General features: G+C 51.0%; 1 long non-coding RNA gene and 1 pseudogene across 1 annotated transcript; both read left to right on the forward strand.

Annotated features, from left to right (window-relative positions):
• Positions 1-20,665: 20,665 nt before the first annotated feature.
• Positions 20,666-39,991, forward strand: LOC135969937 (SH3 domain and tetratricopeptide repeat-containing protein 1-like; annotated as a pseudogene).
• A 5,863-nt stretch (positions 39,992-45,854) lies between these two features.
• On the forward strand, positions 45,855-49,334 carry LOC141409994 (uncharacterized). The gene is made up of 2 exons (XR_012433174.1): positions 45,855-46,051; positions 48,934-49,334. It is a non-coding gene; the product is annotated as an uncharacterized lncRNA (long non-coding RNA).
• Positions 49,335-71,587: the final 22,253 nt, after the last annotated feature.

Below are 71,587 nucleotides of genomic sequence, written 5' to 3' on the forward strand. Positions count from 1 at the left end.
TCTGGGTTTTCCTTTGAAATCCCAAATGTTTAATGTACAGAGAAGTTTTAATGTGTCTGTTGGGGAGCTTCATTAGGATTGTTTTCTATCTTTAACTGGCCAGTATTGTTTTATATTTTAGCATTTTTGGGGAACATCAAAATTTGTGTTTCAGTTATCATTAATATTTTACAAAGTTATTGAATGTGCATGATTTAGTCTTTACCAATCTCTTCAATTATTTACATTCCCATGTAAAAAAATGCAGTAATGGACGTCCATGTAAATAACATTCCCATGCTTTAATGAAGCATAATTTCTTGACATTGCAGTTTCTAAGTGCCCTGTGTTGAGGTCGGGAAAGCTAAAGGGCAGTCAGAGGTCAAGGTCAGCAAAGCACCACCTTTGACATTTGAAATTCAGCAGCAGGTATCACAGTGAACCCCATTCCAGCATCCAGGAAGTTTCTCTGCCCTGCCTCTCCTCCAGCCACCTCGGAATCTGTGTCTGCAGTGTTGGTCCTGCTTTCCTGTCTCTCCTCTGCCTTTTCCTTCTCTTCACCAACTTCTACTGAGTGCCTCTGGTGTCCCAGACAGTGGCAGTGGGAGGACAAAGGCTAATAAACCCGGCCCTGGTCCTCAAAGAATTGATGTTTTCTGTGCAGACATTAAGTTACACTGTCATATATAGTGTTGACAGACATTGATACAGATTTCCTGTGAAGTGCAGAAGCACCATCCTAGAAGCAGAGATGCAGAGGCAGCACTGGTGACTCACACATGGAGAGCTGGAGTTCTTGGTCTAGTGAGATAAACTGACCTGGACATCATTTCAGTGCAGCGGAGTGAGTGCTGGGATGGGCTCCCTCGGGGCATCTGGGGCTGGGTTTGTCTGGTGTTTAGTCTCCTGCTTGGTACTTAGAGTTTATCAGTAAGATGAGCATTGGGAGGTTTCTAAGTGAAAGGAAAGGCAATCACTTACCTGAAACCTGAAATTTGTAGGTGTTCTGGGCCATTTATAATTCACTGAATCTGTTTTGTCAGAACAAGTCTATCATCTATTGTTTTGGATGGAGTGTGGCCAGCCCTGTCTTGCAATGTAAGGAAGTCCGGAAACGCCTGTCAGGTGTCAACACGGTGCCAGACACTCTTCTAGGGGTTTCCATGTAAATCACTGTATTCATTTCTGTTGCTGCTTTACCACATTTCCACAAATTTCGGGGCTTAAAACAATTGAAATTGTATCATCTCAGAGTTCTGTGGGACAGAAGTCTGACGTGGGTGTCACTGGGCAAAAATCACCATGTGGGCTGGGCTGCATTCCTCACTGGAGAATTGTTTCCAAGCACTTTTGGCCAAACATAGTTCCTTGTGGTTGCAGGACTGAGGTGTCTGTTCCCTTGCTGGCCATCTGTTGGGGGCTGCCCTCAGCTCCTGAGGCCTCTATCTGGTCTTTGCACGTGGTCCCATCAGCTCAGGACTAGCTAGGCCAGGGACCTGGTCAGCCTCTCCAGTTCCCCTGTGTGCATTTCTCTTCTTCCACTCGGAGAAAGTTCTATGCCCCATTATAAAATTTTTTTTGAGATGGAGTCTCACACTGTTGCCCAGGCTGGAGTGCAGTGGCATGATCTCAGCTCACTGCAACCTCTACTTCCTAGGTTCAAGTGATTCTCCTGCTTCAGCCTCCTGAGTAGCTGGAACTACAGGTGCCCGCCACAACGCCCGACTAATTTTTGTATTTTTAGTAGAGATGGGGTTTCACCATTTTAGCCAGGATGGTTTCCATCTCTTGATCTCGTGATCTGCCTGCCTTAGCCTCCCAATGTGTGGAGATTACAGGCAAGAGCCACCGTGCCTGGCCAGTTCTATGCTCTTAGAGGCTCATGGGATTAGATTGGACCTCCCTGGATAGCCCAGGATACTCCTCCTAAGGCCTGTGGCAAAGCCCTTTTGCTGTGTGACATAGTCACAGGTCTCGGGGGTTGGAATCTCCCATCAGAGTTACTGATCCAGTTACTACAGCAGCCAGGGAGGTGCTTTTCATTGCCTCTGGTTAACAGATACCAATTTTTTTTTTCATTTTTGCAAATTGGCAAGAACATGAAGATCCCTCTTTTTTTTTTTTTTTTTTTTCCAGACGGAGTCTCATTCTCTTGCCCAGGCTGGAGTGCAGTGGTGCAATTTTGGCTCACCACAATTTCCACCTCCCAGGTTCAAGCAGTTCTCTTGCCTCAGCCTCATGAGTAGCTGGGACTACAGACATGTGCCACCAGGCCCGGCTAATTTTTGTATTTTTGTAGAGACAGGGTTTCACTATGTTGGCCGGGCTGGTCACAAACTTGTTAACTTGTGATTTGCCCACTTTGGCCTCCCAAAGTGCTGGGATTACAGGCGTGAGCCACCACACCCAGCCATGAAGATCCTTCTTAAGTGAAAAAACCGTTCCTCTGACTTGATGTGAGGCTGTTGGTGAGATTGATAGCAATGGAGACAGGTCCATTAGAAATGGAGCTAAACTTTGTGTTTTGGAGTATTTTGATGGCCTGCCCTGATTATGTAAGTTTTGCTAAGAAGTCATTAGAATAATTCCTCTACTGGAAGAAACACCCATATGGGGAATTTGGGACCTTGCCTTTTCAATTTTTACACAAAGGACTCTCTATGAGTGAAAAGTACGTGATTCCAGGTCCATTTCTAGAATGGAAACAGCTGCATCAGCCCAACAGCGATTCACATTCCTGAGTTTGAGAGAATCTGACTATTTCAAGGCTGAAGCCAAAAGCCCAATAAACAATGTTTGTACCTTTATTCATAGTTAGGACTTAGGTGTATCCTGTGGTCAAGAAAACAACTGATGGTGGCCAAGTAGTTTAAAACCAAGCAGGACCTCATTTTATCATGTGGGTGTTTTTGATTTTTTAAATGAAGTTTTTATTTTCCTGTGCAATAAACGACAAGCTCTGACTTGAAATACATTTCCTTTAATAAACCAGAATCTAGGGCTGGGCGCGGTGGCTACGACTGTAATCCCAGACTTTGGGAGGCCGAGGAGGGCAGATCACGAGGTCAGGAGATTGAGACCAACCTGGCTATGGTGAAACCCTGCCTCTATTAAAAATACAAAAAATTAGCCGGGCATGGTGGTGGGCGCCTGTAGTCCCAGCTACTCAGGAGGCTGAGGCAGGAGAATGGCGTAAACCCATGAGGCGGAGCTTGCAGTGAGCCGAGATCACGCCACTGCACTCCAGCCTGGACGACAAAGCGAGACTCTGTCTCAAAAAAAAAAAAGAAAAAAAAAGAAACCAGAATCTATAATCCTAAGGTTTTCAACCTGGCTTTCAGAAATTTATGAAGTCCCCAAAATCCTGTGCAACAATTTTGTGTATGTGCATCCATGTGTGTTTATGGGGAGACGATTTATAGCTCTCCATACATTTTCAAAGTGGTTGGATTCCAAAAAATTTTAGAATACGCCACTTGGGCCTCGTGTGGTGACTCACATCTGTAATCCCAGCACTTAGGGAGGCTGAGGCAGTAGGATCCACTGAGATCAGGAGTTTAAGACCAGCAACATAACGAGACCTCCACCTCTACCAAAAAAAAAAAAAAAAAGAAATGCTGGGCGTGGGGGTGCATACCTGTGGTTCTAGCTGCTCGGGAGGTTGATCACCTGATCCCAATAATCTGAGGCTGTGGTGAGTTAGAATTACACCACGGCACTCCTCCCTGGGCAACAGAGCAAGACCCTCTCAAACAAAAACAAAAAACTGTATCACTTAATATACTATTGTTGTTGGTCAAGTATCAGATTTTGTTTAAAAATTAAATACTCTTTCTTTTTTTTTGAGATGGAGTCTCGCTGTGTCGCCCAGGCTGGATTGCAGTGGCATGGTCTGAGCTCACTGCAAGCTCTGCCTCCTGGGTTCGCACCATTCTCCTGCCTGAGCCTCCTGAGTAGCTGGGATTACAGGTGCCCACCACCATGCCTGGCTAATATTTTGTATTTTTAGTAGAGATGGGGTTTCACCGTGTTAGCCAGGATGGTCTCGATCTCCTGACCTCGTGATCCGCCCACCTTGGCTTCCCAAAGTGCTGGGATTACAGGTAAATACTCATTTTTGCAAAGTTGTACAGGCATACAGCTCTAAGAGTCAGAAATTAACAAGGCTTACAATAAAACCCAGCAATCCCCCACCTTACCCTTCTCCACCCTGATCCCTGCTCCTTGGAGGTTACTATGTTTATGTTTTAGCTGGTTCTTCTAGATTGTGTGGAAGACAAGGATTCAGGTTGCTTACCCTCTCCCCTCCTCCTGTTTCCCATGTTTTTCTCCCCAATCCTCTCAGTATAATTATTGTGATAGTGAGGCTAGGCATGGTGGCTTGTGACTTATCCCAGATTTTTGGGAGGCCAAGGCAGGCAAATCACTTGAGGCCAGGAGTTGAAGGCCAGCCTGGCCAACACAGTGAAACCCTGTCCTACTAAAAAATACAAAAATTCGTCAGTTGTAGTGTCGCACACCTGTAGTCCCAGCTACTCAGGAGCGTGAGGCACAAGAATTGCTTGAACCTGGGAGGTGGAGGTTGCAGTGAGCTGAGATCGCATCATAAGCTGTACACACCACTGTACTCCAACCTGGGCAACAGAGGTCGACGCTGTCTCAAAAAAAAAAAAGTATCGTGATAGTGGGATACATAGTACAATAGTGTATATATTTAGTATTCTTCCTGGTTTTTGGCCCAGAGCTTCTAAAACCCTTGTAATTTCCTGAGTGATAGGAACATCATTGGTTATAATATTTGGTCTTAGGTTTCAATACCTGACACAAGAGCTTCTAAGACTTTTGTAATCTCTGGGGTGATAGGAGTGTCTTTTGTATGATAATGAGATGACAGGTGGCTTCAGGCCCCTGGACAGGTTCAGGATTGGGGCTGGTTGCCAGAAAGATGAGTCATGAGTAAAGAGTTGGACATATCAGCCCCACCCCTACCTCTGGGAGGGGAGACGAGACAGGCTGGAGATTGAGCTAGTCACGGGTGGCCAATGACTTCATCATGTCTATGTTATGAAAACTCCATAAAACCCTCTAAATACTGGGTTTGGAGAGCTTCTGGTTTGGTGAACTCATTTGGTGCTGGGGAGGTGGCACTTCCAGGGACGGCATGGGAGCCCCGACCTCTCTGCCCCGTGGTGTGCCCTGTGCATCTCTTGCATTTGGCTGTTCCTGTGTTCTCTTCTTTGTAATAAACCAGTAAGAGTAAGTAAGTGCCAAGCACTTTGCGTCTGTCACCTCTCTTACTTTTTCAGCAACACTGTGTGGCGGATAATGTCCTCATGTTGCTGGTGACAAAATGAGATTGATGCCTTGAGTAACTTGCTCAAGGTCACATAATAAGTGGAATTCAAGCTCTGACTCCAAAGCCTGTGCTTTTAACCAGCATGCTGCATAGCCGCCTCTTTATTTGTTAGGATTTTTGGTGTCTTTAGGGCCTGACACCAAGTTGGTCGTTGTGGCCTAGAGCTGTTATAAGGGAGCTTTTAGCAGCCCTGCTGAGAACAGAGCCAGCACCTCCGGATTGGCAGGGCAGGGGCTGTTCCTGCTGGGAGCCGCAGGCCATTCATTCCCTGTGGCCCTTGGCTATCTTGCTCATCCACTCCCTCCCTCATTCAGTAGGTCCTGAGTGCCGCCTCCGTGTGGAGGAGAAGGAGGCAGCCTTCCAGCCCAGGTGGGGCCTGCAGGTACACACAGGGAGAGGCAGCTGTGCACTGAGCTGGCTGTCGGCTGGGACAGTGTGGCTCCAGAGGTGGCGATAGAATGCTCTGGGACTGCAGAGGGAGCACGTGCTTGTGAAAGGGAGGAAGGGGCAGGCACCGCAGAGGAGGTGTACGTGAGTTGGACTTTGAGGGAGGAGTTGGATTTCCACAGTGGAACCGAGCAGCTGAGGCTTTCTCAGCAGCTGAAGATCACAGCCAGCCAGCCTCAAATGTTCAGCTTTTCCTGAATTCTCTTCTTTACAACACTGCAGTAAGTTTTCGATCTCGGCTCACCACAACCTCTACTTCCCTGGTTCAAGTGATTCTCCTGCCTCAGCCTCCTGAGTAGCTGGGATGACAGGCATGCACCACCACGCTAGGCTGATTTTGTATTTTTAGTAGGGACGGGGTTTTTTCATGTTGGTTAGGCTGGCCTTGAACTCCCAACCATGAGTGGTCTGCCCAACTCGGACTCCCCAACTGTTGGGATTACAGGTGTGAGCCACCACGCCTGGCCGAGGCCATGTAATTTCTTAAGTGGAAAGATGAAGTACTTGATGAACTCAGAAGTTTGACTTCAAGGCCCTTCATCTTTCCATAACACGTGGTTCCTTCCCTGGTTGGTGGGAGTGACTGAAGAACTCAAGGAAGCTGTGTTTTGTGGAAAGAGGACCTGAGGGGTGTATGGTCTTTCCAGGCTTGGAATCTGCCATGCTGGGCTTCTGAATTGTATAGCTTGGCCATATAGAGAGAAGCCCTTCATTTAAGACTTATTCTTTGGGGGAAATAAAGGAAGGCCGCCCGCATGAGACAGGCAGAGGTGATTTTCTCAGAACTGCTATGGCAAGAGAATCAGCACCATTACTTGCGTGTGGCAGAGACTGACATGCAAGTGAGTGGCTGATGAAGAGTGGGGAAATTTCAGGATGGAAAAGAATGGCTCCCAGTGGAGGCTGTTGTGGGGACTGGAGGCGGCTGTGCAGAAGTGGGTTGTCCTATGTGATTGGTTAGGGGCGTATTTGGCTTTCTCTGAATGATCCTAACTGGAAACAGGGGCCAAAATTAGGGTGGCTGTCAGTTTTGAGTCAAGTCCTGGCCACATGGACAGAGTTGTGGTTTAGTTTCTGGGTTGTGGAGAGAGAGCAGTCTGGCTTCCTGTCTGATGTGCTAGCCTGGCTGGCTTCCTGGCTGTTGACTGTAGATAGGGGATTGGTTTCCTGGGTGGGCAGCTACAGGTTGTGGTCTGAGTTCTGTCTTTATACATATGATCAGGCATGGTCTGTTTGTATATTCAGTCCCTCATTTTTCTTGTCAGTAAAAATATCAAATGACAAATTGGATACATTGGGAACTTTTTAGATGTCTGTGTCCCCTGGAGGAAGTTTTCATGTTCACATTTAATCAGAATGAATATAAACAATTGGGCATTTATCTTAAGATTTAAAATAGGAAATCTTCAACAATACTACCTCGGCGCCATTGCCTCTCTGTCCGTCGTTAGGGAATGTGTTTTTATCCACCGCCGGCTCATCATCCACCAGTTTGTGGTTGATCCAGTTCTCTATACGTCTTGTCTTGTGTGCATGTCATTGTTTGCTAGTGTTAGCTTTCCCCTTCGTCAGTGTAGTTTATTTGTGTAGCATCTGTTGGTAGGAAGTTATTTGTGGAATTTGTGAATGGAAGGGACCTTGGAGGTCTGCTAGGTCAGCCCAGTGATTTTCAAGATAAACGGAAATACAGGGAAATGTTCCAGCTTTTTTGGTGGCAAAACCAGGAATAGAAAGCAGTGTTCTTTGTGCCACAATGTCATTGAAAGACAGCTCAATGTGGGTCTAAAATGCAGAGTAACTAACTTTCATTTATCTCTGCTTCTGACTCTTGTTATCAGACATTTTAAATTGACCTTAATATGTTAGCAGAACTATGAAAAGTCCTGACTTGTTTACATATAAGGTACTTCTTTGCCTACTCATTTGGTTGTTTTTTTCAACAGGATTGAAAAGACATTGTTCTAAACTGAATGTTTATGTCTCCCCCAGATTCTTGTACTGGAGCCCTAACTGCCAGTGTGATGGTATTAGGGGGTAGGACCTTTGGGAGGTGATAAGGGTTAGAGGAGGTCATGAGTGTGGGCCCTTGTCTCACAGGATTAGTGCCCTTAGAAGAAGAGAAACCAGGCCGGGTGTGGTGGCTCACACCTGTAATCCCAGCACTTTGGGAGGCCGAGGTGGGCAGATCACGAGGTCAGGAGATTGAGACCATCCTGAAACCCTGTTTCTACTAAAAATACAAAAATTAGTTGGGTTTGGTGACACGTGCCTGTAATCCCAGCTACTCGGGGGGCTGAGGTGTTGCAGTGAGCTGAGATTGTGCCACTACACTACAGCCTGGTGACAGAGCGAGACTCTGTCTCAAAAAAAAAAAAGAAAGAGAAAGCAGGCAGCTCCCACTGCCCTGGTGTGAGGAAACAAGAAGAAAGGTTGCTGTCTGCAAGCCAGGAAGAGATCCCTGTCCCGGAACTGAGTTGGCCAACACTTTGATCTTGGACTTCCAGCCTCCAGAGCTGTGAGAAATAAACTAATGTTTAAACCACACAGCCTATGGCGTTTTTTATGGTATTTCCCTATGGTATTATGGCCATCTGATTTGACTGATACAGAGATGGTTCCAGAATACTGTAGCCTGTATCTAAGTTGGTGATACCATGAAAATAAATGTGGTAGTTCATTCCTTTATATGAAGATAGCGCTGTGAGCCCAGGGCCTTTGCTCATGTCTTAGTTGAGTCTTGTTTTCTTATAATAGCTTCCTAAATTCTCTTTTCCCCCTCTAATTTATATTATATATCTGAATTAATTCATATATGGTATGATTTTATACTTCATGTCTATACAAACTTTTAGTGATTTTATTTCATTTGATTTGATTTTTGAGACATGCCCTTGCTCTGTTGCTCAGGCTGGAATGCAGGCGTACCATCAGAGCTCACTGTAACCCTAAATTCCTGGGCTCAAGTGATCCTCCCGCCTCAGCCTCCTGAGTAGCTGGGACTATAGGTGTGCTATCCTTAGCAGTCCTCTCGCCTCAGCCACTCAAAGCACTGGATTACAGGCATGAGCCGCCACACCCAGCCCAGTGATTTTTCATTATTAAGATCAAGGACGGGTTCCCTGGCTTGGCATTCAAGGCTCATGATCAGGGCGTGATATGCAAGTTTGGGTTCAGTGTTTCCATTCCCACCATCAGCCTTGCGTTCCAGCTTCTTTCCTAAGCCCTGTTCTGAAGCCCAGCCTCAGAGCTGCACTTAGAATTTATACCTTCTCATCTCTTCATCGTCTTCGCCTATGTTCTAATCTCCATCTGGGACATCGTCTTCGCCTATGTTCTTATCTCCATCTGGGACATCATCTCCACACTTCCGCCTCTTTAAATCTTCTCTATCCTTCAAGACTTGAAATACTCATTTCCTTTACATGATCCCTACTCTGACATCCAAGCTAGAATTAATCTTTCTTCCTTTGAACTCTGATAGTGCTTAATATTTTTCATTCTTTAATTTTACAGCAGTCCTGTGTGTTAGATATTCTTATTCTCCCAGTTTTTCATAGTTTCTTTGAAAATATTTGCTGTAGTCATGTATTTTGAATATGTAATGTGAGCGACATACAAAAGGTCCTGGAGAGTGAAAGGCAGTCCTACTCCCATCACTGCCCTGTGACCACTGTTGCCAGTTTTTGTTTGTTTGTTTGTTTTTCCAAGGCAGAGTCTTGCTCTGTCACCAGGCTGGCGTGATCTCAGATCTCTGCAACCTCTGCCTCCCGGTTTCAAGGGATTTTCCTGCCTCAACCTCCTGAGTAGCTGGGACTACAGGCGTGCGCCACCACGCCCAGATAATTTTTGTATTTTTCGAAGAGACGGGGTTTCACCATGTTGGCCAGGATGGTCTGGATATCTTGGCCTCGTGAGCCACCTGCCTCAGCCTCTCAAAGTGCTGGGATTACACGCGTGAGCCACTGTGCCGAGCCTATGTGTCTTGCTTTTAAAAACACAGATGTTGGCATAAGATAAACACGGTTGTCCGCCGGTAAGTATTTAGGTTGTTCCCAACCGTTTGGATTAATCAATGCTGAGTTGTACATAATTCTTGCATATTTGCGTGAATATGTTCATAGGATGCATTGCTAGAAATGGAATTGAGGGATCCAGGGTTCTGCGCATTTTAAATTTTGATGGGTGTTGCTGGATTCCCTTCCGTTAGGGCCATACCGTTATCTCACTGTCAATGTGTAAGGGCGACTATTTCTATTTCCTTGCCACAGTTTCTTCTCAGCTGTTTTCTTTGACATCACACACACACAAATACCCCTTGTTCCAAAAACATGGACATTTTACATATCTACTTAAAGTGTGCATACACTGATTGAAGCTCTGCGCTGCAGTGATATGTGCTGCTAGGATTGTGGCTCTGTTTCGAATCTGCTAGCCAGGCTATGGCTTTCCAGTCAGGTATTTTTTGTTTTGTTCATGCTGTTGCTGTCATTGGGCTGTGTGAATTTCCCTCCATTGCCCATCCAGATTTCCTTTCCGGTGGGCGGGCTTAGTGTCTAATCTGGCAGCCCTGTTTCCTAGTGACCTGGGCCGAGTGTCTCATTCGGCAGCCCTGTTTCCTGTTGATCTGGGCTGAGTGTCTCTTTCGGCAGCCCTGTTTCCTGGTGATCTGGGCCCCATGTCTCATCCAACAGCCCTGTTTCCTGGTGATCTGGGCCGAGTGTCTCATCCGGCAGCCCTGTTTCCTGGTGATCTGGGCCAAGTGTCTCATCCAGCAGCCCTGTTTCCTGGTGATCTGGGCTGAGTGTCTCCATGAGAAGTTGCACCCATCTTCTCCAGTAGTGCATCTTTTCACAGCAAGCAAAACATTTTCACCACGTTTCCAGTGGGACAGGCACTAGCTCTTTTCTGGGCATCAGGAGACCTGGCTTTGTTCTGGTTCAAGCAACAGCTGGTGAGTTACCAAAGACAATTCGCATCTGGCCCCTGGTCCTTTTCTTTATAAGTAGAATCACAGTCCGAGTGGGCATCACTGCCCTGGTCTCTATGCGGTGCTGAGTGTTGTGGGGATGATGGCTAAGTGTCATGGTGCATTTCCACCACTAGGGGATTACAGGCCAGCCAAAGACACAGGAGGAAAGCTAACAGCCCCGGGCAGGTACACAGAACCAGAGGAGTTTGGAAGGGTGGTTCCAAGCTCCTTGGTGTGATTGATGTCATCACAATAAACATTTTATCTCTAAGTCTTGGACCGTTGGACCAAGAGAAGAGAGAGCTGGTGTTGAGTTGTAGTGAGAGATGCGTGGTTCCTGTACCTGCTGAACCTGGCTGGGACTCAATTCCATTGAGTCCCATTCCATTTAACCTTCTGTTACCACCTTTTTCATGCTCCTGCTTGTTTCTCCAGAAAAAAATGCAATAAATTCCTTTCAAAAGCTTTACAAAAGCCATAGAGGCTTATTGAAAATAGTTCAAATGATATGGAAGTCAGAAAGATAGTGAGTGTTTTTCTGTTGTGTGTTTGGATGAATGTATCTTTGGGGTAGTCACTATTAACACTGGGTGTATTTCCTTCCAGATCTTTTCCAGTGTGCCTACAAATGTGTATGTACACACTGTAAAAAACAAAATAGTACCTGATCAACATTGAGTTCCCCTATTCTCACTGCGTATTCGGCATGGACATCATTTCATGGTGATACGATGAGGCCGGATCGACTCCTTTTGTTCGCTGGAGTGGCAGGTAATAATAGCTACAGATAACTCACCTTCAGTGGGCATTTACCATGTGACAGGGTCTGTGCTCCAGGCAGGCTACATGAAGTGGGTCTTAAGGCTTTTTACAACAATGCTATGGGTGAACACAGTAATTGTTAACATTTTGCAAATGATAGAATTGCAGTAGAGAGAAGCAAAGCTGCTTGCTCAAACTCATGGCACGATTCCTGAGAGAGAGAGAGAGAGAGAGAACACTTTTAAAACAGTTGTTGTTATAGTCAGTTGATTTATGATCATTTCAAGAAATAGTGCATTCAGTGAATACATTTCAGGGTCTGGTACAGTCTGGGAGCTGTTTCTGAAAATGCTCTGCGCTAGAGGTAAGGGAGCGATCCATTGGCCCTGGGCTCCTAGTGCAAGGAGGGAGGTCCCGGGGAGAGGGGGCATGGAGAGGAGGTCTCTGAACAAACCTTGCAACATCCATTTCTGCTGAGTCTGGTCCGAGGTCTGGTTCTTGACATGTACACTTTTCAGAGATACTTGGTTTTGATTTTTATCATGGCTCAGCTGAGCAGCCATGGTTTCAAACTGCCTGGAGATGTGGTCTGGCAGGCCAGTGCTATGCCCATCCCTCCCGCTCCTGCAGGAGGGGAGTCATCCTGGGACTAGAGGGCTTCGCCTGTAATCAGCTCTCTCATAATAAGTGGATTTGATGCTGGGTTCGCTAGGTCAGGAAATTTCCCATTTAGAAGGAAAACTGATACTTGTTTTTGGGTTTTGCTGAGGAGACACAGGGTTTAGAGCAGGGACTGGAAGTTTGTTGAGACACACGTGAGTGCACTCAAACATCTTCCATGAAACGTGGAAATAAAGACAGTGTTCCAGAGAGGTCCCTGGCTTTGGGATATAAATATTTCTCTAACAGAATGGCACTGGCTGTCTGCTGTATTTTTTTCTCTGCTATTTTGGCAAGTTTTATTTGGGTGTGTGTCTCCTGTACAGAAGGTATGACATCAGTTTTTGCCACCAAGTATTTACAGCCATTGGTACCTCCTATGTGGGTCACTTTTGTGCCGTGGTTTCTTTGGGGAAATTGTAGGTCTCCTACCCAAAGCACATTGCCCATTTCAAGGTGCTCCTGGTTTCTGAACACCTGTGGCAGTGCCTTCCATGTGGGTGAAGCCAGCAGAGAAAGTACCCCTCCCCAGGAGGTGGGGACTGGTGATTGCCTGAGTGAGGAGGCCGGGGATGAGCCCTGGACTAGAACTTGTGTCCGGCTGCTTTTCCTTCCCCTCCTCTCCGTCCTATTTTGCCACCATCCCCACTTTTTAAAAATTTCTTATTAAAAATTAAGCAACTATTTTGGTTTCCTTTATTCGCTATTCCTTGCTAATCGTACGCAGAGTGAGCCTGGGACAGTGGAAAGGAAAGTTGTACTTAGCTTCAGATGATCCTACCAGTCCCGCATTGACGGGTTTCCGCCAGGCGGCATTGTCAAGTGGCGTTGTGGAGGTTCTCCTTTCAGTCCTCAGCATTAACCAACAGAGGCAGGTGGTACTTATTCCTGGTTAATGTTGGGGAAGTTGAGCTCAAAGTGGCCAAGGGAACTTCCCAAGTCACATAGGAAGTAGCAGAGTAGAACCCAACACAGATTGTCTCTGAATCAGGCAGGTCGTCAGATTCCAAAATGGGCTCTTAATTTTTGGAGGTTAAAAAGCTGAACAGACACAGATATTTCTTTTTTCTTCTTCTCTTTTTTTTTTTTTTTTTTTTTTTTTTTTGCGCTAGGGTTTCGCTATGCTGCCTAGGCTGGTCTAGGCTCAAGCTGTCCTCCTGCCTTAGCGTTCTGAGTGCTGGGCTTACAGGTTTGTGTCACCACACCCAATAAAACAGACATTTCTTTAAAGAAGACATACAAATGGCCAAAAAATATGTGAGAAAAATGCTCAGTATCACTTATAATCAGAGAAATGCAAATCAAAACCACAGTGAGGTATCATCTCACCTGTTAGGATGAGTATTATCAAAAAGACAAAAAATAGCAAGTGCTGGTGAGGCTATGGAGACAAGGGAGCTCTTACATACTGTAGGGGGGTGTGCACTAGAGCAGCTGGCTGGGCGCGGGGCGCACGCTGACATCTGAGCACTTTGGGAGGCCGAGGCAGGCAGATCACCTGATGTCAGGAGTTTGAACCAGCCTGGCCAACATGGTGAAACCCCATCTCTACTAAAAACACAAAAATTAGCTGGGAGCGGTGGATCACACCTGTAATCCCAGCACCGTTGGGCAGCTGAGGTGGGTGGGTCACTTGAGCCCAGGAGTTCAAGACCAGCCTGGCCAACGTGGTGAAACCCCATCTTTACTAAAAAATACAAAAATTTACCAGGTGCAGTGGTGGGCGCCCATAATCCCAGCTACTCAGGAGGCTGAGGCATGAGAACTACTGGAACCCTGGAGGCGGATGCTACAGTGAGCAAGCCGAGATTGCACCACTGTGTTCCAGCCTGGGCAACAGTGAGACTCTGTCTCGAAGAGAAAAAAAGAAAAAGAGTAAGAGTAAGCTACGGCACCCACTATGGCAAACAGTATGGAGGTTCCTCAGAAAACTGCAAATGACTTTACAGTGTGATCCAGCAGTCCCACTACAGTGTAGATACCCAAAGAAAAGGAAATCAGTGTCGGAGGGGCATCCGCACCTCTATTCCTACAGCACTGTTCACCATAGCCAAGATAAGGAATCAGCCTCGGTGTCCAACAGCAGATGATGGATAGAGAAAATGTGGTATTTATACACAGTGGAGTACTATTCAGCCATAACACAGGAAGAAGTCCTGTTATTCTCAGCAACATGGATGGAACTGGAAGATATTATGAAATAAGCCAGGGACAGAAAGTTACGCAGCACATGTTCACTTATGTGGAAGGCAAAAAGGAGTGGATCTCATGGAATTTGAAAGTAGACAGAGGATCCTAGAGGGTGAGAAGGGTCGGGGAAGAGGCAGATAGGGAGAAATTTGTTAAAGAATACAAAATTATAGCTGGATAGGAAAAAGTTCTAGTGTTCTATAACATAGGATGACTATAGTTAACAAGAATATATAGTTTCAGGCTGGGTGTGGTGGCTCATACCTGTAATCCTAGCACTTTGGGAGGCTGAGGTGGGTGGATCACCTGAGGTCAGGAGTTTGAGACAAGCCTGGCCAATGTGTAGAGAAACCCCGTCTCTACTAAAAATGCAAAAATTAGCCAGGCATAGTGGTGGGTGCCTTGTAACCCCAGTTACCAAGGAGGCCGAGGCAGGAGAATAGCTTCAACCTAGGAAGCAGATGTTGCAGTGAGCTGAGATCACACCACTGCACTCCAGCCTGGGCAACAGAGTCAGACTTTGTCTCAAAAAAAAAAAAAAAAAAAATATATATATATATATATATAGTTCCAGATAATTGGAGAAAGGGCATTGAACGTTCCAACAGAAAGAAATGATAAATGTTTGAGATGGTGGATATGCTAATTATGCTGATCACATACATTACATGTATTATAACATCACTATGTGTACTTCATACATATGTATAGTACACAATTATGTATCAATTAAAAAAGAAAAGCTGAACTTAGATTGGAATGGCTATGAAGTAGCTAGCTTTTTCGTATTTTTGATATAGACCCTAGGCATTTATTTTAAGTAAACTACAGTTGGCTTCAGGAAGTGTTTAGTATTTGAATTGTAGCCTTGCATTTTATAATACGGAGAAGTAAAACTGTAGGCTTGCTTTAGATACAGTCACAGGGGTTTGCCGTGATGACTTTTTTATGTATAAGGGGGAAATGTACCTTAATTAATAGGCATATATGATCATTTTTCTCCCTCGTACACATTTTTATTTGTTGTCCAGGCATTGTGATACTTATGTAAACAGTATGCGATACCTTAGGTAGGAATCAGAATTTTAAGGTAAGAATACTTAGAGTTATATATGTTTCAACCTTTCAAACTGGACATTTTACATGTCCATTATATAACTGTAATTAAATTTTCAAAAAGACAATGTGTGTCTTTAATATGGGTGATGCTCTAGCTTTTTTTTTTTTTTTTTTTTTTTTTTTTTTTTTTTGGAGACAGGGTCTCACTTTCTCCCAGGCTGGAGTGTAGTGGTGCGATCACGGCTCACTGCAGCCTCAGCCCCATAGGCTTGAGAGATCCTCCCACCTCAGCCTCCCAAGTAACTGGGACCACAGGTGTACAACACCATGCCCAGCTAATGTTTAAAATTTTTTGCAGAGATAGGGCCTCCGTCTGTTGCTCAGGCTGGTCTGGAATTCCTGGATTCAAGTGATTCTCCTGCTTCATCCTCCCAAAGTGCTGTGATTACAGGCATGTGCCACTGCCTGGCCCCATATAAGTGGGATGATGACTTGAGCCTAGGAGTTCCAGACCAGCCTGGGGAACATGGCACAAGACCCTGTCTCTACAAAAACTAACAAAATTAACTGGTCATGGTGGCACCTGCCTGTGGTCTCAGCTACTCCAGGAGGCTGAGGCAGGAGGATAACTTGAGCCCAGGAGTCGAGGCTGGAGGATAACTTGAGCCTAGGAGTCGAGGCTGCAGTGAGCTCTGATCCTGTCATTGCATTCCAGCCTGGGTGACAGAGTGAGACCTTGTCTCTTAAAAAAAAGTTACTGGCTACCTGATTATTCATAGGAAAAAAACCTGAACCCTGATCTAAACCTCATACCTCGTACAAAAATTAACTCAAAATGGATCATGGACTAAAATGTAAAATGCAAAATAAAGATGAAAAGAGGAGCTAGAGACTGGGAGAAACTATTTGCAAACCACATGTCTGATGAAGGACTCATATCTATAATATATAAACAACTATCCAAATTCAGCAGTGAAACCAAGTCATCTAGTTTGAAAATGAATAAAAAACCTGAAGAGACATTTCAGATAACATATAAGCTCATGAAAAGATGTTCAACATCATGAGCCATCAGAAAAATGCACACTAAAGCCACGTCACTACACACCTATCAGAATGCCTAAAATAAAAAGTAGTAACAAGAGCAATGCTGGTGAGGATGCGGGGAAACGGAATCACTCACACTTGGCTGGTGGGAATGGAAGATGGTACAGCCATTCTGGAAAACAGCTTGACAGTTTCTTAAAAAACTAAACCTGCAATTGCTGTAGGAGGCAGCACTCACATTCACGGGCAGTTATCCCAGAGAAATGAGGACTTATGTTCACACAAAAACCTATATGTATCTGTTCATAGCAGCATTATTTATAAAGTCTAGAAACTGGACACAGCCCGGAGACTGCTCAGCAGGTGAATGGTTAAACAAACTGGTACACCCAGGCCCCAGATACCACTCTGCAGTAGTTAATGACGTCCTTGTTCATCAGTCTTTCAACCTCGAAACCACCATCATGCTTAATCCCCTTTTTTCCATCCTGGGACTGAGTGGACTTCATTTTGCATTTCTTTCTAATGCATTTTCCCTCTGTCCTTTCTGCTTGAGCCTCATGCCTCATTGGAACCATTGTAAGAGCCACCGAATTGTTTCTCTGCCTCATCATGGAATACTTTCTACACTTCATGCCCCGCATTGCCATTGGAACAATCTTTCCAAAACATGAACAAACTAACTTAAAAGAAATATCCCAGGTAGCCTTCCAAATAAGTACAAGCTTTCTGTTAGAAGTTTGACGTCTTGTCTATAGGGAACCTCAGGACTGTAGAGAGACAGATTTGCTGTCTGCATTTTAAGATCAGGCAGAAATCCCTGGAGGGGCCCATGTGGAATAGTGGCACAAATACTCGTTCTAGAATCAGAAGCCCTCATATCCTGGTTCTAACACTAGCTGGATGTTCTTGGGAAAGTTTTGGTTTCAAACCTCAGTATGAGGAAGCATGCTCAAGGGATCACACAAGGCTGCTGGGAGGAGCAGATGAGGGCCATGGTGAACATGCTGTGTAATCCGTGAAGCACGTCGTATGTGTGAGAAGTGGAGCTGTGTGGATAGCGGTTCTGGAATCATTGTATGAAAACGATGGAAAGCACATTCGTAGTTCTGCCTGATGATACCACTGGGCACCTGGGTTGTACACGCCTGCAACATGGGTGAGGCCCGGGTCAGTACAGCTCACAGTTTGGTTTTCATGCAGTTAGAAAGGCCCGAGAGGACCCTTCCCCCCTCCAGCTGTAGGAAGGAGGTGGCTGTCTCCTGCTTATATTTGGTGGGATTGTCTGTGGCTCCTTGAGGACAGGAATGCAGGGAGTGGGGGAAGAAAGCCGGCCTGACTGCTCGCTAGTCAGCCTTCCCCCAGGGAAGAGTGGAGGGGTCATTTCGTGGTAACTTGCCAAGTCTTTCTTAACCCATCTGCTCTTAGAAATGACCAGCATGACAAGTAAAAGACCCATTAGAGACAGATGGGCTGTGTGTCCCGTGCGTTTATGGCTTTGTGGTCTCAGAGCTGCCAGAACTTGATAGCTTTCTGGGGAATGCTGGGTCAGCCAAGGGGCTGAAAATAGTGAGAGGAAGAAAATTCCCCCTCGCTGCTCTGGTCTGGGAGTGATTAGTGAGTAGAGCGGCATGGAGGGCCCAGCCGTGGGGTCCCTCTCAAGCACACCCTCACTGCAGTGGGAACGCGGGTCTCAACCTCCCTTGGCCTCCGTGATTTTTGTCTGTCACATACTCACCTCCAGCAGGGATGTCTATGGTGATGAGATGAGGGAGCATCGTAGCACATGTGGCACTTAGTAGGCTTGTGGTGAGTGGACGCTGGTGTCAGTGGAACTGGAGACTGGGCGCTGCGTGTGGACGCACTCACGTACTGGTGGCATAGGTGGACAGAGGAGAGAGAGACGCTCTGCAGTTCTCCTTTTGGTCTGTCACCCCCGCTGTTGTAAGCAGAATCCGGGAGTGTATTCTGTTGCCCCAGTCAACTTGGTAGGCTGATTGCTCAATTTTCTGCTTCCACTTTTGATTTCTTAAGAATGGGAAAACGAATACTTCAGATACTTTTCTGGTTGATGCTATACATTCCTTGATATCAGCTTAATGCTTTTTAATTTCTATGTATTTTGGATGTTGGAGCTTGCCTGACATCTGTGCTTTTATGTCTCAACCTCTCGCGTAACTGTTGGCCACACCAGAACCAGAGAGAAGTGAGTAGACCGATTGGTAGCAGGGCTAGGACTGGAATTCCCCAGCCTTTTGGCACCCAGCAGGCTCTGTTTTCTGTATTGCACTGCTCTTCTCTATTTCGACCCCTGTTAGGACAGTGGATGTGAAATGTAGCTGGGAGCTTTTGGGGGTGTGCTAGGAGTGTGGCAGATGCCTCAGACTGGCATTTTCCCCTGATTCTGAATTCTCATGGCTCAGAGTCAGTCTCTAGGCTACTGACTGGGAAGATGCAGGAAGTTGTTTTGTATGACAAACTATGCCAGGGCATTTTTTTCACCCGGCAATTTGTTTGGTTTGGACTGGAATAAATCTCTGATCTTGGTTTCTTTGTCTATATTATTAGGGAGTGGAGCCTGACTTGTTAACTTAGCCCAATTCATAGTGCTTAGAATCTCAGTGAGTGTGTGTTGAACTGAGAGGAAGTGTGAGAGCGTCTTGGACAGTGGTTTGCAAACCTAGCTGCATCTGGGGGGCTGTGAAAAAAGCATGTGTGCTTACTCCAGACCAGTTGAAATAGAATCTGCAGGAATGGAGCCTGGGCAGGTATAGTGCTGTTAAAAACCCCCAGGTGGTTCTGATATACTGTAAAGGTTGAGTAAAGGTTGAGATGCCCTGATCCACAGTGAATTGGAGTCCTGGATCATAGACATGCCTTATGCTTTCACCAGCTTAGAATGGTTCTTGTGCTTTAGAACTGTGAAAAAGTGTTATGCAAACAAATGTGGAAACAGCCTAAATGTCACATCCTGTTATTACCTGTCATGAAGTATATTTACCAGTTACTCACTCTACTCTGATCTCTACCCATTCCACCTTTTCTTCATGGAACAATAATTTGACAGTTGGTTATGTAGAACCAGAGTAAGTCTAGTTTGATTGGCGGGAAACGATTTTGGGTATGAAGTACTCTTTAGGCATTTATTGAACTCTTGTTTGTACCACCGCTGTGCTGGACAGTTTATAAATATTACTTCTTTAAACAAGGCCTATGGAGTCAGGCTGCCTGGGTTTTGCTAACTAGCTGTGTCATTTGGGGCAACTTTTTAAGCTTATATAAACCTGACTTTCATCTATGAAATGGGATGACAGGGGGTCATGATCATCTCACAGGATCATGCAAATGTGTGTGTAAAGTGCTTAGTTTGGTGCCTAACACATAGTAACTACTCAGTAAAGTTATTATTACACCATCATCATCATATTTAAATGTAAATATTAAGAGCTAATAAATTTGTAAAAGGTACTATACCCTTACCCCTTGAACCAAAGACTACTTTAGTTTTACGTGGTTGGGTTTATTTATCACTTAAATATTGGCCTCTTGAATACCTTGAATTTCAATTGAACGTAACCAGAGGATTTCATAATTGGACCGTTGCCTCTGGAAGTTGGAGCTTTGTTTGTTTGTTTGGTTTCACTTCCTACACTAAGCATATGGCTGTGCACATCTTTATGATGACTTTTGGTACTGGGGAATCAAAGCTTCATTCGCTTTTTGGAGGAGATGACCTTATGCTGTATGAAGCACTCAGACTTCGTTAACTATGTACCATCCAGACAAGACCAGGTGCTTCCCACGGCAGCCTGTCCTTTTCTTATCTCTCTCATCAATCTAGCATGTTCCTTCTATTCCTCTTTATATTAGAACTTCTCTTTGAACAAGGAATGTTGTTTTGTCACTGCTAGGTCCCCAGCAATTAGTAATGCCTAGCACATACTAGGTGCCTCCTGAATGTTAATAGGTGATAATATAGCAGTACACAAGATAAATCCGCAGGTTGAGATTTAAGCTGTGTGGTATGAAGGCTGCATTGACAAACTTATTAAATCAATTTTGTTAATACAAGTTTAACATATCTTAGTAACTGACTTAGTTCAGGAATCATTTGCTGAGTGTCTTCTAGGCCAGACACTGGGGACAGAAAGGTAATAATATATGATCCCTGCCTCATGTGCAGGAAGTCTAGTGCGATGGACAGATGCGTGCTAATGGCTGCCATGGAATACGGTGAGTATTAGATAAAGGGGCACGCTGTGTGCCCTTGGAGCATAGAGCAGGGCTTGTGTTCTGGGAACATGGGCTCCATGTGAAAACACAATTTAAATTCTCTTTTTTCTTTCTTTTTTTTTTTTTTTTGAGACAGAGTCTTGCTCTGTGGTCCAGGCTGGAGTACAGTGGTGTGATCTCGGCTCACTGCAACGTGCTCCCCCCAGGTTCAAGCGATTCTCGTACCTCAGCCTCCCAAGTAGCTGGGATAACAGGTGTGTGCCACCACGCCTGGCTAATTTTTGCATTTATAGTAGAGATGGAGTTTCACCATGCTGGCTGGGCTGGTCTTGGACTCCTGACATCAGGTGATCCTCCCGCCTCGGTCTTCCAAAGTTCTGGGATTATAGTCATGTATGTATTCATCCTTTTAAATATCTGCGGGTAGCATTTAACTTTAAATGGGTACTAATTAAACTATTGAATGACTTTAGTATGGATTGAATGACTTTGCTCGGGCCTCGTTTTTAATTTCCTTCATTAGAGAGAAAAAAAAAATGCAGGTTGAATATCCCTCATCTAAACTTCTTGGAATCAGAAGTGTCTCAGATTTTTTTCCTTTTTTGGATTTTTGAATATTTGCATTATACCTGCTGGTTGAGCATCCTGAATTCAAAAATCCAGAGTCTGAGCTGTTCCAATGAACATTTCATTGAGCATCACCTCGACACTCAAAAGTTGAGGATTTCAGAGTTTCTGGTTAGGGAGACTCATCCTGTATGGGTGCTGGGTTGTTGCAGGAGTTTTGGACCAGAGGTTGGGTGACTAGGCTTTGGTTTTCGCTTTGTTATTAAACGGGCTGTTTTATTCCATAATCTCAGCTTTAGATCCCCCGGTTGTCAAAGAAGGGAACGGGCCATCTGATGTTTAAGGCCTCTGTTAGTTCTGACTTGGAGACACCTGGCTTCCGTTCATCTTCCTTAGGAGTGGACAAAGAATATGGGAATTTTGAAACCGTTAATCAACATCTACAGGGTCATTGCAGCCTGGTTTTGGGTAAGGTCATCTTTAGTGAGCCCAGGGAAAAACAGTGGTTTAGCTGTCAGCTGAGAGGGGTAAGCGGTCCTATTAATTTTCCTCTGTGTTAGTGAAAGCATTGTTAAGGGTCACAGCGTTAGTGGAGCTGGCTGGAAAGAGGAGGGGAACTCACTGTTACAGGTTATATTGAATGTCTTTTCAGTCACTAAATGCTTTTTATGATATGTTTTTCAGGATTTCAGTGTTGTATGATTTCTCTGTGTTAAGCACAGGAAATTTAACATCAGCAAAAAAGAATGCTCTTTCTTTTTTTTTCCTTTGAGATGGAGTTTCGTTCTTGTCGCCCAGGCTGGAGTGCAGTGGCGTGATCTCAGCTCACTGCAACCTTGGCCTCCTGAGTTCAAGCGATTTTCCTGCCTCAGCCTCCCGAGTAGCTGGGATTACAGGTGCCCACCTGCATGCCTGGCTAATTTTTGTATTTTTAGTACAGATGAGGCTTTGCCATATTGGCCAGGCTATTCTTGAACTTCTGACCTCAGGTGATCCTCCTGCCTCGGCTTCCCAAATTGCTGGGATTACAGGCATGTGCCGCGATGCCTGGCCTTGAATGTTCTTTCTATGGGAATTTACAAAAGCCAGCTTTTGAGTCTAGTGGCAGAAAACCTCTTCATTGTTTAGCTGTGCTGTGAGCTTGGAGGGCTTCAAGCCCAGCTGAAAAAGCTGTAGTATTCTATGTCAGTTGGCTGTCTTGGAGAACTTAATGAGCACTGGACTGGAGTGATACTGTCAGAGTTCATGAGCGGTTTGAGGCTCTCAAAGCCTAGATACTGCGGTTGCCCAAATACATCAGCTGGACTCACTATTTCTCTCGGGAGTCGGGGGGTGGAAAATGCTGTGGTCTTAACTCTGCTCTTAATTTTACAGTGCTGTTATTAATGGTAAGAATGATTTCATACGTTTGCATTTTGCTTTGTAATTCACAGAGAATTTTAAAATCTGTTATCTGATTTTATTCCCTCAGCAGTTCTGTGAAAAAGGTAGAGCACTTTCATATCTTCTGTTTTTCCATGATTCTCTTGTGGCTCACAGAAGCTAAGAGCCTTCACCAAGGTGAATGAGTTGCAGAGCTGGGAGTAGAGGCTCAGGCTTCTAGTGACCCTGTTTCTTCCTTGATAGCTTGCTCTGGTGGCGCTATGCTCAGGTAACTGCGCATGCTCGGTTTGGTCTTTTGTAAATCCCTGCCCCATTTCGGGGGAAGTTCTTGGGAGGTTTCTATTCATTTTGGAGCATTTAAGTATTTTGTCCTCTCTCCCTCTTCCCAGATGCATGGGCATTTCTGCAGGCCCCCAGGCTGGCTCTTTTGCGTGGGGGCGTCTCCTGTCTCCACGTTGCTTGCACGCCCCGGGGCCCCCTCGTGCCTGCCTCCACACTGCAAGCTGTTTGGTAAATGTTACTAAGTCAGCATCGTTGTTTTCTAGAAATGGGACGGGGTATGGATGCCACGTTCTTTTCTGTGTGAAGTCTGCGATTGTATCATCTTGCCTTCCCCGTGTGTGCTCCTTGAGGGTGTCGCTGTGCTGCGGTCATCTGTGTTCCCTAGGGTGCCTCCCTTGGAGTTCGGGCGGTAGTAGACATGCAGTCAGTGTTCACAGCCTGAATGAGAGGAAGGCCAACAGAGCCATTAAATCTGGAAAATGACAAGTGAGGGAAAGGAATTTTTATTGAAGGCATGTGAAAAAGAAATCTTTTTAGAAAAGTTGACCTGTTTCTCAACTGGAGTTGAATTTCAGCTCAGAAAAGCAACTGTGTGCCCAGAGGGCTTTGGGATTTCAGTTTGTGACAGATGAATTGAATTTGTTGTTGTATGAATGTATTATCCTTTTGTGGTTTTATTAGGCCTTTCTCCCAAATGGAATCGATTTTTCTATAAAAGTCAAACTTCCTTTTTGAGAAGTGTAACACTAATTGTATGGGATGGTCTCCCAAAAGATTACCTGCCAGGAACCAAACACACTGCCTGAGACTCACGGCCCCTGGTTTCTGCCTGTGCAGCTGCAGGGCAGAGAGGCACGCTCGAGCTGAAATCAAGACGTGTGTCTGCATCTTCTCTTTCTTGACTGCTGTTTTGTCTCTGAGCTGGCCTGCTTTCAACGTCTAGGAGCTTGGTGGGTGTAGACACATTACGGTATGGAGGAGGGATATGGTGTTGCCACAGCCAGGAGACTGGCTGAAGTCTCTGTTCTCTTCCTGCTCACTGCTCTGACTTTGTATGAGTCACATTTGTAGGGCTGTGCACAGCGGCTTACACCTGTAATCCCAGCACTTTGGGAGGCCGACCTGGGAGGATGTCTTGAGCCCAGAGTTTGGAACCAGTCTGGGCAACATGGTGAAACCCCATTCCTACAAAAAATAAAAATTAAAAAATTAGCCAGGTGTGGTGGCTCCTGCCTGTAATCCCCGCTACTGGAGAGGCTGAGGTGCGAGAATCACTTGAGCCTGGGAAGTCGAGGCTGCAGTTAACCATCATCACGCCACTGCACTCCAGCCTGGTCAGAGCAAGACCTTGTCCCCAAAAAAACAAACAAACAAACAAACAAAAACCCATTTGTAATAGTGGCAGTAGTTAACTTTTGAAAGTTTGAAGAAAAGTTTCTAAATAACCTGTGACCATGGACAACTTACTTAGCCTTTCTATGCCTCAGTTTCCTCATCTATGAAAAATGAGAGAATATGGTACTGATCTTACAGGATTTCAATGAGAACTAGACGAGATGAAACTCAGAGCCTGGCACCTCGTGAGTGCACACTCAATGTTATTATTTCAACATTTTAGAGGAAAAAGAATGCTAATGGGTCACTATGGCTAAACATAGTCTATCACTGGTGTTACTCATGCTATTGGAAGGAACTTGAATTCCATATAGATAGTGTGATGGAGAAAGTATTTTGGGCATTGGCAGTATTGATTCAAAGAACAAAGGATGTGTCTGTCCTGTGTGGAGAGCCGTTTCCGCTTGTTTCTTTAAATGCTATGGGAAAAGCAGTGGACCCTGTGCTCTCTGCCGGACAGCTTCAGTCTCCGAGTATTGATTTGGCCAATTGTCGCTCGCCGTCATCATGGCAGCAGCAGTGGAAGGGACAGCTTGTCTTGATTTGCATTTTTGGGTGTTTGTGCTATTTATAGACAATTAAGACATGGAAGCCTGTTTATGGCAAGCTGGCAAATTCAGCAAAACATGGAAAAACCTGTTAGCAGAGTTTGCACGTGTGCGGGCACAGAGCAGCCAAATAAACACACACGTTTTCCTGTATTTTAAAACCCTCTGAAAAAAAAAAAAAAGACATTAAACCATTGCCCAGATGGCTTATAGAGCTAGAGCTTTTTCCTTGAAGTACATGAGTATGGCTGTCAGACATCTGAAACCCGAAACCATCTTAAAACATCATTTGGATGCTACCTCCTCTCCGCCCTTTTTTTCCATTTGTAAGGGACAAGGATCCAGGAAGGAAAGTATTAGTTTACAAAGGCTTTTGTTACAATTAATCGTTCATGTTCTTTCTTTTGGTATCTTATTCTCTGTTTACATTTTTTTTTATTTTTACATTTTTTGAGACAGAGTCTTGCTCTGTCACCCAGGCTGGAGTGCAGTGGCATGCTCTCAGCTCACTCCAACCTCTGCCTCCCAAGTTCAAGTGATTCTTGTGCCTCAGCTTCCTGAGTAACTGGGATTACAGGTGTGTCCCACCACATCCAGCTAATTTTTATATTTTTAGTAGAGACAAGGTTTCACTGCGTTGTTCAGGCTGATCTTGAACTCCTGAACTCAGGTGATCTGCCTGCCTCAGGCTCCCAAAGAGCTGAGAATACAGGTGTGAGCCACCGCGCCCAGCCGCTGTTTCCATTTTGTAACACTAGTGTCACCCCAGTGTAGGGTGGCTAGGGGTATTCTTCTTTCCTGTTTCCTGGTGTATTTTCCTCTACAGCGTTGATCACTCTTTAACATACTTTTTGGTTATCTGTCTCTAAAATATATGTTCGCTGTTATATCACCAGTGCCTGGCACGTAGATAGTCAGTCAATATTTGTTGAATGAATGAATGAATGAATGGGCTGAAAGAACCTTATTCTTCTTTCTTCTGTCACTTCACACCATATGCTTTTGGAAAATGCTATATGAACAGGGATCGTAAGCAGCAGAGGTTACACACATGGCTGTGGGATAGCCCATCATCCTCAGATACTTGTCTGGAAGGAGGTGGAGTACATGAGTAGAAATGATACAAGATAACTTCTTCAAGAAATCAGCCAGGTGTCACAACTTTTCACATAGGCGTGTGATGTTAGTGTATGTGTGTATGAAGAGCTGTCGTGGCCTAGAATCACGGGCCTTTAGATCCCTTGTACAGATAGAAAAGTAAAGGCGGAGGCCCAGGAATGCTGTAGGCCACCGAGGTAGAGTCCCTGTCTATCCTTCTCAGTGTCCGGTCACTTCTCAGTGCACTCCCCTCTTTACTGCTAAAGCCACTTTCCTTGACTCTGAATGTGTAACCACAAGGGAGAAAATGTACTCCAGGCTCACAATTTGTGGAGAAAAAGCCCAGCACCTAAAATAATGTTCACGAAGTTTGTACCTAGAAAACGTGGCCATTTCTATCATATCTTTGAATTTCCCTCTTTCTCATACATTTTATAAACAAGACAGTAGAAGGAGATTCGTGAACAGCCACTTTAGAACAAGGGGGAAAAAATCAAACCTAGAACATTCCAGTTTCTGTTTTCTTCTCAGTTTAGGGCTGAGGCACTTTAGCTTCCTGTCTAAGGGACTACTCAAATCTGATTAGAAGCCATTGTGGGCTGGTAATTATCCGTAATTTTAGGAAGACAGATGCAGCACCAACTCTGTTCTCTGATAGTAGACTTATGAATTTTAAATTTGCATGGCAGGAGAATCAGATGGTGAGGTGGGATAAGCGTTCAGATGCTTGGTCATTGATAGCTTTTTACTTCCACGTATCACATGGGGATTTGGGACTCAGGAAGCCTGCTGAGAACTGATGACTATCTGTCCCCTGAACAGCTGGGGTCTTTTTCATCCTGAGCTCAGAAAGATTGCTCCTACTGCAGCCAGGGAAGACAGGTTGTTGACTGGTTAGAAATCATGGCAGGTTATTTTCTCCACCCGCAGTTCGCAGTTGAAACGCAGAGCTATCAAAAAGTTGTCTTCTCTGTTGTATTTCAAATCTGGGTGTTTAAAAAATTATTTAAGCAAATTAAGCATTTCTTTAACGGTAGTTGTGTGTGTTCTTGATGCGAATGAGAGGTGCATTCCCTTGTAAAATCTCTGGGACTTTATAGGAGTATGTGAGCCTTAGAACAGAAGTTGGTTTTCTAGATGATCACGTAGATATGATGCTGAGCACTAAACAAAGATGTTGATTGAAGCGATTTAAAAAAATTTTTTCTGAGTTCAGATTTTACACCAATATTTAGAAAATCAGCAAAAGAACTTGGAGGAATGTTCTCAGGCATCCAGTTCAGCCCCCTGCGCACATTGTCATAAACTCCGAGTGTGTGTACAGGGAGACGCATTCCTTTCTGTTCTCATCACTGGTCCTTTCCTGGCTCTGCACCTGCCTGTCATGCGCGTCCGTGCGAAGAGACCACCAAACAGGCTTTGTGTGAGCAATAAAGCTTTTTAATCACCTGGGTGCAGGCGGGCTGAGTCCAAAAAAGAGTCAGCGAAGGGAGATAAGGGTGGGGCCGTTTTATAGGGTTTGGGTAAGTAAAGGAAAATTACAGTCAAAAGGGGGTTCTGTGGCGGGCAGGAGTGAGGGTCACAAGGTGCTCAGTATGGGAGCTTTTTGAGCCAGGATGAGCCAGGAAAAGGAATTTCACAAGATAATATAATCACTTAAGGCAAGGACTTCATTTTCACTTCTTTTGTGGTAGAATGTCATCAGTTAAGGTGGGACAGGGCATTTGCACTTCTTTTGTGATTCTTCAGTTACTTCAGGCCATCTGGGCATATACGTGCAAGTCACAGGGGATGCGATGGCTTGGCTTGGGCTCAGAAGCATGACATTGCCCTCTTCCCGACCTTCCCTACCTTTTCCCTCCTGTGCGGTTCTCTCACAAAGCGAATGGCCTCAGCCACAGCTTCTCTGCAGCTGCATCAGACTGTGGCGACAGGAGTGGTGGCTCCTGCAGGGCCTGCTGTCCCCACGGAGCCCAGTCTTGCTTGCGGCTGGAACCTGGTCACCATTTGCACCGAAAGTATGTAATTCTACAGAATGAGAGCCAACATGCTGGGAATGGAGGTGTCTTTATCACGGTGCTCTGCATATTTTAATCTTGGGTAGAAAGTATGGAAAAGTATGTGATACCTGTGGTTTGATGTCAGAAGGACATTGTGAACTTGATGTGGACTGAGGATGTTCAGGTGCAACAGGCACCCCGGCTTCATTAAATGAGACTTCCCCACCTCCCTGCCAGGCATGCACAGGTGTATGGCCACATCTTATGTGTCATCCTTATCTAGAGTGCGCCTTGTCATGCTTAAAGTTACATGATGATATTCTGTCTCATAGAGTAGGTCCCAAACCGCATTCAACACAGAAATATACTCTTGCTATTATACATAGAAAGGGCTTTCATATACCAAGCGGGAGAGCAGTCCTAAAATCTGGGCTGGAATCACAGAAGGAAGGTTTGGGAAGCAACAGATTCCCTAGTCCAAAGCTGGTTTTTGATGAACCTAGAAACAGGACCAAGAGAAGTGAATTTCCCTAAGGCCCTGACAGTGTCTCACGGTAGCATTTGAACCTAGCAGTTTCTTGACCTATTTCTTTAAATGATTAGTCATGCTTCCTCTGATTCCTATATAAACGTATTCCTCATTCATTCTTTTGTTTCAGTGAATTATTGCAGTGCTACCACGTAACAGTATTGGAGTCAAAATGTGGCAGTGTTTATCCCTTTCCAAGGTTTTTAGTTGCACAGTTTGTCAAAGTTGTGCTAACAGTTTCTTGTTGGTTGCAAGGTGTCCTTTCAGAAGCCAATTGTGTGGTGTATTGACGTTGATTGTTGGAGGTAGTTTGGTTAGAACGTACTTCGAGTGGCTGGCGTGGGCCTGGGGAACAGTGACAACTGCCTACTTCATGGGCAGAGATGAAGTAATTGCTTCCTGGGAAGTACCATCCTCCTGGCCACACTCTCCAGCCCATTTCGTTTGTGTTGGTTTCCTCGCATCTGCACGTTTCTGGCTTCATGTAAGTCTCATTTATTGTAGCATATGACTTCAGGCTGTGGGGAAGAATGGCCATTTTAGCACAGAGATGCACACAAAGGAACAACTGGCTAAATGTGAGTGAAGACATTCTTAGAGGGGGTTTCATTTTTTTTATTCTTTAACAGGCAGTCTGGGAAGCATTCTGGACATGTGGCCTGCGCTGTCACAGTTCCTCCCTGCAGGATCGCAGATGTTTGGAGATTGTAGTGATAACTATTATCATTGAGAATGTCATTCTCACAGGCTCTAATAAGTCAGGATTTATTCAGTGTTAATTTGTTAAAGACAACTGTATTTCTAGCCAAATCCATGGGAGACGTTTCTCCTGGCAGTGTTGCTGGGGGTATTCCCGTGGCTTAGTCTTCGGGCAGCACACGCCTTTGAATACTGCTGAAGCTGTGAGTACCCAAAGCGCACTGGAGTACTTTTGCCATACGGGGTGTTAGTCACTGATACACGTCTCAGTCAGACCTGATGGATTCTTGACCCCTTCCTTTCTTAATTTTTTAATTTTTATTTTTTATTTTTGTTTTTTAAGAGCATAACCCCTTAGGTGGCCACCATGAATCTCTGGTGTTTTCAGTTGGCTGCAGCCTATTTGCCGTCTCTGGTTCAAACATATTCGAAGCCTGATGATGCTTCCCTCGGTTGTTCTTCTGCTGTGTGACTTCCGTGCCCACAGGGTTCAAGAGTGTCAGAGCTGGGAGCCACCTTCACATCTACCAGGGTTTCCGGAACCTCCTTTATCTAGCCCTGGGGACGGAAGAGGTGTCATCAGAGTCGGAGGCTTATTAGTGTTACACGCCATTGATAACAAATGAGGAGGTTTTCTTTTATATAAGGGGAGCTTCTTATAATGTGCTTTAGTAGGGTAAAGAAGCTTTTGAGATTTGCTTTCTCTGGAAAGATAATTTGTGATCCTGCTGTTGCTTTCAAGAAAAATATAATTTGCATACCAGTGCATGTTGTATTACTGAGCACTGGCTGACAAATGGTTCTTAACTCATCATTCACTCCGCCACTGTTTCTTGAATGGCATATGTGTGCCAGCTGTAGTAGGAACTTGCTAGGCTCTAGGACTAACCCTTATGAAATAGGGGTCCTGGGGGAAGCAAATGCATATAACTATAAACGTTTGAGGGGATATCAGAGGGGTGCCTATAGGTACAAAACTTTGTTCATTCATTGTCCCATCTAGGAGGTTTTGTGTCTTAGCAGCGTGTTCCATAGCAACCCATCCCTCTATCAAAATATTCATCATGTTATTTTGAAATTCTCTGCTTAGGTATGTGTTTTTCTGACTACATTTAGAACTGGTTAAGGACAGGCTATGGGGTATGTATTATATATATCTACACACACACATATATTTATATATATACACATTACCATTGTAAATATACTATATATTTATATATATACTCATATATATATTTCTCCCTCTCTATATATACATACACACCACACACATATATATACACACATATATATGAAATACACACACACACACACACACACACACACACACACACTTCTACTGCCAAGCACAGAAAGTCAATACTAGGCAAGAGTTCTTTTAGTGTTCATGAAAAAATAGATGTGTTAGTTGAGAGCGTCCTTAAGTTGCCAGGGGAAAGACAGGATGGATTCACAAAGGGAGATAGTGTGTTTTTTTTTCCTTTGTTTAACTCTTGAATTCGAAATAATCCAGACTTATGGAAAAGTTGCAAAAATAGTACAGAGAATTCCCATATACTCTTCCCTCAGATTCCCCAAACATTTCACCCCATTTGTACTTTCTTTCTCTGTGGATATAATTTTTTTTTTCCGAAATGTTTGAGAGTGGAAGGTAGCATGCAGGCAGGGTGAAAGGCGGAAGGAGAGAGGTGGGTTGGGAGGCTTTTTTTTTTTTTTGACCTTCTGAGATGGCGTTTCACTCTTGTCACCCAGGCTGGAGTGCAATGGCACGATCTTGGCTCACTGTAACCTCTGTCTTCTGAGTTCAAGTGATTCTCCTGCTTCAGCCTCTGGGATAGCTGGGATTACAGGCGCCCACCACCATGCTTGCCTAATTTTTTGTATTTTTAGTAGGGGCATTTCACCATTTTGGTCAGGCTGGTCTTGAGCTCCTGACCTCTGATGATCCACCTGCCTTGGCCTACCAAAGTGCTGGGATTACAGGCATGAGCCACTGTGGCTGGCGATTGGGAGGCTTTTGCAGTAACCCAGAGCGCTATGATGAGGGCTGGACCTGGTTGGAAATGATGAGAAAGGTGAGAAGTGGTTAGGTCTGGCATATATTTTGAAAGGAGAGTTTAAATGGGTTGGATGACAAGAGAGAGAAAAAGAAGTTTTAAGGATGATGTCAAGGATTTTGGCCTGAGTAACTGGAAGACTAGAGATGCTGTTATTGGGATCGGGAAGACTATGGGAGGAGTGGGTTATAGCAGGGGGAATCAAAAGTGTGTTTTCGGCATGCTAAATTTGAGGTCCAAAAAGGGATATCAAGAAGTGTTGGCTGGGCGCGGTGCCTCACGCCTGTAATTCCAGCACTTTGGGAGGCTGAGGCGGGCAGATCACCTGAGGTCAAGAGTTCGAGACCAGCCTGATAATTATTAAAATCGATCATTGATGTTTACTAATTAATCATATTATTGCTCCTGATACTGCAGGGGGTGTATACCTACCTGTGATGTTGTTCCTAATATCCAGGGACAGAGAGCATGATTTTAGTTTTAATATCACAGTAGGTGTACACTCACCATGTGAAACTGATCCTAATATCCAGGGGGGTAGAATATGACATGACTCCCAACATAACAATGAATGGACAGCCACCTGGTGATATTACTCCTAATATACACAGAAGAAGCGTATGATATTACTCCCAATATCCCAGGGAGGGTACAGCTCTTCTGTGATATGGTTCCTAGTATCTGGAGGGGGAGAGGATGATAATAATTCCAGTATCACAGGCTGTGTTCACCCGCCCTGTGATATTGTTATTAATATTCTGGAAGGGAGAGGATGATATGATTCCCCATAGAGCAGGAGGCGTACACCCAGCCTGGGATATTGTTCCTAATATCCATGGAGAGGAGAGGCTGATGTTACTCCCAATATGGCAGGGGGTGTACATCCACCCTGTGATATTCTTCTTAATATTCCAAGGCTGAGAGGTTGATACTACTCCCAGTATCGCAGACACCGTACACCCCCATATGATATTCTTCCTGATATCTGGAAGGGGAGAAGATGGTATTAATCCCCATATCGCAGGAGGTGAACACCCACTTTGTGATATCTTTCCTAATATGCAAAGGGAGAGAGGATAATATTATTCCCAATATTGCAGAAGATGTACACGCTCCCCCATGATATTGTCCTTAATATTCCAAGGCACAGAAGACGATGTTACTCCCAATATCGCAGAAAGTGTACACCCCCCAGTGATGTTGTTCCCATGATCCAGGAGGGAAGAGGATGATATGACTTTCAACCCCTGCACCCTGCAATGCTCTCACCCTGCAACACCGACACCAGCTCAACCTGACATGGGACCAGAGGTGCTGGCTGGGGGTGTTGATTGCTTCTCTTTTCTCCCTTGCCAGACTCAGTAGAGGAAGCTGAGACCGAGCAGCCGCAGGAACAAGGTAGGTTTTGCCCGTGGCTCAGGCTTCCTCTGGTTATGGGCTGGGTCTTGGAGTAACACCGGGGGAGGGGACAGAGCTGAGTACAGTGGGCATTGGATGTGGCTGTCACCCCTCTGTGGTGTGGGCCGGGGACTTGAGGGACATCGCCTGAGGTGGGCCTGAACCTCCCGTCTACTCTGGCACTGGAGGCCGTGGGGTCCCACACTTCTTCCAATGAACATGCTGACCCCTGCCTGGTCACCGACCGAGGTGGGACATCCTTTCCACTGCTGGAGACCACATGTAGCTGTGGGTTCCTTCTTCATGACCTGGAGAAGCTGCAGTTCACCCTGTGCTCCGCCTCAGAGATGGGAGGCCACACTGCCCTCAGCGGGTAGCAGAATGCAGAGCTTTAGGTTGCAGGGGCCTCAACTGAGGTCCCTGAAGGGTCTGCTCCTTCCTGAGGGGAGCCAGTGGGGAAGGGAAGGCTGTTGTAGGTTTGCCTCAGGGAGGGGGTGGTTCCACCCTCTGCCAAAGTCACTGGAGCAAAGGCACGTGGCTCTCCAGCTGTCCCGGAGGCCAGGGTAGTGGCTGGGAGGGGCTGTGTGCCTCTGCTGGATTGGGGAGATTTCTTAGCTAATCTAGTGTAGTCAAGTCAGACATTTGCCTCTAAATCATATTTATTTATTTTTTTAATTCCAAGGCTTTACAGATGAATAAGGAGGCAGTTTGTACTGAAAATATTTTTTACATGTGAGCTTGAAACAGAGAGTCTGTTTAAATCTAGTTTTTTCCTTCCCAGTAATGCCTCATTTCATCCCAGGTTTTCCAACAGGAAATGCGCTTGTTTGCTCACCTCTGGGAGGGGGATTTGGCTAGGAATCCACCAAAGCCAGCAGGCACCAGTGGGCTGCTGGAGCACGCTGGCCTTTGTTAACCCTTTAGGAACTGTGGGCTTCAGGTTTTCAGACCATTGAAGGTGAAGGTGGCCACAGGGGCCTGGAAGCTTTCCCATCCTTCCTGCAGCGATGGTCCGTTTCCCTGCACGGAGATGGGTACATGGGTACAACAGCCCTGTCCTGTGCCGTCAGTGGCTTTACCAATTTTGCATAGTAGCTTTTGAGCTGATCAATAGCTCTGATTGGCTATTGAGGATTTCATGGATTCCTGTACCCCACCGGGGGGCCCAATATGCTGACAAAAGTTACATTTGTAGTTGTAGTGCTGCATATACATGGGTCCAGTTAGAAGGCTTTGATTCTTTCTAAAGGGAAAGGCATCTCTGAGGGATCACTGAGCTGACATAGTCTCCTAAAACCATGCTGTGAGGTGGGCGACAAAGCAGGACAGGAGGGTGATTTTGTAGGAGAGTCGGGCCACGGGCCTGCGTGTTCTCTCTGTCCCCATAGTGCCGGAGTTCCTGTGTGCTCCAGGCCCGGGTTTGCATTGCACATAATTCTCAAGGGCTCATGGCAAGCTGTGCCAGGGACACAGAGAGGGGGGATGTGGGGACCTTGTCCCCAGTGGACCAAGGACTCACTGCTGAACTCTAATCTGTCTAGGTGTTTTTGTGACTTGCAGAAATACCTCCACCTTGCCTGGGCCTGGAGCCACAGGCGACCCTGCCGAAGGTGAAGAATGTTCTAGAACAATGCAAGACCTGCCCAGGCTGCCCCCAGGAGCCAGCATCCTGGGGTCTCTGTGCGGCATCCAGCAACATGAGCTTGCAGGACCCCGAGGAGCCTTCCTTCTTCTTGGAAGCTGAGGACGACTGGGAGGACCCAGAGGCCCTGACCTCACTGCTGTGTTCCTGAACGCCCCCGGGTACAAGGCCAGCCTCTGTGGCCTGTATGGTGTGGCATGGCCATGGCTGAGCGGCATGTTCTGCAGCTTTAGCGACGAGGAGGAGCTGACTGGGCACCTGGCACAGGCCTGAGGGGTGGCCAAGAAAGCTGGCCTCTTCATGGCCCTGGCCAGACTCTGCTTCCTCCTGGGGCGGCTGTGCAGCAGGAGGCTCAAGCTGTCCCGGGCCCGGGTGTACTTGGAGGAAGCACTGGGGTCCCTGGAGGGCAGCTTTGGGGACCTGTTCCTGGTGGTGGCTGTGTACGCCAACCTGGCCAGCATTTACCGGAAGCAGAACGGGAGAAGTGTACTCAGGTGGTTCCCAAAGCCATGGCCCTGCTCCTGGGGACGCCGGGTCACATCTGCAGCACCGAGGTGGAGGAATAGCTCCTGCAGCTGGCCCTGCAGCAGATGGTGGGTGGCCAGAGCCTGCAGGCCGCGGCCCGGGCCTGCTTCCTGCTGGCCAGGCACCATGTGCACCTCAAGCAGCTCGAGGAGGCCCTGCCCTTCCTAGAGCTGCTGCTGCTTTTGCACAGGGACTCGGGAGCCCCAGAGGCTGCGTGGCTCTCAGACTGCTCCCTACTGCTGGCTGACATCTACTCCTGGCTCCTACTCCTGGCCACAAGTGCCTGCCCCACCTCGTGCTGAGCCTGTGTCATGGTGGCCTCATTGAGGACACAGGACTCGCTGGCCGGCTCGCTAAGAAGCGTGAACCTGGTGCTCCAGAACTCCCTCCAGCCCCACAGCCGCCCCACCCAGACTTCCCACTACCTCAAGCGAGCGCTGGCCTCCCTAACCCCGGGCACAGGCCACGTGCTGCGCGGCCTTCTCCACACCAGCCTGGCCCAACTGTACAGCCACCGTGGCTATCACGGCCCAGCCATCACCTTCATGACACAGGTGGTGGAAGCCAGTGCTGTTGCCGGAGTCTGTGCCATCGTGGACCCCCTGGTGGCCCTGGCCTGGCTGCACGTGCTTCATGGACAGAGCCCGGTGGCCCTGAACATCCTGCAGTATATCCAGGATGCAGTGGTGGCCAGCGAGGACCAGGAGGGTGTGATTGCCAACATGGTGGCCGTGGCTCTGAAGAGGACAGGCCAGACGAGGCAGGCAGCCGAGGGCTACTACTGCGCCCTACGGGCGGCTTGGTACCTGGGCCAGCGGAGGAACCAGGCAGTGGTGCTGGCCAACTTCGGGACCCTGTGCCTGCTCTGGGGTGCCAGAAGGCTGGCCCAGCACTACCTCCTGGAGGCCGTGCAGCTGTTCTCGAGGCTGCCCTGCAGGGAGTGTGGACAGGACTTCACCCACGTGCTCCTGTAGCTGGGCCACCTCTGCACCCGCCAGGGCCCGGCCCAGCAGGACAAGGGCTACTATGAGTGGGCCCTTCTGGTCGCCGTGGAGATGGGCCATGTGGAGAGTGAGTGCCCCAGTTCCCCCTGTGCGCCTTCCGGGGCCACTCGGGTCAGGGCACACCTGGGGTTTGTGATTCGGAAACAAGGGGTGGTTTTTCCACCATCGAAAGTGCTGAGTCATGGCCAGCAGCAGATGTTGGCAAGCGCCCTGGAGACAGGCGGTTCCCATGCAGGGCCAGGCCCTCTGTGCCCTACTGAGGCAGCCAGCTCTTCCTGGTTTGCCCAGGGACCATCCTGACTTGAGCATGGAAAGTCCTGCTTGCTGGGAATCCCTAGACATAACCCTGGGATCAAGGCAGGCTCTGCTGCGCTGGGACTTGGGGCCCCTCCATGAGCCAGGCCCTGACACCGGTTCTTGTGCCCGTGTGATCTGCTTGGTATGTTGGCAGCCTGCGCACCTGTCATCCCACTTCACAGGGGACAGGGGGTGGGTGATTGCCCAAAGCCGCAGAGCAGTTCATGCAGAGTGTGTCAGGCCCCACCCACAAATGGGGCTTGTGGAGTCCTCGGGTGGCAGGGACTGAGTGTGGGAATGGGAGCTTCAGGCCAGAGAAGCCACAAAAGTGTGAGTGGCGTGATGGCGGGGCACCAGTTGGCCCCGGGTTAGGGAAGCCTCTTTAGTGTGGGACCAGAGGGTTGAGAGGATTTAGTCAAGTAATAGGTGGTGGGGGAGGGGCTGGTGGTGTAGCCTGTGTGAAGCACCAGGGATGAGCGAGTGGGGGTGAGTGAGCGGGAGTGTGAGCGGGGATGAGTGAGTTGGGGTGAGTGAGCGGAGGTGTGATGGGGGTGAGTGAGCGGGAGTGTGAGCGGGGATGAGTGGGTTGTGAGCAGGGGTGCGTGAGTGGGGTGAGCGAGCGGGAGTGTGAGCGGGGATGAGTGGGTTGTGAGCAGGGGTGCGTGAGTGGGGGTGAGTGAGTGGGAGTGTGAGCGGGGATGAGTGGGGTGTGAGTGGGGGTGAGTGAGCGGGAGTGTGAGCGGGGATGAGTGGGGTGTGAGTGGGGGTGAGTGAATGGGGTGTGAGTGAACAGGAGTGTGAGCGGGGATGAGTGGGGTGTGAGCGGGGATGAGTGAGTGGGGTGTGAGCGGGGATGAGTGAGTGGGGTGAGTGAGCGGGAGTGTGAGCGGGGATGAGTGAGTGGGGTGAGTGAGCGGGAGTGTGAGCGGGGATGAGTGGGGTGTGAGCGGGGATGAGTGAGTGGGGGTGAGTGAGCGGGAGTGTGAGCAGGGATGAGTGGGGTATGAGCGGGGGTGAGTGAGCAGGGCTTATGCAGGGAGGTGCAGAGTTGGGAGCAGGTGGGTTGGGTGCTGGATGGTGAGAAGCTCTTCTGGAGAGCTAAGCAGGGCCTGGGGCCTCAGGCTGTGGCTTGGCCTTTTCCCCAAGGGCACTGGGGAGCCATGGGGTGCTATCGAACAGTCACTGCAGACTGAGCAGTGAACGGACAGTAGGTGCGCAGGGCTGTCTGAAATCTAGGCCGCAGAGGATAGATGAGGAAGTTGAGTCCAGGAAAATGGCTGAGTCGAGGGATACTGTTGAGTCCCCTCTGTCTTGCAGCGCTTTGTCATGGCATCGTGAGACCACTCAGAGGTGCCTCCTGTGGCCTGGGCCAGAGCCCCAGGGGCTGTGACCAAACCTGCCCATTTCCCAGCACAGGCCTGGCACCCACTCCTGGCCCTAGGAGGGATGAGATTTTGGAAAGGACCATGTGAAGGGGCCCTGGTCCCACATATCTGCCCAAGGAGGGGTGGGGGGTTCTGACCCAGGCTTCTTCCCCAGGGGCATTCTCTGACTGGAAGGAGACCCTCCAGGAACCCAGCGCCCCAGCCCCCACTGCAGCCTCCGGTGGCTCCTGGCACAACAGCCTGTGGCACCTCCTCCTACGAGGCCCTCCCCGGTGTGCTGGGGGATTCAGACTTGGAAATGCAGGCCAGGGAACGGGGATCATGCTTCCCTGTCTCCCCACCCTGAGCTGAACAGTCGAGGAGACCGAGGGTGCCGCTGATACCCCACATGCTTCCTTGGGGTCATTTTTGAGTCACTTTCGGTAGTTTGTGTCCTTCTAGGAGTGTGGCTGTTGTGTCTGGATGGTCTGATTTCTTGGTGTACAATTGTTCGTAGTGTTTTCATGGAATCCTTTTATTTCTGTCAGGTCGGCAATAATGTTTCCTCTTTCATTTCTGATTTTAGAAACTTGGGTTTTTATTTATTTATTTTTATTAGGGATGGGGTCTCATCATGATCCCCCAGGCTGGTCTTGAATGCTGGCCTCAGCGATCCTTCCACTTCCGCCTCACAAAGCGCTGGGATGACAGGCGTGAGCCATGGTGCTCAGTCTCTGATTTTAGTCATTTGTGTCCCGTCTTTCTTTTCTTGGTCAGTCTGGAGAAATATTCGTCAATTTTGTTATTATCTTCAAAAAACCCACCTTCGGTTCTGTTGATTATCTCTTTTGTTTTTCCATTCTCTGTATTTTTACTTCCCATTTCCACTCTCACATTTATTATTTTCTTCCTTTTATTCACTTTGGGTTTAGTTCTTTTTCTAGTTTCTCAAGGTGGAAGGTTAAGTTATTGACTTGAGATTTTTCTTCTTTCTTTGAATGTAGACATTTACAGTTATAAATTTCCCTTTCAGTGCTGCCTTAGCTGCATCTTGGAATTTTTGATATGCTGCGCTATTTTTTTTTTGTTTTAAAGACAGAGTTGTGCTCTATTGCCCAGGCTGGGGTGCAGTGGTGCAATCTTGGCTCACTGCACCTTCTACCCAGGTTCAAGCCATTCTCATGCCTCAGCCTCCCGAGTAGCTGGAATTACAGATGTGCACCACCCCACCTGGCTAATTTTTTTTTTTTTTTTTTTTTTTAATAGAGCGAGACGGGATTTCACCATGTTTCCCAGGCTGATCTCAAACTCCTGGACTCAAGAGATCCTCCCGCCTCGACCTCCCACAGTGCTGGGATGAGAGGCGTGAGCCACCGCGCTGGCCCGGGCTGTGCATTTGTTTGCATTCTTCTCAAATTAGTTTTCGGTTTCCCTGATGGTCTCTTTGACTCACTGGTTGTTTAGCAGTGTGTAATTTCCACGTATTTTTGAATCTCCCACATTTCCTTCACTGTTGATTTCCAGTTTCGTGCCAGTACAGCTGAAGAACACCTCTGCTTTGGTCTCAGTCCTTCTCCATTCACTGAGGCTCATTTTGTGGCCTGGCACATGGTCTGTCATGGGGAATGTCCCATGGGTGCTCGAGAGGACGGTGTATTCAGCTGTTGTTGGGTGGCGTGTGTGACAGATGTCCATTCGGCGTACCTGGTTTCCGGTGTTAATCTCCGGAATGTTTCTGACACTAGAAAATCAGAAGCTTTTGACCGTTCCCAGTGCCCTGGCTTTGGGAGAGGCCAGTGAACCTGTGGGTTTGGAGCCTGGTGCCATGAGAGAAGCATGTGTGGGAATGCCAGGGGCCGGCTTTGAACCCCATTCCCCCAACATGATGCCGTGTGTGGCAGACATGACGCTTGGCTTTGCTCTCTCAGGGTTCCATCTGCGACAGGGGCTACTTGTGCCCCTGGCCTCATCAGCTCAGGCTGAAGGCGGCCCTGGTCCTGGCCAGAGGGGCTTTGTGAAGCAGAAATAGATGGCCTGGTGCAGGGGCCGAGCCTGGCCAGGACCTCGGCCCTGGGAGTTGTAAAGAAGGCCGGCCTGTACCATGAGCATCTGCATCAAGCTGTGCCCATGTCACGGTGTGCTCGGTGTCTGCCCTGGCACGGGTACATGGCCTGTCTGCACTCAGGCTCCCCGCCTATGGGGCCCAGGCTCACAGAGGTATGAAAGAGGCAAGCACGGCACCGGGTCTCCGACCCCAGCCAGCCTCGCTTCGATGCTGGGAGACTAACGTCTTCCATTTTGTCCTCTGCCCAGGCCAGCTGCAGGCCGTCTAGCGGCTGTGCTACTTCTACAGCGCCGTCATGCCCAGCGAGGCCCAGTGTGTCATCTACCACGAGCTCCAGCTCTCCCTGGCCCGCAAGGTGGCCGACAAGGTGCTGGAGGGGCAGATCCTGAAGACCATCAGTCAGCTCTACCTGTCCCTGGGCATGGAGCAGTAAGGGCTGGCTTTGCAGTGGTGGAGGTGGGGGCGGGCAGGGCAGGGAGAGGGGCACAGGGAAGCTGGCCCAGGGCGCCAGCAGCCCCTCTCCTTTTGATCATTTGGTTCTTTGGCATCAGATGCTTTGAGCTGGTGGGCCTGGGGTCGTTCCAGGGCTGCTGCTGGCCCGTGAGTCCCAGCTTGAGCCTCCCTTGTTGGGTCAAAGGTCATCTCAACCCCAGCAGAGGCAGTACGTGCACTCTGGGCTGTTCTTCCTACTGTGGTGGCTTTTGTCGTCTGTCCTCTGCCTGCCCCGAATCTTCCCTCCTGGCCTTCATCTGTCCCCTTAAATGTGACCACAGCAGCCACCTGTGGCTTCTCTTCCACAGAAGACAGAGCCAGTTGTGTCACCTGCTTCCCTGGGGCACGGTTTCCAAGGTCTCACGTCCCATAAGTGACCTACTCGGCTTCCCCCAAGCATCCTGACCTGTTGGGGTAACCATGGCCCTGGCCACCCCACCCATAGGGCCCAGTGACATTGCTGCAGTCACACCCCCTCGAGTGTTGGACTTACTGAGAGAGCAGGGAAGGAGCCAGATTCCATGGCGACCCAGGAGACTGGCTCCAGTCTTGGCCTCAGGTTCACAGAAGGAAATGGGCCAGTGTGCTAGAGCCATGCTTCTCAAAGTGTAGTCCCTGGACCAGTAGAGCAGCATCCATGTCACCTAGGAGTTTGTGGCAAGTGGGAGTTCTAGGGCCTGCCCCAGGCCTATGGAACCAGAAGCTCTGGGGGCAGGGCCAGCAATCTGTACAGACCGGCCTCCGGGTGACTGTGATGCCTGCACACCTTGGGAACCATCGGCCCAGATAGCCTCTGAACACTAACGGCTCCTGGTGCATCTGGAGAAGACACAGGCCATGTCTGGGAGGCAGGGGAGATGGACTAGCACACTCCTCCTGCCACAGGGCAGCATGATGCTCGATTCCCTCAGAAGGATGTCCTTCATCTTTTCCATGCCGTGTGTGTTCACCCTGGCCCTCCCAGCAGCCTGGGAAGGGCAGAACACTGCACACACGAGAGGGCCGTTCCCAGTCCCCACATTCCAGGTTCATCTGTCACCAGACCCACGGGTGGAGGCAGACTGGTTCCAGGAGGATGAGAGCCCTTGTTCTGACACCTGTGTCTGATTCCAGGGCCTACAAATCTGTTCTGGACTACACCAAACGAAGTCTGGGGATTTTCATTGACCTCCAGAGGAAAGAGAAGGAGGCGTATGCCTGGCTGCAAGCAGGGAAGATCTATTACATCTTGCGGCAGAGCGAGCTGGTGACCTGCACATCCAGGTGAGTGGCAAGGGATGCAGGAGGACCCCTGTGCTGTTCACTCTCTGTCCATCCACCCATCCATTCATCCTTCCATCATTTATTTACCTGTTCATCCTTCCATCCATCCATCCATTCTTCTGTCCATCCATCCATCATCCATCCATCCACCATTCATCCATCCTTTTATCATCCATTTATTCACCCGTCTATCCATCCATTCACCTGTCCATCCACCCATCCATTCATCCTTCCATCTTCTATCTGTTTACCTGCTCATCCTTCTATCCATCAATCCATCATCCATCCATCCATCCATTCTTCCATCATCTTCCCATACACCTGTGGATCCTTCCATCCATCCATCCATCATCCATCCATCCATCCATCCTTCCATCCTTCCATCATCCATCCATTCATCTGTTCGTCTTTCCACGAATCCATCCATCCATCCATCATCCATCCCTCCGTCCATCCATCTATCATCCATCCATCCTTTTATCATCCATTCATTCACCTGTCCATCCATCCATCCATTCACCTGTTCGTCCATCCATTCACCTGTTCGTCCATCTATCCATCCTTCCATCTATCTTTCCATCATCCATCCAACTGTTCATCCTTCTATCCATCTATCCATCCATCATTCTTCTGTTCACCTCTTCGTCCATCCATTCACCTCTTCATCCGTCCATCCATCCTTCCATCCATCCATCCTTCCATCCATCCATTCTTCTGTCCATCCATCCTTCCATCCATCCTTCCATCCATCTTTCCATTATCCATCCAACCATCTTCCATCCATCCATGATCCATCCATTCACCTGTCCATCCATCCATCCATTCATTCATCATCCATCCTTTTATCATCCATCCATCCATTCACCTGTTCATCCATCCCTCCATCCATTCTTCCATCCTTCCATCATCCATTCACCTGTTCATTCTTCCATCCATCCATCCTTCATCCATCCATTCAACCATATATCCATCCATCCATCTACTCATCTCCTGTTCATCCTTCCATCCATCCATTCATCCATCCTTCCATCCATCCATCTTTCCATCATCCATCCATTCATCTGTTCATCCTTCCATCCATCATCCATCCATCCATCTTTTTATCATCCATCCATTCACCTGTTCATCCATCCATCCGTCCATTCATCCTTCCATCATCCATCCATTCACCTGTTCATCCTTCCATCCATCCATCATCCATCCACATATCTGTTTATCCATCCATCCATCCATCCATCATCTATCCATGCTTCCATCATCCATCCATGCTTCCATCATCCATCCATCCACCTGTTCATCCTTCCATCCTTCCATAATCCATCCTTTCTCCCATCCATCCATTCACCGTTCGTCCATCCATCCACCGTTCGTCCATCCATCCATCATTCATCCATCCACCCACCAATCTACCTATTAATCCATCCCTCCATTCATCTATCTGTCCATTTGTTTATCCACACATTCGTCTATCCACCATCTATCCATCCACATGTACATACATCATCTACCCTCCACCCATCCATACATTATCTACCCACCCATACATACATACAGACATACACACAAAATTCCACCCACCCACCCACCCATCCATCCATCCATCCATCCAAGCATTCATCTATCCGCACACCCATCCATCCATCCATGTGTCTACATCTCCTCATCCATTCATCCATCCATCCACTCATTCCTAAACCACTGCTGAGCACCTGTTGTGTGCCTTTTCCCTCCCTCCAACTGGTTCCCTCACATCCTCCCCCAGTGGCCAGCATCTTCTCCCTGAGGGCAGAGGCGTGGCCCCTCACAGTGCACAGCACCTGCTGGTATACAGCACATGCTCAAATAATGTGACCACTCAGTTAACACACAGAAGAGCTTGCTCCAAGTGACACGTGGCACATCTCCTTACAAAATAAATCTATCATAGTGGCTGTTTTCAGAGGCTTTTCCAAACACAGTGTGATCTGGAACAAATTGTGAAGCCCACGAGCCTGGTGAAGCTTTCATTATTGAGCACCTGCTGTATATCTCCTTGAGCTGAGGAGAGGGATCAAGAGCTCATGGCCAAGAGAGGACCAGGCCCACCCACAAACACTGCTGATGTGGCAGGGATGTGGCAACGCAGAAAGGAGCCAGGGGCTGGGCTCCCAGCAATCTGGGGGCCACGGAGACTGTTTTGAGTGCAGGGGGAGTGGGCTAGGGCTAGCCTTGTTGGTAGGATTCACAGGTATCGGGCTCCTGGGCTGCAGCTGCTCAGTCACCTCCTGGCACTCAGGTGCATCAGTTCATTGTCCTCATGCCAGTGGTGGGGGCAGCCCTCATGCACAGGGTTTGAAAAATGCTCAGGTGTACCTGTAGTGTGTGAGAGGAAGGAGGCTGGCAAAGGTGCGCGTAGCCACCTCGCTAGGTGTGGGTCTTGAGGGAACTTCTGTCTCCTTTCAGGTGGCACAGAATGTGGACCTGTACACAGGGAACCCCAACCTGGGGCTGGAGCTGTTTGAGGCAGCTGGAGACATCTTCAATGGGGCCTGGGAGCGGGAGGAAGGCATGTCCTTCTACCGGGTGAGCTGGCCTGTGGGCTGATGTGGGTGGGCCTCAGTGGGGCACCTGGAGGCTGAGGTACAGGTGTGGCACGGTAGAGGTCTCCCACCTGGAGGCAGGGCCACCCATGCACATGATGAGTTTCCAAGTGGTCTCACCGGAATGATATTGACCGTGCCCCTGCCCGGGACAAACGCTCGGGCTCTGGACGTGACAATGGCTGTACCTTTGTACCTGATGACCTCAAGCAACCATGAGTGGGAAGTCCTGTCCCCATCTTCCAGATGAGGAAACTGAGGCTCAGAGAGGCACAGAGACATGTCAAAGGACACACAGCATCAGTGGGAGGCCCAGGTCTGCATGTACCCCGAAGTGGGATGGCTTCTCCCTTCCTCTGAGCTCACAGTGTGGCTCAGCCCTGGGCACAGATAAATGTGGTGTTTTTAGAGCAGAGAGGAGTGCTGGCTCCCCCCAGTCAGACCCCCGGTGCCCAGGTGGGAGAGGCTGGTCTGAGGCTGTCGAGTGTAGCTGGATGGGCCTCAGGTGACTCTTCAGCCCCCAACTTGGGTGTCTGAACTGTGTGTTATCCCAGAGCACAGAGCTGTGTCGAGGTGCAGGGGTAGCTGGGGCGTGGGAAGCTCCAAGTACATGTTTGAGCTCTGAGGAGGGCTGTGGGCAAGGTGGGTGCTGCGGGAAACCTGACCCCACCTGCCTGTGTGGTAGGATCAGGCCCTGCCCCTGGCAGTGACTACGGGCAACCGCGAGGCGGAGCTGCAGCTACAGCTGTGCAACAAGCTGGTGGCACTCCTGGCCACGCTGGAGAAGCCCCAGGAGGTCTTGGAGTTTGCCTACATGGCCCTAGCACTCAGCATCACTCTGGGTAAGTCCCCTGAGCCCCCACCCTGCCAGGACCCACATTTTGCCAGAGCCCAGCCTCCAGGTCTGCAGGCCAGGAGCTGAAACAGCTGCTGGATTTTCCTGGTCTCCTGTCCAGGCAGGCAGATCTGCCCAACTGGCTTCCCCGTCTGGCTGTGGGGCACAGCCCGAGGTCTCTCACGCAGTACAGAGCTCCCTGCCTGACTGAGCTCTGCTTCCTCTGCCTGTTCCTGCTGCTGACCACAAGGGCCGCCCAGTGTGCCCTCTGCCTTCCAGACATGCCAGGCATCTCGTTGGTTCCTGTATGTGTCAGGCTGAGTGGCACATTCCCTTTCTCTTGTGCCCTTCCCACCCTTATCAACCACATGGCTCTCTGGCTGATAAAATCCCAGTTCCCCTTCCAGCAGTCTGCCCCTTAAGGCCAGGTATCCCCTGGTGCTGTGCCAGGGTCGTCTGTCCCCCTCCAGAGACAGGGAACCCTAGGCAGGCCACATGCCCCAGCGCCTTGTGCCCCGTGGCCCAGTACACAGTAGGTGTGCAGCTGACTCCCCAAGGTAGGGGTTCTGATCGTGACACACCCAGGAGGAGTCAGATGTCACGTCGTTGGGTTGCCTGGAGCCGGGGTCCCGGGAGCACCTGGACTGCATGGCTTTTGGGCTCCCCTGGTTAAAACCAGTGAGCAGCCGGGCGCGGTGGCTCACGCCTGTAATCCCAGCTCTCAGGGAGGCAGAGGCGGGAGGATAGCTTGAGCCCAGGAGTTCGAGACCTGCCTGGGTAATATAGCGAGACCCCGTTCTCCACAAAAAGGAAAAAAAAAAAAAAGACATAAAACCAGTGAGCAAAGGCAGGTGGCTATGTGTAGGCACAGAGCTGGGCCATCCAAGTCCGACTTTGCCAAAGCCTCACAGTAGACAGGGGCAGGCCTTATTAGTTCTGCTTTGCAGATGTGAAAGTGAGTCTGGGAACCTGGAAGGGACTGGCCAGAGCTGCCCAGGTGACCACAGGTGCCTGGAGGCAAGCCAGGTGTGCTGCCCGGGGTCTGCATACCTGCTCCTGAGGGGCCTGTGCACTCCCTGCCCCAGGGAGCCGCGTCCTCACACCTGCCCCTTTGGCCTGCATCCCAGGGGACCGGCTGAACGAATGCGTGGACTACCACCGGCTGGCAGCCCTGCACCACCGGTTGGGCCATGGCAAGCTGGCGGAGCACTTCTACCTCAAGGCCCTGTAGCTCTGCAACTTGCCCCTGGAGTTTGACGAGGAGACCCTCTACTACGTGAAGGTGTACCTGGTGCTCGGTGACATCATCTTCTACGACCTGAAGGTGGGTAGGAGGGGCAGGGCTTGGGGTGTTCCCGGCCCCCTTGGAGTGAGATCTCCACCCAGACCCCAGAGGCCTGGGTTCCAGCCTTCCTTAGGAATGGCCCAGTGGCCTCCTGAAGCTCTGTACCCAGCTGGAGGAGCCGGCAAGCTTAGCAGATACAACCCAGCTCCCAAGATGGCCAGGCCCCACCCTCAGGAACTCAGTCTCAGCCAGGGAGGCTGACACATGAGTGTGCAATGGTGGCCTCCGAGTAAAGAAGGGGGATTGTAGTCAGTGGGGCCCTCCTGGAGGAGGTGACACCAAAGCTGAGTCTTGACAGTCAAGTGTCAAGTTGCATTTAACAAAGAAAACAGGGTTGGGAGAAGGACATTTCGGAGGACGGCAACATCCTCACATTGAATCCACGTTGCAAGATCAAATCCTGGCACCTCCTCTAGGAAGCCTGCCCAGGGTGCCAGCCTGCACTGAGCAACTCCTTCCTGGAGTCCCGAGACACCTTGAATCTTCACACCACCCAGGAAGGGTGGGGTGGGACCCCAGCGTCTTACCATTGGGTTCACAGACAGGGAAACCCCAGCTTAGGGCAGGTGCAGTGGGGCGGGGCCCCAGCCAGCCAGGCTGAGGCCTTGCTGGGTCGGGTCTGTCTCGAGGGAAGGTGCTGTGCTCCCTCTGCCCCCAGCCCTGCAGGGGTGGAGAGCTGGGACTGGCAGACTCAGACCTGGGGTGTCTCCACCCCTCTGCCCAGCAGGCACCGCTCCCCCTCAGCATCGCACCGGCGCCGCGTCAGTGCTCCTTATGGGCTGAGGGGCCAGGGCGCTCCAGTCCAGGGGCCGAGATCTTGGCGGCCTTAGAACAACATGGGGAGCTGCGGCAGCCCTAAGACCCCGCCCCGTTTCCCCCACCGCAGGCCTGGGGCTGCCCGGGAGGCCTCTGCCCAGTGCTGGCGACACCTGGTGGTCAGAAGTGGTCCCTGTGGTCTCCCAAGTCCCAGCCAGACAGGGAGGTGCCAGGTGTCAGGCCCAGAGGGACGCTGCTCACCGCTCAGGGGCTCGCCTGGGACCCAGGGGGACTGGCCTCCCAGAAGAGGCCTTTATCTCTCTTGGTCAAGCCTGCCGCCCATTCCGCCTGTCCAGGAGAAAGGAAAGGGCCAAGTAGTACCTGAGAGGCCAAAGTCCACGGTTGGGGTCGAGGGGCAGAGGCCTCCTTCACCTACTTCCCATGCACAGTCCTCCTTCCCATGTACAACCTTCCTTCACCTCCTTCCCGTGCACAACCTTCCTTCACCTCCTTCCCGTGCACAACCTTCCTTCACCTCCTTCCCGTGCACAACCTTCCTTCACCTCCTTCCCGTGCACAGTCCTCCTTCACCTCCTTCCCATGCACAGCCCTCTGGGCCTCATCGTGACTATGCTGTCAGCGGGGGCCAGCTTCCCACAGGGAGGCCGCCTTGGAATTCCCCAAGGGCGGCTGTCTTTCCAAGGCTACACCCTCCTCCTTGTATAGGAGGCTCTGGACCCAGGGCCCAGAGGAGTGGGAGAAAAAGCCGGGCTGGATGGAGCCTGGAAGGCTGGCAGAGAAGCAGGGGTAAATGGGCATCTTTGCCGATTGCCTCTAAAATGGGGTCCCCTTTAGTCTACACATGAGAGTGAGCCCTGGAATAGGGTGGATTAGGTGTGTCCTGGCTCAGCCTGCCACTCACTAGCTGCTTCACACACTACAGGCACATGGAAATGCACATGCAAATGCACACAGACACAGGCACATGCACACACACAGGCGCGCGCACACACAGGCATGCACACAGGCACACAAACGTGCACAAGCACATGCACAGGCACACGCAGAGACATATGCTTTGGCTGGCTCCTTCCTGTTTAGTTGGGAAGCCCCCACCCCTTCAGGAAGCCTTTGCCTTCCACCCCCGGCTGAGTCTGGGGCCTCCTGGGCTTCCCTCTGCCACAGCCCGGGCCACCCTGTGTGGTCAGTGTTCACTCAAAGGTCCCTCAGACTGGGAGCAAGGACGTTAGGCTCAGCCACGCACCCAGCACAGAGTCCAGTGTTCGGCTGGGCTGGGGGGCATTGGATGAGCAGTGGCGGTGACTCGGGGCCTTCTCACGCCCCTGCTCTGTGTGTGGGGCGGGGCAGTGAGGGAATGGACTGCTGCATCTTGGACTTTCTCATTGGCCCTGGGAGCCATCTTGAGATGGTAAAGAGGAACAGGCCAGGCATGGGTCTTAGAGAGGTCCCTTGGGTGACCCCCATGTGGAGGAGGTGCCTGGGGAGAAGCCGGGTGGGGGATGGGAGGGTCAAGGAGGAGGTCTGGGAGACGGCATCCCAATCCAGGGATGGTGAGTTTGAGCCAAAGATGCATTGAAAACAGGAGTGGAAGTCTGGGGAGTCACACTCCGTCAGTATTTCAGGGAACATTGCCAGAGAGGACACCTGTGAGATGGTTTTGTACCTGGCCTGGCCCGTGGAGGGCCTGGAAATGGTCAGCATGGAAAGGGGCCAGAGGGGAGCCTGGGTCACTCAACGCTGTGCCCCTGCTGTGGCTTGGAGCCACGGGTCCTGCATGGAACTCTCAGAGCAGGCAGGATCTGCCCTGACCTCAGCCCATGGGGAAAGCAGCCACTGCCTGCAGAGAGGGTGGCACTGGGGCAGGAGGCGTGGGGTGAGTGGGGCGTAGGGACAGTCAGGAAGGCTTCCAGGGGTGTCAGGGTCATCCCCACCTGCAGCTGAGACCACAGCAGTGTCACAGGCTTCGGGGCTCATGGGGTGAGCCAGCATTGGCTGGACATGTGGAATGACCTGGAGACAGGAACGGCCTCTGGGAAGACGGGCTCCGAGTCCCCCTTTTGCTGAGCATGGCCTGTCCCTTTCAGGACCCCTTTTGATGCAGCCGGGTACTACCAGCTGGCACTGGCAGCTGCCGTGGACCTGGGCAACAAGAAGGCACGGCTGAAGATCTACACGCGGCCGGCCACCATCTCCCACAACTTCCTCCTGGACCGCGAGAAGTCGATCCTCTTCTACCAGGAGGCCAGGACCTTCGCCACAGAACTCAACGTCCGCAGGGTCAACCTACCTCCTCTGCCACTCTGCGGGTGGGCCCCCTGGTTGACCCTCAGCCACCCTCGCTGAGGACAGCATCCGAGGGAATGGGTTTTGTGCAAGGAGGATGGTCTCCTGCCTCTCCTGGTGTCTCCGTGGCTCATTTTCTGGGAAATGGAGGCATGAAAACAGGGTTCAAATAGCAATAAATGGTTTTTTTTGCAATAACATACCAAAGTCCCCAGGGCATCCTTCCCTGTGTGCTTCCTGGGCTGTGTCTAGGGGCCAGCTCCTTCCCTGGTGGCAGCCCTCTTGGGGATGAGAAGGACTGTGAGTCCAACAGACCTGGGCCAGGTCACCATGAGCCTAGGTTTCCTCAGCGGCCAGAGGGGAGATGGTGGTGGAACTCTGGGCACCTCCCTGCTCTCCCTGCTCAGAGCTTTTGCTGTAGGTCTCGTGCCGCCGTTGCCTTTAACCTTCAGGCCACTGTGCCCGGATGTGGGGGATGCTAGTGTCCCTGTTCGCCATTGGAGAAATAGAGGCACAGAGAGGTTAGGTGTCTGGCCGACCGTCACACAGCAGGTAGGGGCGGAGACGCAGAGCCCAGTACACTGACCACCACACCACCCTGTCAGCCTGCAGCCAGGAAGGTGTCCCCCATTAGGACCCAAGGTCAGCTCCTGGACCTCTCTTGTGGTGTCAGGAGAGCCACAGGCCAGTGAGGGTGGCGACGGGGATCCCTCAGTCAGTGTCCTCTGCTCCCAGACTTGGTTGGGCCGAGCCTGGCTAGTCCCACCTCTGGCCACTGGTCAGCCCTGCGGGAAGTGAGATGCAGGGATCTCCGCCTGTGTAGACGCTGGTACTTGGTATTGAAAGCCTTATCTGGGCTGACCGCAGCCATCCCCACATGCCCCTCCCCTTCCGGCCCCCGGCCCTCATCCCAGTCCCAGGAATCCCAGGTTTTCCTTCTTGGAATCTCTGGGCCCCAGGGAACACAGCTCACACGGTCTCTTTGCCAGTTTACGGCAAGGAAACCGAGGTTCAGAGACTGTGGGTGTCCCACGTGATTCTCACGTACACTGCACTCTCCCAGGCCCCTCTTTTAAACACTTTAAATGAGGTGACATTCACATCACATGCAATTAACTATTTCAACGCGATTAATGTGGTGGCATTTGTGCATTCACAGTCCTGTGCAACCACTCACGCCATCTAGTTTCAAAATGTGTTCATCTCCCCAGAAGAAACCTCCCATCCTCACTAAGCAGTTACCCCTCCTTGGTATCCCCCAAGCCCCTCGTTTAATGGAAGGGGAAACTGAGGCCCGCAGAGAGACTTGCCAGTGGATGGAGCTCTGATAATAAGGAATCAGGCACCCATCTGCTGGTTCAATCCTGGGTTGGTTTTCCACCTAGCAGAGGTGACAGAGCCAGGAGGTTCTGGGACCCCATGCTTGCAGCCAGAGCCCTACCCTGAGCCTCCCCACCAGGGGGCAGCAGAGAGCTTTCCAGAACCAGCCGCGGGGCTGGCAGGAAGCAGCGCGTCAGAACTGCTGACAAACCTCACGTGGACTCCAGATCGCTGTCTCTGTGGGTTGGGCTTGGGAATTGGAGAGGAGGCCGCATGATTGGAAACGAAGACAGCACGGCCTGGCTGGAGCAGCCGGAAGCGCCGTCACGTTGCCTGAGGACAGACTTCGTGCCCGCTGGGTTGGACCTGCAGCCATTCTTCTCGGGGTGGGGCCCCTAGGTCAGGGTTGCTCTTGGTCCCCGACCTGCCTCAGAGTCCGGGGGGCTTTGGAACTGTGCCTCCCCATCTCCACCCACCCTGGCTGGTGCCATGAGGGGCCTGTATCCTGGGATCCTGTTCCTCTTGTGCAGCAGAGACTGGGGGACCAGAGGAGATGACGGGTCTTCAAGCCCCACATTCAAACCCCAGCCCACCACTGACAGTCTGGGGGTTCGGGATGAGGGAGTTGATGTCTCTGAGCCCCAGTTTTGCCACCACTAAAATGAGGCCGACATACTGGGGCAGAGTGCCAGTCCCCGGGCTAACAGAGGCCTGTTTCCTACTGACAATCCCTCTTACCCCTAGGAACAGCTCCAACAACCACACACTAGAGAACACTCAACCCAGGCCAACTTGTCAGAGGCACGAGAACCAGAGTGACTCCATCTTGAATGGGGGCTGGGTAAAGGGAGGCTGAGACCTGCTGGGCCGCATTCCCAGGAGGCTAGGCATTCTTACTCACAGGATGAGATAGGAGGTCCCCACAAGATACAGGTCATAAAGACCTTGCTGATAAAGCAAGTTGCAGTAAAGTCGGCCAAAGCCCACCAAACCCAAGATGGCCACGAGAGTGACCTCTGATTGTCCTCACGGCTCATTATGTGCTAATTATAATGCATTAGCTGTTACAAGACACTCCGACCAGCGCCACGACAGTTTACAGATGCCATGGCAACATCTGGAGGTTGCCCTGCATGGTCTTAGAAGGGAGGGCAGAAACTCTCAGTTCTGGGAATTGCCCACCCCTTTCCTGGAACACTCATGAATAGTCCAACCCTTGTTTAGCGTATGATCAAGAAATAACCATGAAAATGGGCAACCAGCAGCCTTTGGCGCCACTTTGCCTATGGAGCAGCCATTCTTTTTTTTCTTTTCTTTTTTTTTTTTTTTGAGATGGAGTCTCGCTCTGTTGGCCGAACTGGAATGCAGTGGCGTGATCTTGGCTCACTACAACCTCTACCTCTTGGGTTCAAGCGATTCTCTTACCTCAGCCTTCCTAGTAGCTGGGATTACAGGCACCTGCCACCACGCCCAGTTAATGTTTTGTATTTTAGTGGCGACAGGGTTTTGCCATGTTGGACCAGGCTGGTCTCGAACTTCTCACCTCAGGTGATCCAGCTGCCTCGGCATCCCAAAGTTATAGGATTACAGGAGTGAGCCATTGCGCCCGGCCAGAGTAGCCATTCTTTCATTCCTTTCCTTTCCTAATAAACTTGATTTCACTTTATGGACTCGCCCCGAATTCTTTCTTCTGTGAGATCCAAGAAACCTCTCTTGGGGTCTGGATCGGAACCGCTTTCCAGTAACAAACTTGCTTAACCTCTCAGACCCTTTTTCTCTTCATCTGTAACCAAAGACAAAGACTCCCCCGAGGTTCCAAAAGTGTGGAGAGAACGCATGGGAAACGAGGGGCACAGAGTTGGTGTGCAGAACCAATATCACAAACAGTGTCAAGCCACTGTCATACTGGAAGGAATATCATGCTCTCCCCCACATGTTATGAGGAACAATATCACAGGGGGGTGTGTACCTTCTCCGGTAGTGGGACTAGTATCATCATCTCTTCCTTTAGATGACAGGAACGATGTCACAGGGTGGGTGTACACCCCGTGTGTTTTTGGAAGCAATGTCATTCTCTCCTAGGTTTTACGATTCACATCACAGGCGGGGTGTACACCCCTTGTTATATTGGATGGCGTCTCATCCTCTTTCAACCTGTATCTTTAGAACAATATCCCATGGGGGTTGTATATCTCTTCAATATTGGTAGTAATACCATCTTCTCCTTTCCTGGATATGAGAAACAATATAACAGGAGGTGTGTACACCCCTTGCGATGTTGGTAGTAATATCACCTCTCCCCTGTGGTTATTAAGGACAAAATCCCAGGGTGGCTGTACGGTTCCTACTTTATTGGGAGTAATATCATCCATTCACCCCCTGGATATCAGGAACCATATCACAGAAGAGTTGTCCACCCCCTTCGATATTATCAGCCATGTCATCTTCTTCCCGCCTGGATATTAGGAACGATACCCGAGGTTTGGGGGCGGTGTACACCCACTGCGATATCGAAAGTAAAATCAGCCTCTTTCCCGCTGGATATTAGGAACGATATCACGGGTGTGTGTGCACCTTCTGGGATATTGGGAGTACTATCAGCCCCCACCCTGCTGCATATCAGGAACAACACAAAGGGGGCAGGGTGGTTACATCCCCTGTGATATTGAGAGCAATATTCTTCTCTTTCCCCTGTACATTAGAAACTACATCACAGGGGTCTGTACACCTTCAGCGATATTGGGATTCCTGTTATCCTCTCCCCCATTGAATGTCGAAAACGATATCACAGAAGGGTGTACACCCCCTGCAATATGGCCGGTAACATCATCGTCTCTACCTTTGGATACTAGGAACAACATCACAGAGGGTGTGTACACTCCCCTGCAATATTGGGCATAATGTTATCCTCTCTTCCCCTGAATATTAGAAACGATATCCCTGGTGGAGGGAGGTGGAGTACATTAAGAACAACATCACTGGGTGGGTGTACTCCCCCTGTGATACTGTGTGTAGTATCATCCTCTCTTGCCTAGGATATTAAGAACAATATCACAGGAGGGGTGTACAGCCACAGTCCCTGCGTTATTGGGAGTAATAGCGTCTTCTTCCACTCTAGATAAAAGCAACAATATCCCTGGGTTTGTGTATATCCCTTGCGATATAGGGCATATTGTCATTGTCACCCAATGTGGATATTGGGTGCAGTGTCTCAGCGGGGTTTACACCTTCTTCGATATTGGGAGTAATATCATCCTCTCCCCTCAGGATCGTAGGCTAAATGTCGAAGGGGTTTTACAACTCGTACGATATGGGCAGTAATAGCATCCTATCCCCACCTGGATGTTAGGAACTATATCACAGGGGACTGTACACTTCTTGGCATATTGGGAATCTTATCATCCTCTCCCATTTTGGATATTATGAAAAATATTAGAAACGAGGTGTACACCCGCTGAGATATTGAGAGTAATATTATGCTCTCCTCTTCGGGATATTAGGAACAATATTGCAGGAGGTGTGTACAACCCCTGTGATATTGGGAGTAATATCATTCTCTCTCTTTGAATATAAGAAACCATATCACAGGAGGATGTACCCCCCCGGTGATACTGGGAGTCATACGATGTTATTCGGAACAATAGCACAGTGGGTGTGTAAAATCCCTGCAATATTGCCACTAGTATTATCTTCTCCATCCCAGGATATAAGGAACAATATCACAAGGGGATGTACACCCCTGTGATATTGGGGATAATATCTTCCTCTCCCCGGCTGGCTATTAGTAATATATTCTCTCTCCGGCTGGATGTGAGGGAAAATATCACAGTGGAGGTCGACGCCCTTTGTGATATTGGGAGTAATATTATCCTCTCGCAGGTTGGATAGAGGGAACAAGAAGACCGTAAGGATGAATACACGCTGCGGTAGTTTCATTAATGTCAGCCACTACCCCCGGCTTATTAGGAATAACATCATAGAGGAGTGAACACTTTCTTCGATATTGGGAGTAATATCATCTTCTCAATGCCGGATATCAGGAACAAGCCTATTAATTGTTAATATTAATAAATACAATAAAAATTGATACTAATCATCAACATTACTAATGACAATAAAGATACTAAATATTATTGATTCAAAATGTTAACGATTAGTATTAATAATTAATAATCATAACACTATTAATAATAAAATAATGGTATCAATAACTAATGTTACCTAAATCAATACAAAGTGATATGGCAAAAACACTATAATTAATATTAAGAATTAATATTAATAAATGACATAATTATTAAAAATTAATTTTGGGCATACATCATCATCTATTTAAATTAATTATCAATATTAATGAGAAAATATTAATTGATACTATTATTGATAATTATTATAATTGATTCTTAATATTTAATAAATAATTCTATCATTGTTCCCTGAGCAATATTCTGAAGATACACACCCGTCTGTGAAAGAGTTAATCATTTCCAGAGAGAGAAACGATACTACTCGCAATATCGAAAACAGGATGTGAGTCCACAATGGCTCCCAATAGCCAAGGGGGGGAGAGGGGGTGGCTATTGGTCCCCACCTCGCGGGGGGTGGCTCACCCCCCTGCGAGGTGGCTCCCAATAGCCAAGGGGGGGAGAGGGGGTGGCTGATGGTCCCCACCTCGCGGGGGGTGGCTCACCCCCCTGCGAGGTGGCTCCCAATAGCCAAGGGGGGGAGAGGGGGTGGCTGTTGGTCCCCACCTCGCGGGGGGTGGCTCACCCCCCTGCGAGGTGGCTCCCAATAGCCAAGGGGGGGAGAGGGGGTGGCTGTTGGTCCCCACCTCGCGGGGGGTGGCTCACCCCCCTGCGAGGTGGCTCCCAATAGCCAAGGGGGGGAGAGGGGGTGGCTGTTGGTCCCCACCTCGCGGGGGGTGGCTCACCCCCCTGCGAGGTGGCTCCCAATAGCCAAGGGGGGGAGAGGGGGTGGCTGTTGGTCCCCACCTCGCGGGGGGTGGCTCACCCCCCTGCGAGGTGGCTCCCAATAGCCAAGGGGGGGAGAGGGGGTGGCTGTTGGTCCCCACCTCGCGGGGGGTGGCTCACCCCCCTGCGAGGTGGCTCCCAATAGCCAAGGGGGGGAGAGGGGGTGGCTGTTGGTCCCCACCTCGCGGGGGGTGGCTCACCCCCCTGCGAGGTGGCTCCCAATAGCCAAGGGGGGGAGAGGGGGTGGCTGTTGGTCCCCACCTCGCGGGGGGTGGCTCACCCCCCTGCGAGGTGGCTCCCAATAGCCAAGGGGGGGAGAGGGGGTGGCTGTTGGTCCCCACCTCGCGGGGGGTGGCTCACCCCCCTGCGAGGTGGCTCCCAATAGCCAAGGGGGGGAGAGGGGGTGGCTGTTGGTCCCCACCTCGCGGGGGGTGGCTCACCCCCCTGCGAGGTGGCTCCCAATAGCCAAGGGGGGGAGAGGGGGTGGCTGTTGGTCCCCACCTCGCGGGGGGTGGCTCACCCCCCTGCGAGGTGGCTCCCAATAGCCAAGGGGGGGAGAGGGGGTGGCTGTTGGTCCCCACCTCGCGGGGGGTGGCTCACCCCCCTGCGAGGTGGCTCCCAATAGCCAAGGGGGGGAGAGGGGGTGGCTGTTGGTCCCCACCTCGCGGGGGGTGGCTCACCCCCCTGCGAGGTGGCTCCCAATAGCCAAGGGGGGGAGAGGGGGTGGCTGTTGGTCCCCACCTCGCGGGGGGTGGCTCACCCCCCTGCGAGGTGGCTCCCAATAGCCAAGGGGGGGAGAGGGGGTGGCTGTTGGTCCCCACCTCGCGGGGGGTGGCTCACCCCCCTGCGAGGTGGCTCCCAATAGCCAAGGGGGGGAGAGGGGGTGGCTGTTGGTCCCCACCTCGCGGGGGGTGGCTCACCCCCCTGCGAGGTGGCTCCCAATAGCCAAGGGGGGGAGAGGGGGTGGCTGTTGGTCCCCACCTCGCGGGGGGTGGCTCACCCCCCTGCGAGGTGGCTCCCAATAGCCAAGGGGGGGAGAGGGGGTGGCTGTTGGTCCCCACCTCGCGGGGGGTGGCTCACCCCCCTGCGAGGTGGCTCCCAATAGCCAAGGGGGGGAGAGGGGGTGGCTGTTGGTCCCCACCTCGCGGGGGGTGGCTCACCCCCCTGCGAGGTGGCTCCCAATAGCCAAGGGGGGGAGAGGGGGTGGCTGTTGGTCCCCACCTCGCGGGGGGTGGCTCACCCCCCTGCGAGGTGGCTCCCAATAGCCAAGGGGGGGAGAGGGGGTGGCTGTTGGTCCCCACCTCGCGGGGGGTGGCTCACCCCCCTGCGAGGTGGCTCCCAATAGCCAAGGGGGGGAGAGGGGGTGGCTGTTGGTCCCCACCTCGCGGGGGGTGGCTCACCCCCCTGCGAGGTGGCTCCCAATAGCCAAGGGGGGGAGAGGGGGTGGCTGTTGGTCCCCACCTCGCGGGGGGTGGCTCACCCCCCTGCGAGGTGGCTCCCAATAGCCAAGGGGGGGAGAGGGGGTGGCTGTTGGTCCCCACCTCGCGGGGGGTGGCTCACCCCCCTGCGAGGTGGCTCCCAATAGCCAAGCGGGGGAGAGGGGGTGGCTGTTGGTCCCCACCTCGCGGGGGGTGGCTCACCCCCCCGCGAGGTGGCTCCCAATAGCCAAGGGGGGGAGAGGGGGTGGCTGTTGGTCCCCACCTCGCAGGGGGGTGGCTCACCCCCCTGCGAGGTGGCTCCCAATAGCCAAGGGGGGGAGAGGGGGTGGCTGTTGGTCCCCACCTCGCAGGGGGGTGGCTCACCCCCCTGCGAGGTGGCTCCCAATAGCCAAGGGGGGGAGAGGGGGTGGCTGTTGGTCCCCACCTCGCAGGGGGGTGGCTCACCCCCCTGCGAGGTGGCTCCCAATAGCCAAGGGGGGGAGAGGGGGTGGCTGTTGGTCCCCACCTCGCAGGGGGGTGGCTCACCCCCCTGCGAGGTGGCTCCCAATAGCCAAGGGGGGGAGAGGGGGTGGCTGTTGGTCCCCACCTCGCAGGGGGGAGGCTCACCCCCCTGCGAGGTGGCTCCCAATAGCCAAGGGGGGGAGAGGGGGTGGCTGTTGGTCCCCACCTCGCAGGGGGGAGGCTCACCCCCCTGCGAGGTGGCTCCCAATAGCCAAGGGGGGGAGAGGGGGTGGCTGTTGGTCCCCACCTCGCAGGGGGGTGGCTCACCCCCCTTCGAGGTGGCTCCCAATAGCCAAGGGGGGGAGAGGGGGTGGCTGTTGGTCCCCACCTCGCAGGGGGGTGGCTCACCCCCCTGCGAGGTGGCTCCCAATAGCCAAGGGGGGGAGAGGGGGTGGCTGTTGGTCCCCACCTCGCAGGGGGGTGGCTCACCCCACTGCGAGGTGGCTCCCAATAGCCAAGGGGGGGAGAGGGGGTGGCTGTTGGTCCCCACCTCGCAGGGGGGTGGCTCACCCCCCTGCGAGGTGGCTCCCAATAGCCAAGGGGGGGAGAGGGGGTGGCTGTTGGTCCCCACCTCGCAGGGGGGTGGCTCACCCCCCTGCGAGGTGGCTCCCAATAGCCAAGGGGGGGAGAGGGGGTGGCTGTTGGTCCCCACCTCGCAGGGGGGTGGCTCACCCCCCTGCGAGGTGGCTCCCAATAGCCAAGGGGGGGAGAGGGGGTGGCTGTTGGTCCCCACCTCGCAGGGGGGTGGCTCACCCCCCTGCGAGGTGGCTCCCAATAGCCAAGGGGGGGAGAGGGGGTGGCTGTTGGTCCCCACCTCGCAGGGGGGTGGCTCACCCCCCTGCGAGGTGGCTCCCAATAGCCAAGGGGGGGAGAGGGGGTGGCTGTTGGTCCCCACCTCGCAGGGGGGTGGCTCACCCCCCTGCGAGGTGGCTCCCAATAGCCAAGGGGGGGAGAGGGGGTGGCTGTTGGTCCCCACCTCGCAGGGGGGAGGCTCACCCCCCTGCGAGGTGGCTCCCAATAGCCAAGGGGGGGAGAGGGGGTGGCTGTTGGTCCCCACCTCGCAGGGGGGTGGCTCACCCCCCTGCGAGGTGGCTCCCAATAGCCAAGGGGGGGAGAGGGGGTGGCTGTTGGTCCCCACCTCGCAGGGGGGTGGCTCACCCCCCTGCGAGGTGGCTCCCAATAGCCAAGGGGGGGAGAGGGGGTGGCTGTTGGTCCCCACCTGGCAGGGGGGTGGCTCACCCCCCTGCGAGGTGGCTCCCAATAGCCAAGGGGGGGAGAGGGGGTGGCTGTTGGTCCCCACCTCGCAGGGGGGTGGCTCACCCCCCTGCGAGGTGGCTCCCAATAGCCAAGGGGGGGAGAGGGGGTGGCTGTTGGTCCCCACCTCGCAGGGGGGAGGCTCACCCCCCTGCGAGGTGGCTCCCAATAGCCAAGGGGGGGAGAGGGGGTGGCTGTTGGTCCCCACCTCGCAGGGGGGAGGCTCACCCCCCTGCGAGGTGGCTCCCAATAGCCAAGGGGGGGAGAGGGGGTGGCTGTTGGTCCCCACCTCGCAGGGGGGTGGCTCACCCCCCTGCGAGGTGGCTCCCAATAGCCAAGGGGGGGAGAGGGGGTGGCTGTTGGTCCCCACCTCGCAGGGGGGTGGCTCACCCCCCTGCGAGGTGGCTCCCAATAGCCAAGGGGGGGAGAGGGGGTGACTGTTGGTCCCCACCTCGCAGGGGGGTGGCTCACCCCACTGCGAGGTGGCTCCCAATAGCCAAGGGGGGGAGAGGGGGTGGCTGTTGGTCCCCACCTCGCAGGGGGGTGGCTCACCCCCCTGCGAGGTGGCTCCCAATAGCCAAGGGGGGGAGAGGGGGTGGCTGTTGGTCCCCACCTCGCAGGGGGGTGGCTCACCCCCCTGCGAGGTGGCTCCCAATAGCCAAGGGGGGGAGAGGGGGTGGCTGTTGGTCCCCACCTCGCAGGGGGGTGGCTCACCCCCCTGCGAGGTGGCTCCCAATAGCCAAGGGGGGGAGAGGGGGTGGCTGTTGGTCCCCACCTCGCAGGGGGGTGGCTCACCCCCCTGCGAGGTGGCTCCCAATAGCCAAGGGGGGGAGAGGGGGTGGCTGTTGGTCCCCACCTCGCAGGGGGGTGGCTCACCCCCCTGCGAGGTGGCTCCCAATAGCCAAGGGGGGGAGAGGGGGTGGCTGTTGGTCCCCACCTCGCAGGGGGGAGGCTCACCCCCCTGCGAGGTGGCTCCCAATAGCCAAGGGGGGGAGAGGGGGTGGCTGTTGGTCCCCACCTCGCAGGGGGGTGGCTCACCCCCCTGCGAGGTGGCTCCCAATAGCCAAGGGGGGGAGAGGGGGTGGCTGTTGGTCCCCACCTCGCAGGGGGGTGGCTCACCCCCCTGCGAGGTGGCTCCCAATAGCCAAGGGGGGGAGAGGGGGTGGCTGTTGGTCCCCACCTGGCAGGGGGGTGGCTCACCCCCCTGCGAGGTGGCTCCCAATAGCCAAGGGGGGGAGAGGGGGTGGCTGTTGGTCCCCACCTCGCAGGGGGGTGGCTCACCCCCCTGCGAGGTGGCTCCCAATAGCCAAGGGGGGGAGAGGGGGTGGCTGTTGGTCCCCACCTCGCAGGGGGGTGGCTCACCCCCCTGCGAGGTGGCTCCCAATAGCCAAGGGGGGGAGAGGGGGTGGCTGTTGGTCCCCACCTCGCAGGGGGGTGGCTCACCCCCCTGCGAGGTGGCTCCCAATAGCCAAGGGGGGGAGAGGGGGTGGCTGTTGGTCCCCACCTCGCAGGGGGGTGGCTCACCCCCCTGCGAGGTGGCTCCCAATAGCCAAGGGGGGGAGAGGGGGTGGCTGTTGGTCCCCACCTGGCAGGGGGGTGGCTCACCCCCCTGCGAGGTGGCTCCCAATAGCCAAGGGGGGGAGAGGGGGTGGCTGTTGGTCCCCACCTGGCAGGGGGGTGGCTCACCCCCCTGCGAGGTGGCTCCCAATAGCCAAGGGGGGGAGAGGGGGTGGCTGTTGGTCCCCACCTCGCAGGGGGGTGGCTCACCCCCCTGCGAGGTGGCTCCCAATAGCCAAGGGGGGGAGAGGGGGTGGCTGTTGGTCCCCACCTCGCAGGGGGGTGGCTCACCCCCCTGCGAGGTGGCTCCCAATAGCCAAGGGGGGGAGAGGGGGTGGCTGTTGGTCCCCACCTCGCAGGGGGGTGGCTCACCCCCCTGCGAGGTGGCTCCCAATAGCCAAGGGGGGGAGAGGGGGTGGCTGTTGGTCCCCACCTCGCAGGGGGGTGGCTCACCCCCCTGCGAGGTGGCTCCCAATAGCCAAGGGGGGGAGAGGGGGTGGCTGTTGGTCCCCACCTCGCAGGGGGGTGGCTCACCCCCCTGCGAGGTGGCTCCCAATAGCCAAGGGGGGGAGAGGGGGTGGCTGTTGGTCCCCACCTCGCAGGGGGGTGGCTCACCCCCCTGCGAGGTGGCTCCCAATAGCCAAGGGGGGGAGAGGGGGTGGCTGTTGGTCCCCACCTCGCAGGGGGGTGGCTCACCCCCCTGCGAGGTGGCTCCCAATAGCCAAGGGGGGGAGAGGGGGTGGCTGTTGGTCCCCACCTCGCAGGGGGGTGGCTCACCCCCCTGCGAGGTGGCTCCCAATAGCCAAGGGGGGGAGAGGGGGTGGCTGTTGGTCCCCACCTCGCAGGGGGGTGGCTCACCCCCCTGCGAGGTGGCTCCCAATAGCCAAGGGGGGGAGAGGGGGTGGCTGTTGGTCCCCACCTCGCAGGGGGGTGGCTCACCCCCCTGCGAGGTGGCTCCCAATAGCCAAGGGGGGGAGACGGGGTGGCTGTTGGTCCCCACCTCGCAGGGGGGTGGCTCACCCCCCCGCGAGGTGGCTCCCAATAGCCAAGGGGGGGAGAGGGGGTGGCTGTTGGTCCCCACCTCGCAGGGGGGTGGCTCACCCCCCCGCGAGGTGGCTCCCAATAGCCAAGGGGGGGAGAGGGGGTGGCTGTTGGTCCCCACCTCGCGGGGGGTGGCTCACCCCCCCGCGAGGTGGCTCCCAATAGCCAAGGGGGGGAGTGGGGGTGGCTGTTGGTCCCCACCTCGCGGGGGGTGGCTCACCCCCCCGCGAGGTGGCTCCCAATAGCCAAGGGGGGGAGAGGGGGTGGCTGTTGGTCCCCACCTCGCGGGGGGTGGCTCACCCCCCCGCGAGGTGGCTCCCAATAGCCAAGGGGGGGAGAGGGGGTGGCTATTGGTCCCCACCTCGCGGGGGGTGGCTCACCCCCCTGCCATATTGGAAGTTAAGTCAGCCTCTCCTCTCCGTGAATATTAGGAGCACTATCCCAGGCTAGGTGTACGCCTCCTGCTCTATGAGACGTCATATCATTCTCTTCCTTCCAGGATATTAATAACAGTATCACAGGCCGGGTGAACACAGCTTGCCATACTGTGATTATTATCATACTCTCCCCCTCCGTATACTAGGAACCATATCACAGAAGACCTGTACTCCCCCTGGGATATTGGGAGTAATATCATAAGCTTCTTCCGTGAATATTAGGAGCAATTTCACCAGGTGGCTGTCCATTCTTTGTTATGTTGGGTTTCATGTCCTACTCTTTCACCGTAGATATTAGGATTAATGTCACCAAGTGAGTGTACACCTACTGCGATTTGAAAACTAGTATTATGATCTCCGTCCCTGGATATTAGGAATGACATCACAGGTAGGTGTACACTCCTTGTGGTATTAGGAGTAATAATATGATTAATTATTAAACATAAATTATTGATTTTAATAATTATCCATGACACTATTAATTAGTAAATACCGTTATTAATTTTGGATAACTCTTTTACATATGTGATTATGCATGCTTAAAATTAATTATTAATTTTAATGTCATTTAACAATATTATTAGTTCTTAATATGAATCATTATTTTATTACCAACATCTCTTAGTAATGATTTAAGCAACATTAATTGTTGAAATCATTATTTTATTAATATTACTATTAATTATTAATATTAATCATTAACTTTTTAAACCAGTATTAATTTTTAATATCTTAATTATGATTATTAATATCGATGATTATTATTAATTTTTATATTTATTAATATTAATAATTAATAGACTTGTTCCTGATATCCAGCGGGGAGAAGATGATATTACTCCCAACATCGAGGAAAGTGTACACCCCTCTATGATGTTATTCCTAATAGCCAGGGGGTATAACATAACATTATTGAAACTACCGCAGTGGGTGTCTGTCCCCTCGGTGGTCTTGTTTCTTATATCCTCGGTGGGAGAGGATGATATGACTCCCAATATCGCAGTGGGTGTAGACCTCCCCCGTTATATTGTCCCTAACATCCAAAGGTGGAGAGGATGATACTTCTTTCTATTTCACAGTGGGTGTACACCACCCCTGTGATATGATTCCTAATATCCAGTGGGCGAGAGGAATAGTCTCAATATTGCAGGAGGTGTACACTGCCGAGTGATATTGTTCCTAATATTCAGGGATGGAGAAGATATCACCCCCTATAGAGCAGTGGGTGTTCACTCCTTCTGTGACATTGTTCCTAATAGCCAGCTGGGGAGAGGAAGACATTACTCCCAATATTGTAGGGGGTATACACCGCCTTGTGATATTGTTTCCTATATCCTGGGAGGGAGACGATGATGCCAGCGGCAATATCGCAGGGGGTGTACACACCCACTGTGATATTGTTCTGAATATCCAGAGGGAAAGAAAATGATATGACTCCCCATATCACAGGGGGTGTACATCCTCCTGTGATATTGTTTCTTATATTCAGGGGGAGAGGATGATATGACTCCCAATATCGCAGGGGTTGTACACACCCCCTGTGATATTGTTCCTAATGTCCCAAAGGGGAGAGCATAATGTTTCTCTCAATATCGTAGGGGGTGTACACCTACTTTGTAATATTGTTCTTAATATCCACGATGGGAGAGGATGATATGACTCCCAATATCACAAGAAGTGTACAGCCACCTGTGATATAGTTCCTAACATCTGGGTGAGGAGAGGATGATATTACTGCCCATACAGCTCGAGTTGTAAAACCGCTTTGATATTTTGCCTATAATCCTGAGGGGAGAGGATAATATTGCTCCCAATATCGAAGAAGGCGTACACCCCCCCCTGTGACACTATGCCTAATATCCACTTTGGGAGACGATGACACTACGCCCAATATCGCAGGGGATGTACACCCACACTGGGATATTGTTCCTTATATAGAGAATGGGAGAAGATGCTATTGCTCCCAATAGCGCAGGGACTGTGGCTGTACACCCCTCCTGTGATACTGTTCTTAATATGCTAGGGAAGAGAGGATGATACTACACCCAATATTGCAGGGGAAGTACACCCACCCAGTGATATTGTTCTTAATGTACTCCACCTCCCTCCACCAGGGATATCGTTCCTAATATCCAGGGGAAGAGAGGATAACATTAAGCCCAATATCGTGGGGCAGTGTCACACCCTCTGTGATGTTGTTCCTAGTATCCAAAGGTAGAGACAATGATATTACTGGCCATATGGCAGGGGGTGTACACCTTTCTGTGATATCGTTTTGGACATTCAGTGGGGGAGAGGATAACTTGAATCCCAATATCGCTGAAGGTGTACAGACCTCTGTGATGTAGTTCCTAATATACAGGGGAAAGAGAAGAATATTGCTCTCAATATCACAGGGGGTGTAACCACCCTGCCCCCTGTATATTGTTCCTGATATGCAGCGGGGTGGAGGCTGACAGTACTCCCAATATCCCAGAAGGTGCACACACACCCGTGATATAGTTCCTAATATCCAGCGGGAAAGAGGCTGATTTTACTTTCGATATCGCAGTGGGTGTACACCGCCCCCAAACCTCGGGTATCGTTCCTAATATCCAGGCGGGAAGAAGATGACATGGCTGATAATATCGAAGGGGGTGGACACCTCTTCCGTGATATGGTTCCCCTTATCCAGGGGGTGAATGGATGATATTACTCCCAATAAAGTAGGAACCGTACAGCCACCCTGGGATTTTGTCCTTAATAACCACAGGGGAGAGGTGATATTACTACCAACATTGCAAGGGGTGTACAACCCTCCTGTGATATTCTTTCTTACATCCAGGAAAGGAGAAGATGGTATTACTACCAATATTGAAGGGATGGACAGCCCCTAAGAGATATTGTTCTAAAGATACAGGTTGAAGGAGGATGAGATTCCATCCAATATAACAAGGGGTGTACACCCCGCCTGTGATATGAATCGTAAAACCTAGAAGAAGAGAGAATGACATTGCTTCCAAAAACACACGGGGTTAACACCCACCCTGTGATATTGTTCCTGTCATCCAAAGGAAGAGATGATGATACTACTCCAACTAACGGAGAAGGTACACACCCTCTGTGATATTGTTCCTCATAAGTTGTGGGGGAGAGCATGATATTACTTCCAGTATGACAGTGGCTTGACACCTAGTCTGTGATATTGCTCCTAATTTCCAGTAGGTAAAGTACGATGTTCCTGCCAAGAGAGTAGTGGATGTACAGCTGCCCTGTGATATGTCTCTGAATATTCAGGGAAACAAAGGAGGACATTACCCCAAATCTCCCAAAAAGTGTACACCCGTTGTGTGGTATGGTTGCTAATATTCGGAGATGCAGAGGATGGTATTTGTTCTCCTGTCGCAGGCTGTGTACACACAACCTGTGAAATTGTTCCTAATATCCTGAACAAAAGAGATGCTAATAATGGACACACATTGCAGGGGGGAGTAATTGGCTATTACGATCCACATCGCAGGGGGTGAGGCACTCCCCACAATATGGGGAGTAATAACAACCCCCTCTCCCCACTGGCTATTATGATCCATGTCGCAGGGCACTTCAGGACACCTGCCCGGCCCCAACCTTAACCGAGACAGTGGGTGTCATGGGACCACCTCAGGGTGGGTGGCAGCTCAGCTCGAAGGTATCCCTGCTGCCAAAGACCAACTGCTCCTGCTAGTTTGAATCTGGCCACAGGGTCTCTGTTGGTGAGACAGGTGACCTTGAGGCAGACACCCTGAAATCTAGCACGACAGAGCTCAACGCCCCCATGAGAGGCATCATAGCACGCAGACTTTGCAGACATACTAGCGAAGGCCGCAGCAGGCCCTGAGTGAGGAACAAGCTGACCAAGATCCTGGGGTTCTGCCACACAGCCCTTAAACCAGGGACTGGAAACTGTTTCCCTAAAGAGCCAGGAGTCAGTATTTTCAGCTTTGCCAACTGATCTTTGCCTCAAGGATGCAACTCTGCCATGACTGCACGACAGCAGCCTTCTGCAGGTGGCCTGTGAAGAGATGGGCATGACTGCACCCCCATCAAACTTTACTTACGGACATGGACACTTCTCAGTGCCATGAAGTGTTATTTTTTATTTGTTCAACCATTTGGAAATGTAAAATCCATTCTTGATTCACAGGCCACAAGAGGAAGCAGGTACGGGCTGCCCCTGGCCGACCTCTGGAATGAGCTTAGAGAAGGAAATGACAGGCTTGGCCAGCATAGCCTCCTCACAGCAGATCCACTGCAAGAGGGTCCTTCATAGCAATCACTTCTCATCCTTCATCTTGGCTTCAAGTGCAGTTCAGGTGGAGAAAGAGAGACAGAACCCGCCTCAGCAAGAAGAAGGAAGGAGATGCAGGGTCAAGCAGCTGTGTGGATCCATCACACTCAACATTCACACCAAGAGGAGCACAGGCAGGACCAGCCCCAGGGGGCTGAAGTGGAGGCTCTCTGGGGTGGAAGACCTCTGGGTGGGCAAGATTCTCTACCTAAAACTCACATAGAAGATCTACACAGCAGTAGTTACAGAAAACACACACTAAGAAAAAGGCCAAAATAAAAATAGGACACCAAGTTTGGCCAAACGGGTCTCACAAGCCAGTAGGTAAGAAAGCCCAGGAGGGCCCACCAGAGGAGCTGGGGTTGGGTTCCTGCCTGCAGGGGGCCTGGGACACCCCATTCCCACAGACGAGGACCCAAGCTTTGGGGAGGAAGCTGTCAGAGTCACCCAGTGAGCTGCTCAGAGCTGGAGCCACAGAGCAGGTGAGGAGCCCTGGCCACGTCCCCGTACGGGCTGAGAAGCTGGGGTGGGGCACACCCCCCAGGGACAAATGCAAACAGTGGACCATGGGCCCTCCTCCTGCCCAGAGGATGCTCAGCTCCCAAGGGACCACCAAGGCCTGGAACCCAGGGACACACCACCTGACCATCATGCCCAGGCCTCCTGGACCAGGCAATGTCCAGTACAGGCAGGCAGTCTGGGCTTGGGGCCAGGACAGGGGTGGATGGTCCTGCTAGGCAGGCCTCCTTCTCCCTACCAGCTGGGCTGGTGGCACTGTAGTTTTGTTCTGGCAACATATTGCTGCCCACTTTGGCCACACCAGTCCCTGGCTCCCTGGATAGACCCAGTGCTGTCCAACACACCTACACAGGCCCCACTAACCCAGTGCCCACCAGTCTCCCGTCAGCCAGGAGGACTCATGCTCACCCCCTGAAGTATCCGTGGGAACCTGCATCCCACAGGGACCCACAGCTCAGGGCCAACCTCCATGGGGCCTCTTGGTTGTGGTGGTAGGGGCAGGGGGCAGTTGACCTCCAGCCCTCCCATCCTGGCCACTGTGTTTTGTGGGGATCATTCGGTCCTGGGAGCTTCCTGGGGATCCCAGAAGGAAGAGAGCAAGGTGGTCATGGCAGCCTCAGCCCCAGGCTCTGGGCCCAAGCGCAACAGAAGGAAGAGAACAGGGTGGTCATGGCAGCCTCAGAACCAGACTCTGGGCCCAAGTGCTACAGTCTTTCGGTTCTGGTTTGATCTGCTTGGTAACAACATGTCTTGTCATTCACACAAGCATTGGCTTCAATATAATGCATCAAGGGACTGTGGAGGACACAGATCAGCCTCCAGGCCAGTTACAGCTGGTGACTTAGCCAATGCAGGCTGGGGAGTGGAAAAGCTGACCCCTGACCTACCCACCTACCCTGCCCACCAGATGCCAGTAGGGGCCAGGGATCCCTGACTTCAGGCAGAGGCAGACAGCACAGTTGCTGCCTCCCTTGATCCCATCCCAGGGCCCACAGGGCCTGGAGAAACCTGGCAGGGGCTGAGTTGGGAGAATCAGGCAGGGAGATGCCAAGTGAAGAATGTGAGGGACTGGGTATGAGGGACACTAGGGTACAGGGTCTGCTTCCCCTGGGGAGGTGGCAGTGAGACATATAGTAGCCAAGCCTCCACAGGCACCACCCTGCTGCCAGGCACACGTGGTGCCCATACCCACCCCAACGGCTGCAGGAAGGTTCTTCATCAACAAAAGGGGAGGACGCACCCACAGCCACATAGGCATTGGTGCCCACACACACCAGAGAAGATAATTGCTGCTGTGCCCAAGGTGTGCGGAAAGGGGCAATGTCCCCTTCCTCCCCATGGTGGGTCCAAAATTACCCGCTCCTGCCAGCACCCCCTCCCCCAACTCCACAAGCTGCTGACCTCCACCACAGTGCCATGCCACGTGCCAAGAACAGCTCAGCGGTACATCCCAAAGGGTGCTATCCTGGAGTGGCTGTGCTGGGCAAGGGACACGTTTCCTAGTCACAGAGGTTTTCTTTCTTTACCGCTCACCGGCCCTGTGCCTCGGTTTCCCCCACTGTGGCACAGTGTAAAAATCCCATCTTGAAGGTTAGGAACCCAGAAAGGTCACCACACCTGGTGAAATGGGGGGTGAAACTTCCTGCCTCGGACCTCTTGCTCCAGGACTGATGTCCACTGGGACATGGCCAGGCCAGCATCCTGGGGAGGGCTGCATTCCCTGCCTGGGGAACCTTGCTCCCAGTTAGGGGTCACTGGAGTTGAGGCCCCTAATGGATTGGGGAGGCACAGGGGTAGAATGGAGGTAGCCCCATCATACGGGCCTGTGTAGACCCCAGAAAACAAGCATTGAGTTCAGACTCTTGTGTGAAGTTGGCCACCTGAAAGTATTTGGGCTTTGGGGTGTGATGAGGGCCTGGGGTCAGGGAACAAAGTGTTCTGGTTTGGACACGCAGGAGGTTCTCTGCAGCTCTCTCAGGTACAGGGTATGTTGCTAAGTATATGCTTTTAAAAACCCAGGAGGAGGGGGCACCCAGAAGGGGCCCTGAAGTCAAGGGCATGGTCCAGTCCTTCCACCTGCCCAGCTGAAGACAGGCTGGAGGACAGTTCTCCAAAGTTTCATAACAAAGAAGAGAAAAAAGAAATCAAAAAGACCTGGAGGATAGACAAGCTAATGAGGGCTGACTAGGATTACCCTGCCTAATCTTCAAAACAAGCCTTCCCTATCTGTCCTCTGGGCGAGGTGAGGAAACAGGTCACAGTAGGACATTCAGACCCTGGGCAGGCAGCTGGCAGCCTGGAGCCCAGTAGGTGTAAACACATTTTGACTAAGGCACGTCCTGCACAGCCCTAAATCCATTCAACCTTGAGTCAATACAGCACCTGCTTCTGTGAGCACAGGGTTGGGTGTAGGGTGACAGATTAACAGCATCTCAAGGCAGAATACTTTTTCCTAGTACAGATCAAAATGGACTTTCTTGTGTCTTCGTCTTTCTCCATAGACACAGTAACAGTCTGATCTCTCTTTCTTTCCCCCACACAGAGAGTGTCACCACTGTATGTCAGCTACTGGGGGACAGGCTTCAGCTTACACCCACCTTCGAAATTCCTTCCTCTCACCTTGGCAGAAGCTGGCCAGGAATTGGGGCCAATGGATGGGTGGGGTCTGCACGCGACACCGTGTTCAGGTCCCCATGACGGCTTCACACATGGGTGGTGGCCCTGCTGTTCCAGGTGCCACACACATGTCAGCCCCTGCTCAGGCCCTGATCTTTGAGGAGGGGGAGCAGCAGAACCCGGGCACTGACGCCACAGTGCCACTCACACCCACAGACGATTCTCCAGACAGGCATCAGGTCTCGGTCCTGGCCACCTCCCCCTGCAGGGCCTCAGCTCTTTCCTGGGACTCACATGGTCCTTTCTCACATGCAGTTCTGGTAGGATGCATTGATCTGTACCCACGGGCTCTGAAGTGACAATGGTCACCCTCGTCCAGAGTGCAAGGGCACAGGCTGGGTGCCCATTGTGGGAACCCTGACTGCAGCACTCCCAGACTATCATCGGACATGCTGGCCCCCAGGCTTAGCTAGGGCACCAGCGGTAGGAGTGCACTGCTCTGGACTCTGCAGGAGGAGGACAACTGTCACCGCATCTTTATGTTCTGCTGGTGTCACTCTGTGCTTCTCATCTCCTGGTTGCACGATTCAGGGCAGAATCTCTGAACACCTTGTGGGAAACAGCACAGTCCAGCAGAGAAAAGGAGAAAAGCCCAGCTGCAAAGATTAAAAAATGGCAGGTGTGACATGGACCCCCATTCAGATTCTGTATTTAAATGAGGTCTTCCGGAACACTTGCTCTCATTGGATAATACTTCAAATATATATATATATATACATACATACACAAAATACATATATATATTATTTTAATTTATTTAATTTTTTTATTGAGACAGTCTCACTCTATAGCCCAAGCTGGAGTGCAGTGGCATGATCCCGGCTCACTGCAACCTCCACCTGCCGGGTCCTGGTTCAAGCAATTCTCCTGCCTCAGCCTCTGGAATACCGGAGATTACAGGCATGCACCCCCATGCGGGGCTAACTTTTTGTACTTTTAGTAGAGACGGAGTTTCACCACGTTTTCAAGGTTGGTCTTGAACCCCTGGCCTCGAGTGATTCACCCACCTTGCACTCCTAAAGTGCTAAGATTACAGGCATGAGCTAAGTGCTAAGATTACCCGGCCCATTGTAGCAGCTTAATCACAGAGGAAAAGAAGGCCTGGACCCAGCAGGAAGATGATGAAAACGGGTAAGAGCAGCTCTCTCACCTATGGTGTTGCCAGGCACTTCCAACTTTCAACATAAGGGACGCTAAATAGCTTTCCCAGCAAAAACTGAGATGGTGGGTAAAACCTACAAAAATGCATCTTTGTAAGTGCATTACTGAGCTGGCATTGAAGGATGGAATCCACAGCAGTCAATAAAGAATTGGCAGGAACCAAAGTGGAATTTTTTTTTTTCTGTTTAGACAGTTGCACAGAGGATGGGGCATCAGAAACAAAACTGGATGTCTCTCCAAAATGAGGTCAGAAATCTGACATCTTAGGCTTAAAATAAAAGCCCACCTCAGAGCAGGAGGAGCAAGGAGAGCAGCTGTCCCTGCATTGGTGCTGGGTGGAGGGAAAACCACTGACCCTGAGAACCGATGAGAAACAGTCCTCCAGGAGTTCATGCTGGAAGACCTGGAGAGCATGGGTCAAATCGACGTGGCACCAGGAGGCTGCTCACTTCACCTCTACCCCATGTGAGTGAACATCTTTGCTGAAACAATGCAACCCTGTCCTCAAAATAGCTCCCCACATAAAATTCCAAGGAAGATAAGTCCGCGTGCAAAAAGTTACAAAACAAGTCAACAACGTGCTGTGGATACATCCGATAATTCAAGAAACAAATTCAGCAGAGCCACAAAAATCCAAAAGGTGGAAAAGATCAACTGCTGGCAAAGTATCCACTGCTGTTGCTCCTGTTAAGAGATTGTATTTCATAAAAAGCTAGACACGCCCCTCTGTGGCCTCACACTTGCCTTCTCAGGCATGTCTGCCCCAGAAATGCCCTTGGAGTGTCTTCTCCAAGAGAAACGTACGGGGCAAGAATATTTAGGCAGTGATTGCAGAAATAGAAAATACCTGAAAGCCATCCAAACACACCTCTATCAAGGAAAAAAGCTGGCATAGTCACATTGTGGAATATGATACAGCTGTGAAAATGAACTGCAGTTAGAAGCATCAACAATGAAAAATTACAGTGAACAAAGGAAATTACTGAAAAATACACTGCTATTCCATATACAGTTCACAAACCCTAACATATGACATTGCTTAATAATATACACAGAAATGATAAACCTTATGAAAAGCAAGACAAACATTAACACATTAGTCCTATGTCTGGGTGAAGAAGGGAGAGCCAGGTGATCAAGGACGAGCATATTGTAGCCTTTCAAGACAGTTGATGCTAATGGATGATGACATCAGTGCAATTATTAATCTATCGGATTATGCATTCAGTTTTGTTTGTTTGTTGGTTTTTGAGGCAGAGTTTTGCTTATGTAGC

This window comes from Macaca fascicularis, chromosome 3, assembly GCF_037993035.2.
Source record: "Macaca fascicularis isolate 582-1 chromosome 3, T2T-MFA8v1.1".
Taxonomy (NCBI): domain Eukaryota; kingdom Metazoa; phylum Chordata; class Mammalia; order Primates; family Cercopithecidae; genus Macaca; species Macaca fascicularis.